This window comes from Podarcis pityusensis (genome assembly GCF_964106645.2).
Source record: "Podarcis pityusensis genome assembly, chromosome: 13".
NCBI lineage: Eukaryota > Metazoa > Chordata > Lepidosauria > Squamata > Lacertidae > Podarcis > Podarcis pityusensis.
In genome coordinates this window covers 43693293-43765381 of record NC_138038.1, presented here as the reverse complement: position 1 = coordinate 43765381, position 72089 = coordinate 43693293, and the positions used below count along the sequence as shown (strand labels likewise).

At 40.6% G+C, this 72089-nt stretch overlaps 1 protein-coding gene across 1 annotated transcript; it reads right to left on the bottom strand.

Moving 5' to 3' along the window:
• Positions 1–47122: 47122 nt before the first annotated feature.
• On the bottom strand, positions 47123–48022 carry LOC308460915 (vomeronasal type-2 receptor 26-like; the record flags this gene model as incomplete). Its single annotated transcript, XM_080977449.1, has 1 exon — positions 47123–48022. One exon carries the CDS (start codon positions 48020–48022, stop codon positions 47123–47125), a length of 900 nt encoding a protein of 299 aa, XP_080833575.1.
• Between the last annotated feature and the right edge of the window lie 24067 nt (positions 48023–72089).

Genomic DNA, 72089 nt, shown 5'->3' with positions numbered 1-72089 from the left:
TCCTAGACAACTGTTGGACCTTAGAGCCGCCTATTCTGAACTTGCCAAATTATTAAGGAGCAACGCAATTCCATTCAGGTGGGAATTCCCCCAAGGAATATCCTTTACCTTTAGAGGGAGAAAGGTCAAAATTAGAACATCGGAAGAGAGAGACAAATTTCTGTCTACATACGGAGAGGACCTTCAAAAAGGAATTGAACTACCTTCTGGGCCTGGGGCAACGCCAGTACCAGCACCAGCACCTGTGGAACCTGAAGATCCTGTGAACAAGATACCACCCCTTGAAAAATAACCAGATTAATTCAGGATGTCTCTGCAACTGTTGAGCTGGAATATAAATGGCTGTAACATTCCGGAAAAAAGGAAGAAAATATTTCATATATTAAAAAAAGAACAATTGGACATTATTTGCCTACAGGAAACACATGTGACCAGACTCCACAGAAAAGTGTTAATAAATAAAAGATTGGGCCAGGAATTTATATCTTCGGACAAAGTCAAGAAGAGAGGTGTGGTGATATATGCGAAAGAGAGCCTGTCACCCAAATTCTTATTTAAAGATGAACATGGAAGAATTTTGGCAATTGAGATACAACACCAAGGAGAGAAATTGTTGATATTAGGAATCTATGCACCTAACGAAGGGAAATCGGAATTTTACAAGAAGCTGCATGAGACTATGCTGGATTATCTGGACTACAACAACATCATAATGATGGGAGATATGAATGGGGTCGTATCAACTAACATGGACAAGTCACAAAGTCAAAATGTCACAAAAGACGACAGACTACCTAAAACTTTTTTTGAAATGACAGACAATATGGATTTGATTGACATCTGGAGGACAAAGAACCCACTAGGAAGAGAGGGAACATTCTTTTCTGAAGCCCAACTGACCTGGACAAGAATCGACCAAATATGGATATCTAGAGGCCTGGCACCTAAGGCCAGAAAAGTGGAAATCTGCCCAAAGACCTGCTCCGACCATAATGCAGTAAAGATGGATATGACACTACTACCAACCGGATCCTTTAGATGGAAGATGAATGACAATTTGTTCAGAGATCAGGAAATTACCAAGAAGGCCCAAAAAGTTTTGAAGGACTACTTTGAGATAAATATGAATACTACGGTGGAAAAAAGAATCGTCTGGGACGCAAGTAAAGCTGTAATGAGGGGATTCTTGATACAACAGAATGCCGTAAAGAAAAGGACACAAAATGAGAAAAAAGATAAGATCCTGGATAAAATAAAAGAATTAGAGAAGAAGTTAAGATTAAATCCGAAGTCACAGCCAACTCTGAGAGAAATTAAACTTTATCAAACACAATATTCTAAATTGATAAATCAGGAAATAGAATGGAAGGTTAAATTAATGAAACAAAAAACGTTTGAGTCGGCGAATAAATGTGGAAAACTGCTAGCTTGGCAGTTGAAGAGAAGACAAAGATTAAATACGGTTACAAACTTAGAGGTTGAAGGAAAAAACATTCAGAATCCTGTGGACATTAGAAAGTGTTTCCAGAGATACTTCAAAAAATTATACACCCAAGGGCCGCAAGACGAGGTTGAGATTAAACAATTTTTGGCAAAAAATGGACTATCCAAACTGTCACAAGAAAATAGGACAATCCTGAATTCCAAAATAACACGACAGGAGATTGAACAAGCCATTCAGAACATGCAACTGGGCAAATCTCCAGGGCCAGATGGGCTGACCTCCAAGTACTATAAGACATTAAAAGACTACTTGATACAACCTTTGATGGAGGTCAGCAATGAAATTTTGGAGGGGAAGAGGGCACCGGAATCGTGGAAGGAAGCGTTTATCACATTAATACCAAAGACGGAAGCTGAAAAGACACAACTTAAGAACTACCGTCCCATCTCCCTTTTAAATGTGGATTACAAAATATTTGCAGACATTTTGGCAAGTAGACTTAAAAAAGTTTTAAATGAAGTAATCCATAAGGACCAGGCAGGCTTTCTCCCAGGTAGACATTTGTTTGCTAATACAAGGAACATTATTGACATTTTGGAACTTTTGCAAACAGATATAAACACAAAAGCAGTTTTGATCTTTATAGACGCGGAGAAGGCCTTTGACAACATCTCCTGGAAATTTATGATGGGAAACTTAAAAGAGATGGGAGTGGGACGGGGTTTTGAGAATGGGATTGAGGCGATATATTCAGAGCAGAAAGCTAAACTGATAGTTAATAATGTGGTTACAGAAGAGTTTAAAATTGAAAAAGGAACACGACAAGGTTGCCCTATCTCCCCTTTGTTATTCATTTCGGTTCTGGAAGTGCTATTGAATATGATTAGAGGGGACCGGTTGGTGGAAGGAATTCAGGTCGGACAGAAACAATATAAATTAAAAGCTTTTGCAGATGACCTGGTTTTGACCCTGCAGGAGCCAGAGTCTAGTACGAAAAGAGTATTACAACTGATTAATGATTTTGGTCGGGTGGCTGGATTTAAATTAAATAAACAGAAAACTAAGGTTTTGGGGAAAAATTTGACAGATACAGAGTCAGAACGGTTTCAGAAAGAGACAGAACTTAATGTGGTTAAAAAAGTTAAATACCTAGGGGTAAACATAACAGCAAGAAATCTAAGTCTATTTAAGGATAATTATGAAAAATGCTGGGCAGAAATTAAGAGAGACTTAGATAGTTGGACAAAATTGAAACTTTCTTTGTTAGGCCGAATTGCTGCTATCAAGATGAATGTATTGCCAAAGATGTTGTTTTTGTTTCAAACACTTCAGGTTTTGGACAAGACGGAGTGCTTTCAGAAGTGGCAGAGAGATATTTCTAAGTTTGTCTGGCAGGGCAAAAAGCCCAGAATTAAGTTTAAGATATTAACTGATGCGAAAGAAAGAGGGGGCTTTGCCCTGCCAGATCTAAAGTTGTATTATGAGGCCGCAGCGTTCTGCTGGCTAAAAGACTGGCTACTTCTTGAAGACACTGACGTGTTGGATTTGGAAGGGTTTAACAATGCTTTTGGATGGCATGCATATTTATGGTATGACAAGGTTAAAGCAAATAAGGCCTTTAAGAACCATATTGTCAGAAAATCACTGTTTAATGTCTGGACAAAATATAAAGACTTGCTGGAAAATAAAACTCCAAGGTGGCTTTCACCTTTGGAAGCTAAGGCCCGAAAAAGACCCAATATGGAGGCTAAATGGCCTAAATATTGGGAAATACTAGAAAAAGATGGAGACAATTGGAAATTGCAGAGTTTGGAGAAAATGAAGGATAAAGTGCGAGACTGGTTACATTACGCTCAGATTAAAGAAGTTTTTAAAAATGACAAGAAATTAGGGTTCCAGGTGGAGAAATCGAAACTAGAAACAGAATTGTTAGAACCAAAGACTAAGGTACTTTCAAGGATGTATAACTTGCTGTTAAAATGGAATACACAAGATGAAATGGTTAAATCGGCTATGATAAGGTGGGCACAGGACATTGGGTATAATATTATGTTTGAGGACTGGGAAAGGTTGTGGAGTACTGGATTGAAATTTACTGCATGCAATGCTTTGAAAGAAAATGTAATGAAAATGATATATAGATGGTATATGACCCCAGTCAAACTTGCAAAAATTTACCACCTGTCTGATAATAAGTGTTGGAAATGTAAAGTGTGTGAAGGAACATTTTTCCACCTCTGGTGGACTTGCCCTAAAGTGAAGGCGTTCTGGGAAATGATTTATAATGAACTGAAAAAGGTATTTAAATATACCTTCACTAAGAAACCAGAGGCCTTTCTTTTGGGTATTGTCGGCCAAGGGGTGGTAAAGAAGGACCGGACATTTTTTATGTATGCAACAACAGCAGCAAGGATACTTCTTGCAAAGCACTGGAAAACTCAAGATCTACCCACACTGGAAGAATGGCAGATGCAACTGATAGACTATATGGAACTAGCTGAGATGACTGGCAGAATTCGCGACCTGGGAGAAGAGAGGATGGAGGAGGATTGGAAGAAATTTAAGAACTATTTACAAAAACATTGCAACTTGAATGAATGCTAAGCAGGATGCTAGATCATAAATAATTGAGCACCACTAACTTAGACAATCTAAGAAAATAAGTGAGATTGAGAAAATATAACTCTTGTTGAGAACTAGAAGACTATGAAATATAGAAGGGATATAAGAATGTAAATAAGATAACAAATTGCTGGTAAAAAGTTATAACGATGAAAGTGGGAGCGGGAGATGTGAGGAAGTCCAAAAAAAAATGTGAAATTATGCTAAGATATTTGTTATATTGTCTGCTACATTTATTCTTATTGTAAACTCCAATAAATATTATATTAAAAAAAAAAAGATTCTTCTCTTAGTTCTCTTTGTTGCATTATACAAAACTTCCATAAGCTAATAATCCAAATCTTGCCCGTCCTCAAAAACCCCTCCAGACAATGTCTGCTTGAAGTCACCAAACTCCCACGCTCTCAGACAAAGATGCAGCAAAGAGAACTAAGAGAAGAATCAACCAACCGTCAAGTACAAACTGACTCCTATGAAGGAGCTTTGAAAACAAAAAGGACTAAACCCTCTCTTGGGCTCAAGGGACAGAAGCACATTCATATATATATATATGAATAATACTTGATTTTCAACTGTTGACAACTAGACAAGTAATGTTTCTCTTCAGGTCTTGCGTAAGGTGTGACAAGTAAAGGTATATCTTCAAATATTTTGTAAGGCGTCTATTTGTTCATAAATAGCTAACAAAAAACATGTTCTCAATATAGTTGATATACTATATCATACAGTCCCCTACCTGTCTGGTTTGAAATCTTCCCTTCTGGACATGGAGTACAATCATAGCAGCAAAATGGTTCCCCCTCTTTCCTTTGTCTGCTGTAACCTGGATGGCAGTGGTCATTACACAAGGCAAGGGGCACCACCTGCCCATAAAACAGAAGTCATTGCATGTATTCTACTCTATTTGTGTTTGTTCCTTGCCTTTTCATCAACATGGTTCTGAATTGAAATAAGGCACCCAGAGGTTTTTTGTTTTAATCAAATAGCACCACCAACTTTACAATGGTCGTTTCAATCACCAATATTTGTGCACATTCAGCTTAAAAAGTTCTTCCACAGAATGATTGCAATGGCTCTAACCCTTTGCTGCTAAACACACTACACCAACTACCTTTCACTGGTCAACACATCTTGGTTGAACTAGATAGTCTAGGCATTTCAACCAGTGAATGAGAGCAGAGCTGCAGGGTTTTAAACCCTGGAAACCAAGATCACTAGAGTGGCATGTAAACAACCCATCCCTAACCATACAAAGAATCAATGCAGCTAAAAGGAACTCATTCAGCAGGGTGTACATGATGATGAAACCATTCTGGTGAATGTCTACCTATAGACCTCAGAAGCTGCAATTGGGTCCTACCTGGTTAAAACTCTGGTGCCATGTAATGATCTTTTCATCAATGGAGAAATCACTGCCCAGTGGAGCTTGGGGATCCACTTTCCCAACTTTCACTCTTAAGAAGGACTTATTTGGGAAAGTCACCCAGTTGATAATATCAAATCCACCTTCTAGCTCACGCTTCTCATTAAAAAACACAGTGTCCCCAACACTGTTGTTAAACAAGATATTCCTCAGGAAAGGTTGAAGCTACAGAGGAAGAAAGAGAATGGTACATTGGGTAAAAATAGAGAAGACACTACAAAGCTTCTGTTTTCTCATGCTGGGATCAATTCATACTATTTGTTGAAGCTCCCCTTGAGTTTTCAGGGGAGACATACCTGCCTAGATTCCATTTCAGAAACTAATTTTGTATTTCGTAATTAAGAAGCATTTTTTACCTAGAGGTAGTAGCTGCCTTCATTCAATGTAAGTAAACATTTTTACTTTTACAAATTTGCCTGCTTTATTCTGAGCAACAGGTAGAAACTGAGGAAAGATCAGCAGATCACAAATAAACAGAGATAAAATATGTAACTTGGTAATTCCTAGCTTCACAGCCTCCTTGCCATCTTTTTTCTCCCACACATGTCGGATAGGAGGCTTAAATTCTAATTTACAGATTTAATCCTCAATCCATATCCATCCAACCTAAGCTCAACATTTCCATTCAACTCTTTTTACATAGATTTTAATACAACAAAAGCTTTTGAACTGCTTATTGAATTTCACCAAACCAATGCAAGTGCAAACTATGTTAGACATTACCTGGAAATATTGATTTTGAGATCTCAGATAGTTACCAAGCACCATCTCTCCCTGTTTGGTTCTGGGTGCCAACATGGCATGCAAAGCATGTGCCACAGCATAGACGGCATTGTAGATGCTGTAGCTTTGGCTGGTCATTTGCATTTCAAAAAAAGCCCCAGGAAGGCTCTCCAGCTTCTCCTCACCAGTGCAGAATTCCTCCTCCGTTTCCACATCTAGAAACTGGCAACCAAATGCCTGTTGCCAGAACAACCTGATAAAGCCATCAGCCTCAGAGTGGGGATTTAGGTTCAGGAGGAAACGGTGGAACCCCTTCACCTCACTGGAATGAATGGCAAAGGATAAGGCACCATGGAAGTTTTGTATATCCAGATCTTTGTGGTATGGCTCTGAAGAGAAATCCCAGTCAGCGGTCATAACCCACACTTTGTTTATGGGACTTATACTCATCATTCTACCTATCAGTAGCAGCCATTGCAAACCTGTCTTGGTGTTTTTGTCTGCATTGACAACAAATACATTGACATTTGTTTTGCTTAGGGACTCGGCCATATTCTGACATTTCTCTATCAACCCAGTATCATCAAAACCCCTGTTGGTTACCATTCTCTCAGTGACAGCTACACAGATGCCATTCTGGGAAAGCTGGCGTGTCAACATTTTCACAAACGTTTCTCCTTTATCATCAGCTGTTACAAATATCCCAACCCACTTCCACTGGAAATAGAGAAGAAGCTGAACAATGCCAGTGTATTGATGTTCTTCACTGGGGGCCATTTGGTACAACGAAGAAATACGGTCTTTTTTACTCACAGCTGGAGTTAATGAAGAATAGGTGATCTAGCGAAGAACAGAGGGATTTTTAAATCACCAGGTAGGATATTTATGTTTCTTGAGGTTTTTTATTCTTGCTGAGTTCAATAACTTTCTGAGTTTAAGGATTATTTTTTGAATTTGCTTTTCCACATCCCTGCTCCTCATTTTCTTACTCTTACCATGTCTTATAGGCAGTAGTGGCTGGCGGAGTGGGTCAGGGGAACTTATTTGGCATCTTGTACATTGAGGGCAAAAAGGAAGGGAGAGAGGTTGGAACAGTGCAAATGCATTATGGTGAGTGCTGGATTGGATACTGGTGCGTTTTCATCACACCAACCTTGCTCTTCACCTCTACACCTTTCCTTCTGTTTACAGCACACATAAAATGGTGCTGGGAGGTCTGCCTTGCAGGAAAAAGAGCTGATTTCCATGTGATACTTCAGAGCAAAATTTGTAGAATCTTCTAAAGCGTGGTTTGTCAAACTTTCTCATTTTTCCTAACCACAGGGCCCACTTACATGGGTGGAAATTACTGAGGCCCATTAGACGTATGATAGTTAGCCAGAGGCAGAGTTTGGCATAATCAGCTGGAAATTCCTGACATGATTTTCTACAGATAACTAATTCATCTCTGAAAATGGTTGAATTCTTTTTCACAGTATTTTCCTTCTGAAAAAATGGGTTCCGTAGCTCAGCTTTCCTCTACACTATGCACAAACATTTGTTATGGAGATTTTGTGACTCAGTTAATCTATTTTAGGGAGAATTTCCTGATCCAGGGGTTTTAAGTTGATAAAACATATGATTCTATATTTTTTCCATTCCCAGCTCCACATGCTCCTCAAAGTCATTTCATATTACATTCTCCTTTCACACACCACTTACCATAGATTCCGGCGTATTAGGTGACTGGGCGTATAAGACGACCGCCCAAATTGGCCGCTGCTTATATGCGGCAGCTTTGCTGGGCAGCGGCAGTGGGCGGTGGTCTCCATGCCAGGAGGAAGCTGTCCGGTGAAGTTGTCCAGCGATGCTAAGCTGGCTTTGGCAGCTTCAGCAGCTTCGCTGAGCAGGAGCAGTGGGCGGCGGGCTCCACTCCGCATTGGGAGGAAGCCACCCAGCGAAGCCGGCTTATTATCGCTGGGCAGCTTCCTCCCAACGCAGAGCCCGCCGCCCACTGCTGCTGCCCAGTGAACCCATATCCGGTGTATAAGATGACCCCCGACTTTTTAGAGGATTTTCTGGGGTTAAAAATTCATCTTATACGCTGGAATCTACGGTATATCTTTTTCATCCACTCAACCATATACTTTCAGTTTCTTTCATCCCTCCTCCCTGATCACTTTACACTCACTTCTTGCTTATGATTTTTTTTTAACTCACTTATCCATTTCCTTTGTGTTCTGAGCTTAATATATATTTGCTAATAGAATTATTTACTAATAAATATTAATCTTTTATCCCACGTTCCAATTTCCTTTAATTCCAATACCCACCCAACTTTAACATCTCTTCCCATAAACCTTCCTTGTCTCCAAACCACATTGACAGTGATCCAACCTAAGGGTGTTGTCATGGCAAGAGAGGGGGAACTGGTCTGGCTTTGGCACTGAGGACAATCCACTGGTGGATCCCAACCTGATGTTTGAAAAAAATTTGTCATACAGTTTAAAATTCTGATTTCTTCATACCATACACCCTCAGTGGCCTACTAAGGGAATTGATCTTAATTTCTTCTAGTCATGGCATACTGAATGCTGAAAGAACAGGGTAGTTTTATGATTATTCTTTAATTTAATAAATAAATAAGCAAGAAATATTTGTTTTAGCCTGCCAAAAAAACATTCTCCTTTCCTTCTCCCCTCCCAATGCCCTGAGAATATACACTAAGACTAAATCATACACAACAGTTGTGGAGTCTTCATTCCAGCCACACTCTTCCTACCTGTAGAATCTTATAAAGCTCCAAGATGGAGGCCATGTGGCTTGAAGTTTCAGAGTCAAGGCCCCCAATGGCAGCTACCAGGTTCTTCTCAACACCACACTTGTAGTTGGGGATGGTTTTCCTATGATGAGAGATGAGGTTCAAAGTATTCTGATAAGTCATCTTTGCATCACAGTAGCTGTCATAGATCTGAAACCCCAAAGTGATGTTGGATAAAATGTTGGAGTTCTCGTTGACCTCATTCACTGCAAAGACTAAGGAAAGGACATGCTGGTAGTTCTTTGGCAATGCGCTGAAACAATAGAGAGATTATGCATGTGGTGGGTTTTCCTGCTTCTGTCTTGCTTCTGCTGGACAGACCTCATGTTTTGAAAGTGGATAAACACACACAAATACACACATTATCCCATAAGATTATAATCTGAGCACATGCAATGAAATTGAATTTTGAAAGATCCAGGGGAGACAAAAGAAAGTAAACACTTAGGTAAATGATGAAATTTACTCCCACAAGAGTTAGCAATGGCCAACAACTTATATGGCTTTAAATGAAGATTAAAACAGCAGCAACAGCAGCATCATCATCATCAACAACAACAACAACAACAAGGGAGGTAGCTGCTAACCACAGTGGCTATGTTCTCTCCCCACCATTGGAGGCACTATGCCTTTGAATCCCAGTTCCTGGTAATGGGAGCTGAGAAGACTGCTGTAATGCTCAGGACTTACTTGTGGGTTTATCATGGCCATCTGGTTGGCTGCTGTGAGATCATAGCGTGGGGCTATATGGGTCCTTGGCCTTTCTTACATTTGCTAGTTCTTATGACCTCTATGTGTAGAACAGAGTGGAAAGTATGGCATATGTGGTTTCATGTAAGGTAATAAAAACTTTCTGGGATATGATATATAATGAATTGAGAAAAAGTTTAAAAGAATGTTTGTTGAAAACCTGGAAGCTTTTTTATTAGCAATTATAAGTACTGAGATTCCAAAGGATCAGAAAAGACTATTTATGTATGCGACAATAGCCACTCAGATGTTATTAGCCCAGAGGTGAAAATAAGAATAATTCCCGACTAGGGAAGAATGGCAAACCAAGTTGATGGAGTATGCTGAAATGGCAAAACTAACTGGAAAGCTCAGGAACCAAGAGGACAAGAACTTTTAAAAAGAATGGGGGAAAATTATAATTTATTTAGGAGACCATTGTAAACAGATGAAAACATTAGCAGGATTTTAATCTGATTTATAAAGTAATAAAGACTTTGGGATTAAAAAAAAGGATAACAGATTGATATTCAGTTGTAAATGTTGACATTAGGAGCCATGGAGAGGATGGGGGAAGTTGTGAGATTCAGAGTAATCTCTTTATATGAATTTGTAATTGATTTTGTTAGAAGTATATATATTTTTAAAACCAAATAAAAACTATTCTATATAAAGAAAATTATCTAGTTTTTTATTATTTACTTACATAACCAGGAGCTTCCCCCCCCCCAGAAAAATAAAAATATTTCCTTACGTATATTCATCAGCAGGTGTTTCCTTTGGCTTCTCCCTGAAGTCTATTGAAAAGCTGGGGGAAAAGAATTGTGAAGTGATGCCACCAATTACAAAGTGCCCCGGTTGATAATACTGGTGTTGGACATGGAAGAGGTCAATGACACAATGCAAAGCAGAACGTGTCAAAAATAAAGGGAACAGTATGAGTAGGGTCCAGAAGGGTAAACTTAACATCTTGAGATGTGGAGGTTCTCCTCTTAAAAATAAAGCACCTGTTTCAGTCTAAAATGCTTATCATCACCCAATGTCAGCATACCTTCTGTCCTGTTGCCCTCCAGCAGCTCTAGTCTATGTTTATAAATAAATGGTAGAATAGCTGTCATTGGCACTGGGGTGGTTTTTTATAAGCATTCTGCTGTTTCTCTGTGGCATATGGGCTTCAAACTATCATACGGATACTGCTAGAGAAAGAATGAGTTGCTGTGTGTTAAGATAATAACATGGTACACAGTCCCAGTGGAGTTGCTAGGTCTGTGGCACGATGTGCAGCAGAAGCATTGAACAAAATATGTTTTTCCCCCTTGAAAATATATTATCTATTGCATTACAGATCGGGCAGAGCACCTGGTTTCAGGAAGATCTGAATGGGTGTGAAAATAATAGTGGATTAGCCAGGCCATGGGGGAAAATGGAAAGGCTGGTGTTCCATTATGCTTCAGAGAAGGGAATGTTCCAAAGTATAGAAAATGCCTTGCATGAAAAAGTAGTCAGGTCCAGAATCTTGACTAACAAAAGAAGGAAGAAATAGTTCACTGAGAACTTGGCCAATGTTAACATTGCTTTTCAGTTTTGCAAGCATGGCATCTATTAACAATGAGTACTTTGTTGCTCACTGTCAGGCTGCCAGAAAACCCCCTCAGTCTGTTGTCTGATGCTCTAAGCAGAACCAGGCACTGTGATTGCAGAAATCAACTTTATTGCTCAGTAATCAAGTAGTCAGCACACGGTACATCCATCAGATAAGCACGTCAGTTACAGAAGCTAAAATTCTGTCCTCTCTCCCCCTTATTTATACCTCTGTCCTTGCATTTTTTTCATGGTGACTCAGCTTTCTTAATCATTCTAGCTTTTTCCTTCCCTTCTTATCTAGCGCTGGGAGTGGAGCAGGGGAAGGAGCTCAATCAGGACTGTATTGCAGAGCAGGAGACATAGCCCTCGCTCCTTTTCTATCAGCATCTGTGGCTACCTCAAGCTGCTCCCCTTCACCCTCACTCTCCGCTGGTGATTCCTCCCTGTCCCACCAGTCTGAACCTGGTTCAAAATCCCTTTCACCCTCAGGTGCCTCCTGGACCACTAGCTGCCACCACTCTTCCTCATCCTGCGAGATCCTGACACTCACTTTGTGCAGTATCACGACTTACCTGAGAGGATGCCTGGGTTCAGGACAAGGCCTCTTTCTTGCCTACATGAGGGATTAAGTTGACAGATCAAAGTGATCTGTCATTCATCCTGAAAGATGAATGTTTTAAAAAATGGCACAAAGAGATTTCAAAATTTATCGGGGGGGGGGGCAAAAGGCCAAGGATAAAACATAAAATACTTACAAATGTAAAAGATAGAGGCGGGTTTGCCCTCCCAGACCTTAAATTGTATTATGAATCTGCTTGTTTGGTATGGATCAGGTACTGGATGAGATTAGATAAGCAAGAGGCATTAGAATTAGAAGGACATGGCAACAGATTCGGCTGGCACGCATACTTATGGTACAGGAAAGGGAAGGTTCATAGAAGTTTTTACAACCATATAAACAGGAAATCACTAATGAGAGTATGGGAGAGATACAAAGACTTATTGGAACAAAAGACCCCGTCGTGGCTTTCACCACATGAAGCATTACTGCTCAAACCACTTAGAAAAAAGGAAAATGGCTCACATATGTTGATTTATTAAAGGAACATGATGGAAAATGGAAATTAAGAGATTATGATGAGATCAAAGACCACTTTCAGAGTTGGTTGCATTATCGACAACTATATGAAACACATAAAGAAGACAGCAAGAAAGGATTTAGTTATACAAGATCTAGGTCTCAAACGGAAGTGATCGAAGGGAAAGTGAAATTACTGAAGGCCGCATACAGTATACTATTAGAATGGGAGACGAAAGATGAAGAGGTAAAATCAGTTATGATTAAATGGGTATAAGATGTAGGTCACTACATTATGATGGAAAACTGGGGAAAATTATGGAAAAGTGATTTAAAATTTACAGATTGTTCCCTATTGAAGGAGAATTACATGAAGATGATGTACAGATGGTATATAACACCAGTGCAGTTAGGGAAAATGTACAAAACTAGTTCAAATATATGTTGGAAGTGTAAGCAACATCTATATCAAGAGAACATGAAATCTGAACCCTTCCCAAACACACAAACCTTAAAACATATAAAAGGTTATCCACTATAATGATTTTAATAGTTAGATTGTTACTTATTTCTCTTTTTTAGCTGCTCTTTTGAGTTGAGTTCAGGCTTGAAGACAATGATATAACATTTTGGGGAGAAGATACAACCCAAGATTCCAGCACTGGAGGCGAAGATGGAGAAGATCTCCACAGCCACTATGTACTTCCCTTTGGTGCTTAAGTAGGATGGAACAAAAGAAAGCCACACACTGCAAAACACCAACATGCTGAAAGTGATAAATTTGGCTTCATTAAAAGTGTCCGGCAGCTTCCGAGCAAAGAAAGCCACAATGAAGCTGACAAGAGCCAGCAATCCCATGTAACCAAGAACAGAGTAGAACATGTTGGCTGAGCCTTCATTGCATTCCACTATGACTTCTTCAGGCAGAGAGTGCATGTCCAGATCTGGGAATGGATGGTCAGTACCCAGCCATACTATACAAATACTTGCTTGGATAAATGAGCAAAAGAGAATAATAGAGGTGGAAAATCTTGTCCCCACCCATTTCCTCATCTTGGATCCTGGTTTGGTGGCCATGAAAGCCAGAACCACCGTGAGGGTTTTAGCCAAAACAGAAGAAACAGCCACTGAGAAGATGATACCAAAGGCAGTTTGTCGTAGATTGCAGGTCAGTAACTGGGGGCGCCCAATGAATAGCAAGGAGCACAGGAAGCAGAGCAGGAGGGAGATGAGCAGGGTGTAGGTGAGATTCCGGTTGTTGGCTTTGACAATGGGAGTGTTTTGATGTTTGATGAAGATTCCAAACACCAAAGCTGTAGTTGCAGAAAAAGCCAGAGCCAAAAGAGCCAAACTGATGCCTAAAGGTGCTTCATAAGATAGGAAGTTTTCTTTCTTGCTGATGCACTGGTTTCTCTCTTGGTTAGGATACCGATCTTCTTGGCACTGGAAGCAGTCATCCATATCTTGCAGTATAAAGAAATCAGGATTACAGTTATAGTATTTTCAGTCTCACTGAGATACAAATATTTATGGTTTAGGATCAGGAAATGGTTAGAGTGTTAACATGTTTTGTCTTTAAGGTAAGCTAATTTTGGAAGATTCTTTTCAGTGGATAATTAAATGAGAATTAAATCTAAATGGTAAGCTCCATAAATGTTTGTTTGTGTTTACACATGGATAGAATTGAAAGGTGTGTTTAGAGAGAAAAAAGTCCCCATTCTAGCAATAGGAGCTTTCCAACCTATCTGAATGGAGAAATAATAATTAAACATTAATGTTTCACAGCTTACCAGTAGAAATGGTTGTAAAATAGGAAGTTTCATTTACCAATATTCAGAGCATTTCCTATCCCAGAAAGGAAGCCTAATGTCGACGGAAGACTAAAGGTGCTGATATAATTCAGTTAACACACCTAGCAATATGGTCAAAAACATACTCTTGAATTGACATTTCTAGAATTTTGGTGATAAGTAAGTTGCTCTCCATGCAATCCATGAAGTTTTCAGGTGTGGAGGTAAGCAGAAAATATCCTGGTTAGCAATTTATAATATTGCTTATGATAAAACACTTGTACAGTGGTACCTCGGTTTAATAACAGTAAATATATTTCATAAAGAATAAATGGTATTGGGGGGAAAAGAAGGTAGTTGGTAGTTGCCGGTTGGTTCTTCTGTTAGTTGCATCTTTGATTGAGAACGTGGGAGTTTGGTGACTTCAAGCAAACACTGTCTGGAGGAGTTTTTGAGGACAGGTAAGATATTGATTATAAACTTATGCTCTGCTATGAAGGAGCTTTGAAAACAAAAAAGGACTAAACCCTCTCTTGGGCTCAAGGGACAGAAGCACATTGCATTCAAATATTTAGAGAGAGAGAGAGAGAGAGAGAGAGAGAGAGAGAGAGAGAGAGAATATGAATGAATAATACGTGTTGTATTATACTTGTTGACAACCGGACAAGTAAAGGTTTATCTTCAAATCTTTTGTAGGGCGTCTATTTGTTCACAAATAGCTAACAAAAAACATGTTCTCAATATAGTTGATATACTATATCATACAGTCCCTTACCTGTCTGGTTTGAAATCTTCCCTTCTGGACATGGAGTACAATCATAGCAGCAAAATGGTTCCCCCTCTTTCCTTTGTCTGCTGTAACCTGGATGGCAGTGGTCATTACACAAGGCAAGGGGCACCACCTGCCCATAAACCAGAAGTCATTGCATGTATTCTACTCTATTTGTGTTTGTTCCTTGCCTTTTCATCAACATGGTTCTGAATTGAAATAAGGCACCCAGAGGTTTTTTGTTTTAATCAAATAGCAGAACCAACTTTACAATGGTTGTTTCAATCACCAATATTTGTGCATATTCAGCTTAAAAAGTTCTTCCACAGAATGATTGCAATGGCTCTAACCCTTTGCTGCTAAACACACTACACCAACTACCTTTCACTGGTCAACACATCTTGGTTGAACTAGATAGTCTAGGCATTTCAACCAGTGAATGAGGGAAGAGCTGCAGGGTTTTAAACCCTGGAAACCAAGATCACTAGAGTGGCATGTAAACAACCCATCCCTAACCATACAAAGAATCAATGCAGCTAAAAGGAACTCATTCAGCAGGGTGTACATGATGATGAAACAAATCTGGTGAATGTCTACCTATAGACCTCAGAAGCTGCAATTGGGTCCTACCTGGTTAAAACTCTGGTGCCATGTAATGATCTTCTCATCAATGGAGAAATCACTGCCCAGTGGTGCTTGGGGATCCATCTTCCCAACTTTCACTCTTAAGAAGGACTTATTTGGGAAAGTTACCCAGTTGATAATATCAAATCCACCTTCTAGCTCACGTTTCTCATTAAAAAAGACAGTGTCCCCCGCACTGTTGTTAAACAAGATATTCCTCAGGAAAGGTTGAAGCTTCAGTGGAAAAAAGAGAATGGTAAATTGGGTAGAAATAGAGAACACACTACAAAGATTCTGTTTTCTCATGTTGGGATCAATTCACAGTATTTGTTGAAACTCCCCTTGAGTTTTAAGGGGAGACATGCCTGTCTAAATTCCATTTTAGAAACTAAGAAAAAAAAATTACCTCGAAGTAGTAGCTGCCTTCATTGAATGTAAGAAAACCTTTTTAGTTTTTCAAATTTGTGTGGTTTATTCTTAGCAACAGGTAGAAAGTGAGGAAAGATCAGCAGAACACAAATAAACAGGTATAAATTGTGAAATTTCCTAATTCCTAGCTTCCGGGACGGTGCAAGTTGGATAAGTGGTTTTACTTCTGCTAAAAAACAGGCTTCACAGCCTGTTTGGTCTCATATTTTCCCCACACATTTTGGACAGGAGCTTTAAATTTTAATTTACATATTTAATCCTCAACCCATATCCATCAATCCTAAAATCATCATTTCCATTCAACATTTTTCAGTACCTGCTAAAAACATACAAGCATTGCAATATTGGCAAGACTTTTGGCTTAAATTTGCCAGCATGCTTCCGTACAACTTACCGTATTTTTCGTCCCTTAGGACGCTCCTTCCCATAGGACACACCTAGTTTTTTTGGGGGGTAAATAAAGGAATTTCCCCCCTTTATTTCCCCCCCAAAACCAGGTCGGGGAACAGCGGGATGGCTGCGCTGCGCCTCCCCGCTGTCCCCCGAGCTTGTGGGGCTGGCCAATGTCTGCCCGAAGCGCGGGGCGCTCTGCTTCAGCGTGCCCCACGCTCCGTGCAGCAGGCTGCTATCCGCAGCCTAGGGAGCCCTGCGGGAGTTCCCGCAGGGCTCCTCAGGCTGCGGATATCTGCCCGGCGCAAGGGGTGCTGTGCTTCAGGGCGCCCGCGCGCTGGACAGCAAGCTGCTATCCGCAGCCTAGGGAGCCCTGCGGGAACTCCCGCAGGGCTCCCCACGCTGTGGATATCAGCCCGGCGTGCGGGGCGCTCTGCTTCAGGGCGCCCCACGCGCCGGGCGGCAGGCTGCTATCCGCAGCGTGGGGAGCCCTGCGGGAACTCCCGCGGGCTCCCCAGGCTTGCTGATAGCTTCCTGAAGTGCGCACCGACCCCTCTCGCTCTCCAAGCTTCAGCAAAAGCCTGTATTCGCCCCATAGGACGCACACAGATTTCCCCTTCATTTTTGGAGGGGAAAAAGTGCGTCCTATAGGGTGAAAAATACGGTAATACAACAAAGACTCTTGAACTGCTTATTGAATTTCACCAAACCAATGAAAGTGTGTTTTCCTTGACAAACCAGAATAAAGTACTTCAGTAGTTTTTATCACAATTGGATAGAAATATATGGCATGTTTGTATGGGGGGGGGGAGTTTACAAATGTGTTTGTTAGCACTTTTAAACTTAATTGTGGTATTTTATATCAGATCTCATTGAAATCTGAACCATCTATTGATAGTAAAAAGAAATATGTAACAAATATCCTTAATTTCTGAAGAGACAACTTTTTATTAGCAATAGATTTCTGCAGCCTATACTCAAGGAACCATGTGTTTGATTCTCACCTTCATTAGGAGCACTTCTGTGCCCTTATAATAATAAATACTGTACTTACAACTTTCCAAAGAACCGAATGAAAAAGCAACATTCTCTGTGGATGTGGAAGCCTCTGTATGTGCTCTCCAAGCACATTATGATTGGGCTATTCATTAAAAAAATGATCTGCTTTCCGTGTTAGACATTACCTGAAAATATTGTGGCTCATGAAGTCCCACATAGTGCCCAAGCATCATCTCTCCATATTTGGTTCTGGATGCCAACATGGCATGCAAAGCATGTGCCACAGCATAGACGGCATTGTAGATGCTGTAGCTTTGGCTGGTCATTTGCATTTCAAAAAAAGCCCCAGGAAGGCTCTCCAGCTTCTCCTCACCAGTGCAGGATCCCTCCTCCGTTTCCACATCTAGAAACTGGCAACCAAATGCCTGTTGCCAGAAGAACCTGATAAAGCCATCGACCTCAGAGTGGGGATTTAGGTTCAGGAGGAAACGGTGGAACCCCTTCACCTCACTGGAATGAATGGCAAAGGATAATGCACCATGGAAGTTTTGTATATCCAGATCTCTGTGAAATGTTTCTGATGAGAAATCCCAGTCAGCAGTCATAACCCAGACCTTGTTTATTGGCCTCACACCATACATTACACCTGCTATTAGCATCCACTGCAAAAACTTCATGGTGTAAGTGTCTGCATTTACAACAAACACATTGACATTGGTTTTGCTTAGGGAAATGGCCACGTCTTGACATTTCTCCACCACATCATAAATGTTGAAAAAATGACTGGCACTTGGCAATCTTTCAATGCTGGCTGCACAGATTTCACTCAAGGAAAATTGGTGTGTCAGTGTCTTCACAAACATTTCTCCTTTATTGTCAGCTGTGACAAAGATCCCAACCCATACCCATTGGAAATACACAAGAAGCTGAACAATCCCATTGTATTGATTTGCTTCACTTGGTGTCATTTGGTATAAGGAAGAAATATGTTGTTTTGCACTCCGTGCTGCAGAATAGGTGATCTAGACATGAACAAAGGAGAGAGAGAGAGAGAGAGAAGGGGATCAAGGTCATACGATTAGCCCAGCAGAGACAGAAGTTCTGTTTAGCTCCTTGTACTGATTATCATCTTCCAAAGCAACTACTCTATTCCGAATTTAAAAATGGAAAGCGTAATGCTGGTGGTCAACAAAAGAGGTTTAAAGACTGTCTCAAGGCAAATCTAAAAAAAATGTAGTATAAACACTGACAACTAGGAAACACTGGCCTGCGAGCGCTGCAGTTGGAGAACAGCCTTTACCAAAGGTGTCATGGACTTTGAAGACACTCAAACTCAGAACGCGAGGGAGAAACGTGTTAAGAGGAAGGCACGCTTGGCAAATCCACACTGTGATCAACTCACACCCGGGAACCAATGTCCCCACTATGGAAGGACATGTGGGTCCAGAATTGGCCTCCACGGTCACTTTCGAACTCATTGTTAAAACAGTGTTTATGGTAGAGAATCTTACTCGGCTACGAGTGATCGCCAGCGAAGAAGACGAATTTAAGTCTCTGTTTCTGTTCAAGCTGGTCATTTTAGTAACTTTTAACATCAAGGCCTAGTGCCAGAGACTGTTGATTATCCTTCTCCTTCATCCTATTTTTTAACTTTTGGACTCTGACATATGGCCTGTAAGCTAAGAGCAAGTATGGTTTGAGAAACAGTATCCTACAAAGCAATGGGGCTCAGGATCGCTTAGCCCAATCCTAATTGATAATTGTATTCTTAAGAACCTCTTCTGAACTTTCCAAGTGTGATGAGAAGTTCTACATAGAGCTGATACTAGGTCCAGAGACACTCAGAGAGTTTTATATTACACTCGTTCTCCTGTTTTCCACTGGACCTTATATTGGAGTATAAACCATATAAACAATTTCACCATGAGATTAATTGAAACAACTGAAAAAAAAAAAGTTTGACATCAAGCTCCCCCTGCTTTCATCAGAAGCTTTTCTGTGACGCCAAAATATTTTTGTGTGTGACCTATTTTCCTATTTGCTGTAACTGGTGACTCTTCCCCACTCTAAAGCGAGTGCATCAGTGTCATCTGCTTTGTGTTTGTAACAAATCCTTTTCTCCCTTCACGCCAAACATGCTTTTTAGAACGCTTCCCAAATACAATGACCTGCGTCTTATCATAGTTTATAGATAAAGCATTCCTCATACAATATGAACTTAATTTTGCAAGCAGCCGTCTCAGGCCCACCTGGGTTCTAGATACAAGTACTAGGTCATCAGCATACATTAAAACTGAGAGTTTTTGGTCGAGAATTGTGACAGGGGCAAACTGTAGGCCCTCCAGTTCTTTAACCATGTCATTAATATAAAAATTGAACAGGAAAGGTGCCAAAATGCATCCCTGTTTGACTCCAGTGGTGGTCTTAATTCTGGTGGTGAGATGGCCAGCCAGATCCACCTTTACTTGTATTGATGTGTCAGTATATAATGTTTTGATGAGAAATAATAGACGGAGGTCTATATTTGTCTTTTCCAATTTTTGCCACAATGCGTGTCTTGGGACCGTATCAAAAGCTGACTTTAGATCGATAAAAGCAACATATAATTTTTGCTTCAAGTTATGGATGTATTTACATAGCAGAAGGTTCAGCACAAAGCACTGGTCCAATGTGGATTTCCCTCTTTGGAAACCTGCCTGGACTTCAGATATCACCTTATTTGTATCTGCCCATTCTTCTAGTCTCCCAAGAAGGAGCCTGGCATATAGTTTGGAGGCTACATCTAACAAACTAATGGGTCTATAATTGGCAGGGTTTTTCTTATCGCCCTTTTTATATCTCCCTTCACGCACATTTCTCCCTTCACTCACATCCAAAGCCTGGGAATATACAATAATAAAACATGTCCCAGTTGTGAATGCTTCAACCCTATTAGAATCATATTACCTGTGGAATCTTGTAGCAGCTTAAGATGGAATCCATGTAGATTGACATTTCAGAGTCAAGACCCCCAATGACAGCTATCAGGTTCTTCTCAGCACCACACTTGTAGTTGGGAACAGTCTTCTCATGGCGAGAGACAAGATTCAAAGTATTCTGATAAGTCATCCTTGCATTGAAGTAGCTGTCATAGATCTGGAACCCCAGAGTGATGTTTAGTAAAATCTTGGCGTTCTCATTGACTTCCTTCACAGCAAAGACTAAGGATAGGGCATGCTGGTAGTTCTTTGGCACTGCACTGAAGCAAGAGAAAAAAGATGATGCATATAATGGGTTTTCCTGCTTTCACTGGTGTATAGTCTGCAGACTAATCCACACTGTCCATCATCAAACCTGTATATTTATTTCATATGGGAGAAAAGGGAGTTTCAATTCCATTAAATATTTGCTCCGTGATGCACAGAATCACCATAGCAAATATATACAGAATGCAAGAAGTTGATGTTCAGTACTGTATATAAAGAGTAAACCTGCTCAAAAAATTGCTAATGCACCCCTGGGGATTAGTTTGTGGATTTCGCCACTTGTCATCCTTTTCTGTTCATGACGCTTATGCATGAAAATTCATCACTTTCATTGTAAATTTTGCCTAATATACTCATGATTTTATGAAATTTTGCAACAGTTTTGTATGCTGTCTGTAACAAGAAACAGTATGTATTTATAGTGCCACTTTACCCTATCATTTGCATTTTTGTACATGCTATTTAGATGGAAAACTGCATTGCAGAATTCAGAAAAGTGTGAATTTCTAGGGATAGATCTTTTATTGTTATTGTTTAGTCGTCTAGTCGTGCCCGACTCTTCCCCTATTGTTCCAGCAATTGTGAAAGAGGCAGGCTGTTTTTAATTGTGAATGAAATCAAAGTACTCCCCCATCTCTATTTACAATCAGCCCAGGGGTGTCTCTTCTCCTCATTGACTCCAACTCCACCTACTGTTGGTCTCCCTGCTTCCCATCTTACAAGTCTCATTGAGCACCTGCCACCACAAGCAAATTGCTTCTGTTATCTAGTATTTTCCAGACTTGGGACTTTTTAACTTATAAAAGTAATGAAAAATCTTCTTACGCATATTCATCAGCAAGCATTTCATTTGGCTTCTCCTTGAAGTATAGTGGAGTGAAGGAGGGTAAGAATAGCTGTGAAGTGATACCACCGATGATGAAGTGCCCAGGCTGATAATATTGGTGTTGGACATGGATGGGGTCAGTCACACAATGCAAAGCAGGATGTACTGAAAATAGAGGGAACATGATGGGTAGCAGCAAAAAGAGTACCTCTAATATCCTGAGATGAAAGTCTACTCTACTTAACATTAAAGCACCTGCTTCAGTCTAAACTCATTATCATCCTCCACTGTCAACCTCCACTGGCATCTGTTGCTATGAGCAGCTCAGGCTGTTGGTATAAGTGGTAGAGCAGTTCTCATTGGAACTGGGTAGTCTTTATAAACATTCTGAATTTCACTCAGGCATATGTTTGTTGACACCAAAATGCTATGTGGCTATTGCCAGAGGAAGGCTGAATCACAGTGCCTTGAGATAATTTTAGGGTTCATAGTCCCTGGTGCATTGCAATCTAGTTGGCATTATGTGTAATAGAACCATTGAGCAAATAATGTTTTGCTCCTCTTGACAAAGCTCTTCTGTCCTCTGTTGTGAGACAGGCAATACAGTGGTACCTCAGGTTACATACGCTTCAGGTTACATACGCTTCAGGTTACAGGCTCCACTAACCCAGAAATAGTGCTTCAGGTTAAGTAGTTTGCTTCAGGATGAGAACAGAAATTGTGCTCCGGGAGCACGGGAGCAGTGGGAGGCCCCATTAGCTAAAGTGGTGCTTTAGGTTAAGAGCAGTTTCAGGTTAAGTACGGACCTCCGGAACAAATTAAGTACTTAACCTGAGGTACCACTGTAAATGCCTACGTTCCACAAAACTAGAGAGAAAATCTAACACCCACAGATGGACCATAATGAACATGCTTTGCTTGCAGCATGGCCTGGGTCCATTTTGTAAGAGCTTCATTTCAAAGGGAAGGACCACCTGATGAGATGGTTGATGCAGGAGAACCTCTCCTGCACAGTGCAGTAATTAGTTCGATGTATAACAACAACAACAACAACAACAACAACAACAATAATTTATAATAATAATAATTTATTATTTATACCCCGCCCATCTGGCTGGGTTTCCCCAGCCACTCTGACCAGTTTCCAACCAAATATTAAAAACAATACAGCATCAGACATTAAAAAACTTCCCTAAACAGTTGTCTTTTATAAGTAAAATAGTTGTTTATTGCCTTGACATCTGCTGGGAGGGCGTTCCACAGGGCAGGTGCCACTACCGAGAAGGCCCTCTGTCTGGTTCCCTGTAACCTCACTTCTCGCAGCGAGGGAACTGCCAGAAGGCCCTCAGCGCTGGACCTCAGTGTCCGGGCTGAATGATGGGGGTGGAGACGCTCTTTCAGGTATACAGGACCGAGGCCATTTAGGGCTTTAAAGGTCAGCATCAGTACTTTGAATTGTGCTCGGAAAGGTACTGGGTCAATTTCAAAAGGATCTTTTAATCTTATTTTAATTCTATTGTGGTTTAATTACATTTTAATGGTTCTCTTTTCTATGTCTTTAGCTTGTTCTACTTTATGTGTGTAAGCCACACATTAAGTCCCAAACTGGGGAAAAGGTGGGATATATTATGAAGGCTAAGAATAAGGATAAGGATAAGGATAAGTGAAATGACCTTTTACCCTGTCCCAAGCTGCAAAGTGCTTTTTAAACCTACGCCAGCAGCAGCACCTTCAGCTTACCTTATTAGCTCATTGGCAGCCAATGTAAGTCTTAATGCAGTGGCATAATCTGTTGTTAATATTCTTCTCAAACTACTGGCTTGGTCACACAGTTTGGTCACACTGGGTGTGAAGCTTCTGGGGCACTGTAGCAGACACCACAACCATGAAGTCCAACAGAAGGTGGGGGGTGCTGGATTTTGCTGTCACCAAGGGTGCCACTGAAATTTGGACAGTCTAGGAGGCTTGAAGGACATTCTGTTATGGGACGCGGGTGGCACTGTGGGTAAAACCTCAGCGCCTAGGACTTGCCGATCTCATGGTCAGCGGTTCGAATCCCCGCAGCGGGGTGAGCTCCCGTCGTTCGGTCCCAGCTCCTGCCCACCTAGCAGTTCGAAAGCACCCTTAGGTGCAAGTAGATAAATAGGTACCGCTTTATAGCGGGAAGGTAAACGGCGTTTCCGTGTGCTGCTCTGGTGCCGGTTCGCCAGAGCAGCTTCGTCACGCTGGCCACGTGACCCGGAAGTGTCTGCGGACAGCGCTGGCTCCCAGCCTCTAGAGTAAGATGAGCGCACAACCCTAGAGTCTGTCAAAACTGGCCCGTACGGGCAGGGGTACCTTTACCTTTACTTAGGAGGCCATAGATTGTTTAATGAGCCCAAGGCCTGGAGCAGGCCTGTTTTTATTTGTTTATTTGTTTATTATTTTCATTTCTATACCACTTTATATTTTTAAGAAAAATCTCAAAGCGGTTTACCGCACATTAAACATCAATAAAACAATCCAGAATCAAAACTTGGCATCAAAAATATGTAACGGAGGAGGAGGCATATGAAGAAGGGAGGTTTGGAGGGTGCCAACATCATAACAGGCCTTTTCTGTGGTGGATTATTGGATTATTATTTCACAATCCACCTTAAGAAAAATGAAATCTCAAACATGGCAACAGCAGAAATACAGTGCATAGGCAGAGGTATATGGGAGCCAAAGAACACACCAAAAATTAATTATATTTTTTATTAATTTATAATTAATTTTTATTAATTTATAATTCCATGACACCTAAAAAGTTCTTCCACAGAATGACTACAAAGGTTCTAACCCTTTGCTGCTAGCCACACTACACCAACACCCCTACCACTGGTCAACAAATCTTGGTTCAACTAAATAGTCTAGTCATTTCAAATAGTGTTTCAGAGAAGAGCTGCACAGTTTTAAACCCTGGAAACCAAGATCACTACAGTGACATGTAAACAACCCATCCCTAACCATACAAAGAATCAATGCAGCTAAAAGGAACTCATTCAGCAGGGTGTACATGATTATGAAACAAATCTGGTGAATGTCTACCTATAGACCTCAGAAGCTGCAATTGGGTCCTACCTGGTTAAAACTCTGGTGCCATGTAATGATCTTCTCATCAATGGAGAAATCACTGCCCAGTGGTGCTTGGGGATCCATCTTCCCAACTTTCACTCTTAAAAAGGACTTATTTGGGAAAGTTACCCAGTTGATAATATCAAATCCACCTTCTAGCTCACGTTTCTCATTAAAAAACACAGTGTCACCAGCACTGTTATTAAACAAGATATTCCTCAGGAAAGGTTGAAGCTTCAGTGGAAAAAAGGGAGTGGTAAATTGGGTAGAAATAGAGAACACACTACAAAGATTCTGTTTTCTGGGATAAATTAACAGTATTTGTTGAAACTCCCCTTGAGTTTTAAGGGGAGACATGCCTGTCTAAATTCCATTTTAGAAACTAAGGGGGAAAAATTACCTCGAAGTAGTAGCTGCCTTCATTGAATGTAAGTAAACCTTTTTAGTTTTTCAAATTTGCGTGGTTTATTCTTAGCAACAGGTAGAAAGTGAGGAAATATCAGCAGAACACAAATAAACAGGTATAAGTTGTGAAATTTCCTAATTCCTAGCTTCCGGGACTGTGCAAGTTGGATAAGTGGTTTTACTCTGCTAAAAAACGGGCTTCACAGCCTTTTTGGTCTCATATTTTCCCCACACATTTTGGACAGGTGCTTTAAATATTTAATCCTCAACCCATATCCATCAATCCTAAGATCAACATTTCCATTCAACATTTTTCAGTACCTGCTAAAAACATACAAGCATTGCAATATTGGCAAGACTTTTGTCTTAAATTTGCCAGCATGCATCCGTACAACGTACCATATTTTTCGTCCCATAGGATGCTCCGTCCCATAGGACGCACCTAGTTTTTTGGGGGGGAAATAAAGGAATTTCCCCCCCTTTATTTCCCCCCCAAAACCAGGTCGGGGAACAGCGGGATGGCGGTGCTGCGCCTCCCCGCTGTCCCCCGAGCTTGTGGGGCTGGCCGATGTCTGCCCGAAGCGCTGGGCGCTCTGCTTCAGCACGCCCCACGCTCCATGCAGCAGGCTGCTATCCGCAGCCTAGGGAGCCTTGCGGGAGTTCCCGCAGGGCTCCTCAGGCTGCGGATATCTGCCCGGCGTGAGGGGCGCTATGCTTCAGGGCGCCTGCGCGCTGAACAGCAGGCTGCTATCCACAGCCTAGGGAGCCCTGCAGGAACTCCCGCAGGGCTCCCCATGCTGTGGATATCAGCCCGGTGCGCGGGGCACTCTGCTTCAGGGCGCCTCACGTGCCGGGCGGCAGGCTGCTATCCGCAGTGTGGGGAGCCCTGCGGGAACTCCCGCAGGGCTCCCTAGGCTGTGGATGTCTTCCCGAAGCACCGGGCGCTCTGCTTTCAGCGCACCCCACGTTCCGGGAAGCAGGCTGCTATCCGCAGCCTAGGGAGCCCTGCGGGAACTCCTGTGGGCTCCCCAGGCTTGCTGATAGCTTCCTGAAGTGCACACCGACCCCTCTCGCTCTCCAAGCTTCAGCGAAAGCCTGTATTCGCCCCATAGGACGCACACAGATTTCCCCTTCATTTTTGGAGGGGAAAAAGTGCGTCCTATAGGGAGAAAAATATGGTAATACAACAAAGACTTTTGAACTGCTTATTGAATTTCACCAAACCAATGAAAGTGTGTTTTCCTTGACAAACCAGAATAAAGTACTTCAGTAGTTTTTATCACAATTGGATAGAAATATATGGCATTTTTGTGTGGGCGGGGGAGTTTACAAATGTGTTTGTTAGCACTATTAAACTTAATTGTGGTATTTTATATCAGATCTCATTGAAATCTGAACCATCTATTGATAGTAAAAAGAAATATGTAACAAATATCCTTAATTTCTGAAGAGACAACTTTTTATTAGCAATAGATTTCTGCAGCCAATACTCAAGGAACCATGTGTTTGATTCTCACCTTCATTAGGAGCACTTCTGTGCCCTTATAATAATAAATACTGTACTTACAATTTTCCAAAGAACCGAATGAAAAAGCAACATTCTCTGTGGATGTGGAAGCCTCTGTATGTGCTCTCCAAGCACATTATGATTGGGCTATTCATTAAAAAAACGATCTGCTTTCCGTGTTAGACATTACCTGAAAATATTGTGGCTCATGAAGTCCCACATAGTGCCCAAGCATCACCGCTCCATATTTGGTTCTGGATGCCAACATGGCATGCAAAGCATGTGCCACAGCATAGACGGCATTGTAGATGCTGTAGCTTTGGCTGGTCATTTGCATTTCAAAAAAAGCCCCAGGAAGGCTCTCCAGCTTCTCCTCACCAGTGCAGGATCCCTCCTCCGTTTCCACATCTAGAAACTGGCAACCAAATGCCTGTTGCCAGAAGAACCTGATAAAGCCATCGGCCTCAGAGTGGGGATTTAGGTTCAGGAGGAAACGGTGGAACCCCTTCACCTCACTGGAATGAATGGCAAAGGATAAGGCACCATGGAAATTTTGTATATCGAGATCTCTGTGAAATGTTTCTGATGAGAAATCCCAGTCGGCAGTCATAACCCAGACCTTGTTTATAGGCCTCACACCATACATTACACCTGCTATTAGCATCCACTGCAAAAACTTCATGGTGTAAGTGTCTGCATTTACAACAAACACATTGACATTGGTTTTGCTTAGGGAAATGGCCACGTCTTGACATTTCTCCACCACATCATAAATGTTGAAAAAATGACTGGCACTTGGCAATCTTTCAATGCTGGCTGCACAGATTTCACTCAAGGAAAATTGGTGTGTCAGTGTCTTCACAAACATTTCTCCTTTATTGTCAGCTGTGACAAAGATCCCAACCCATACCCACTGGAAATACACAAGAAGCTGAACAATCCCATTGTATTGATTTGCTTCACTTGGTGTCATTTGGTATAAGGAAGAAATATGTTGTTTTGCACTCCGTGCTGCAGAATAGGTGATCTAGACATGAACAAAGGAGAGAGAGAGAGAGAAGGGGATCAAGGTCATACGATTATAATAGTAATACGATTATAATAGTAATAGTGCCACTGTATTCTGCTCTGGTCAGACCTCACCTGGAGTACTGTGTCCAGTTCTGGGCACCACAATTCAAGAAGGACACTGACAAACTGGAACGTGTCCAGAGGAGGGCAACCAAAATGGTCAAAGGCCTGGAAACGATGCCTTATGAGGAACGGCTAAGGGAGCTGGGCATGTTTAGCCTGGAGAAGAGGAGGTTAAGGGGTGATATGATAGCCATGTTCAAATATATAAAAGGATGTCACATAGAGGAGGGAGAAAGGTTGTTTTCTGCTGCTCCAGAGAAGCAGACACGGAGCAATGGATCCAAACTACAAGAAAGAAGATTCCACCTAAACATTAGGAAGAACTTCCTGACAGTAAGAGCTGTTCGACAGTGGAATTTGCTGCCAAGGAGTGTGGTGGAGTCTCCTTCTTTGGAGGTCTTTAAGCAGAGGCTTGACAACCATATGTCAGGAGTGCTCTGATGGTGTTTCCTGCTTGGCAGGGGGTTGGACTCGATGGCCCTTGGGGTCTCTTCCAACTCTATGATTCTATGATTCTATGATTAGCCCAGCAGAGACAGAAGTTCTGTTTAGCTCCTTGTACTGATTATCGTCTTCCAAAGCAACTACTCTATTCCGAATTTAAAAATGGAAAGGGTAATGCTGGTGGTCAACAAAAGAGGTTTAAAGACTGTCTCAAGGCAAATCTAAAAAAAATGTAGTATAAACACCGACAACTAGGAAACACTGGCCTGCGAGCGCTGCAGTTGGAGAACAGCCTTTACCAAAGGTGTCATGGACTTTGAAGACACTCAAACTCAGAACGCAAGGGAGAAACGTGTTAAGAGGAAGGCACGCTTGGCAAATCCACACTGTGATCAACTCACACCCGGGAACCAATGTCCCCACTATGGAAGGACATGTGGGTCCAGAATTGGCCTCCACAGTCACTTTCGAACTCATTGTTAAAACAGTGTTTATGGCAGAGAATCTTACTCGGCTACAAGTGATCGCCAACGAAGAAGACGAATTTAAGTCTCTGTTTCTGTTCAAGCTGGTCATTTTAGTAACTTTTAACATCAAGGCCTAGTGCCAGAGACTGTTGATTATCCTTCTCCTTCATCCTATTTTTTAACTTTTGGACTCTGACATATGGCCTGTAAGCTAAGAGCAAGTATGATTTGAGAAACAGTATCCTACAAAGCAATGGGGCTCAGGATTGCTTAGCCCAATCCTAATTGATAATTGTATTCTTAAGAACCTCTTCTGAACCTTCCAAGTGTGATGAGAAGTTCTACATAGAGCTGATACTAGGTCCAGAGACACTCAGAGAGTTTTATATTACACTCGTTTTTCTGTTTTCCACTGGACCTTATATTGGAGTATAAACCATATAAACAATTTCACCATGAGATTAATTGAAACAACTGGGAAAAAATGTTTGACATCAAGCTCCCCCTGCTTTCATCAGAAGCTTTTCTGTGACCCCAAAATATTTTTGTGTGTGACCTATTTTCCTATTTGCTGTAACTGGTGACTCTTCCCCACTCTAAAGCGAGTGCACCAGTGTTATCTGCTTTGTGTTTGTAACAAATCCTTTTCTCCCTTCACGCACATTTCTCCCTTTACTCACACCCAAAGCCTGGGAATATACAATAATAAAACATGTCCCAATTGTGAATGCTTCAACCCTATTAGAATCATGTTACCTGTGGAATCTTGTAGCAGCTTAAGATGGAATCCATGTAGATTGACGTTTCAGAGTCAAGACCCCCAATGACAGCTATCAGGTTCTTCTCAGCACCACACTTGTAGTTGGGAACAGTCTTCTCATGGCGAGAGACAAGATTCAAAGTATTCTGATAAGTCATCCTTGCATTGAAGTAGCTGTCATAGATCTGGAACCCCAGAGTGATGTTTAGTAAAATCTTGGCGTTCTCATTGACTTCCTTCACAGCAAAGACTAAGGATAGGGCATGCTGGTAGTTCTTTGGCACTGCACTGAAGCAAGAGAAAAAAGATGATGCATATAATGGGTTTTCCTGCTTTCACTGGTGTATAGTCTGCAGACTAATCCACACTGTCCATCATCAAACCTGTATATTTATTTCATATGGGAGAAAAGGGAGTTTCAATTCCATTAAATATTTGCTCCGTGATGCACAGAATCACCATAGCAAATATATACAGAATGCAAGAAGTTGATGTTCAGTACTGTATATAAAGAGTAAACCTGCTCAAAAAATTGCTAATGCACCCCTGGGGATTAGTTTGTGGATTTCGCCACTTGTCATCCTTTTCTGTTCATGACGCTTATGCATGAAAATTCATCACTTTCATTGTAAATTTTGCCTAATATACTCATGATTTTATGAAATTTTGCAACAGTTTTGTATGCTGTCTGTAACAAGAAACAGTATGTATTTATAGTGCCACTTTACCCTATCATTTGCATTTTTGTACATGCTATTTAGATGGAAAACTGCATTGCAGAATTCAGAAAAGTGTGAATTTCTAGGGATAGATCTTTTATTGTTATTGTTTAGTCGTCTAGTCGTGCCCGACTCTTCCCCTATTGTTCCAGCAATTGTGAAAGAGGCAGGCTGTTTTTAATTGTGAATGAAATCAAAGTACTCCCCCATCTCTATTTACAATCAGCCCAGGGGTGTCTCTTCTCCTCATTGACTCCAACTCCACCTACTGTTGGTCTCCCTGCTTCCCATCTTACAAGTCTCATTGAGCACCTGCCACCACAAGCAAATTGCTTCTGTTATCTAGTATTTTCCAGACTTGGGACTTTTTAACTTATAAAAGTAATGAAAAATCTTCTTACGCATATTCATCAGCAAGCATTTCATTTGGCTTCTCCTTGAAGTATAGTGGAGTGAAGGAGGGTAAGAATAGCTGTGAAGTGATACCACCGATGATGAAGTGCCCAGGCTGATAATATTGGTGTTGGACATGGATGGGGTCAGTCACACAATGCAAAGCAGGATGTACTGAAAATAGAGGGAACATGATGGGTAGCAGCAAAAAGAGTACCTCTAATATCCTGAGATGAAAGTCTACTCTACTTAACATTAAAGCACCTGCTTCAGTCTAAACTCATTATCATCCTCCACTGTCAACCTCCACTGGCATCTGTTGCTATGAGCAGCTCAGGCTGTTGGTATAAGTGGTAGAGCAGTTCTCATTGGAACTGGGTAGTCTTTATAAACATTCTGAATTTCACTCAGGCATATGTTTGTTGACACCAAAATGCTATGTGGCTATTGCCAGAGGAAGGCTGAATCACAGTGCCTTGAGATAATTTTAGGGTTCATAGTCCCTGGTGCATTGCAATCTAGTTGGCATTATGTGTAATAGAACCATTGAGCAAATAATGTTTTGCTCCTCTTGACAAAGCTCTTCTGTCCTCTGTTGTGAGACAGGCAATACAGTGGTACCTCAGGTTACATACGCTTCAGGTTACATACGCTTCAGGTTACAGGCTCCACTAACCCAGAAATAGTGCTTCAGGTTAAGTAGTTTGCTTCAGGATGAGAACAGAAATTGTGCTCCGGGAGCACGGGAGCAGTGGGAGGCCCCATTAGCTAAAGTGGTGCTTTAGGTTAAGAGCAGTTTCAGGTTAAGTACGGACCTCCGGAACAAATTAAGTACTTAACCTGAGGTACCACTGTAAATGCCTACGTTCCACAAAACTAGAGAGAAAATCTAACACCCACAGATGGACCATAATGAACATGCTTTGCTTGCAGCATGGCCTGGGTCCATTTTGTAAGAGCTTCATTTCAAAGGGAAGGACCACCTGATGAGATGGTTGATGCAGGAGAACCTCTCCTGCACAGTGCAGTAATTAGTTCGATGTATAACAACAACAACAACAACAACAACAACAACAATAATTTATAATAATAATAATTTATTATTTATACCCCGCCCATCTGGCTGGGTTTCCCCAGCCACTCTGACCAGTTTCCAACCAAATATTAAAAACAATACAGCATCAGACATTAAAAAACTTCCCTAAACAGTTGTCTTTTATAAGTAAAATAGTTGTTTATTGCCTTGACATCTGCTGGGAGGGCATTCCACAGGGCAGGTGCCACTACCGAGAAGGCCCTCTGTCTGGTTCCCTGTAACCTCACTTCTCGCAGCGAGGGAACTGCCAGAAGGCCCTCAGCGCTGGACCTCAGTGTCCGGGCTGAATGATGGGGGTGGAGACGCTCTTTCAGGTATACAGGACCGAGGCCATTTAGGGCTTTAAAGGTCAGCATCAGTACTTTGAATTGTGCTCGGAAAGGTACTGGGTCAATTTCAAAAGGATCTTTTAATCTTATTTTAATTCTATTGTGGTTTAATTGCATTTTAATGGTTCTCTTTTCTATGTCTTTAGCTTGTTCTACTTTATGTGTGTAAGCCACACATTAAGTCCCAAACTGGGGAAAAGGTGGGATATATTATGAAGGCTAAGAATAAGGATAAGGATAAGGATAAGTGAAATGACCTTTTACCCTGTCCCAAGCTGCAAAGTGCTTTTTAAACCTACGCCAGCAGCAGCACCTTCAGCTTACCTTATTAGCTCATTGGCAGCCAATGTAAGTCTTAATGCAGTGGCATAATCTGTTGTTAATATTCTTCTCAAACTACTGGCTTGGTCACACAGTTTGGTCACACTGGGTGTGAAGCTTCTGGGGCACTGTAGCAGACACCACAACCATGAAGTCCAACAGAAGGTGGGGGGTGCTGGATTTTGCTGTCACCAAGGGTGCCACTGAAATTTGGACAGTCTAGGAGGCTTGAAGGACATTCTGTTATGGGACGCGGGTGGCACTGTGGGTAAAACCTCAGCGCCTAGGACTTGCCGATCTCATGGTCAGCGGTTCGAATCCCCGCAGCGGGGTGAGCTCCCGTCGTTCGGTCCCAGCTCCTGCCCACCTAGCAGTTCGAAAGCACCCTTAGGTGCAAGTAGATAAATAGGTACCGCTTTATAGCGGGAAGGTAAACGGCGTTTCCGTGTGCTGCTCTGGTGCCGGTTCGCCAGAGCAGCTTCGTCACGCTGGCCACGTGACCCGGAAGTGTCTGCGGACAGCGCTGGCTCCCAGCCTCTAGAGTAAGATGAGCGCACAACCCTAGAGTCTGTCAAAACTGGCCCGTACGGGCAGGGGTACCTTTACCTTTACTTAGGAGGCCATAGATTGTTTAATGAGCCCAAGGCCTGGAGCAGGCCTGTTTTTATTTGTTTATTTGTTTATTATTTTCATTTCTATACCACTTTATATTTTTAAGAAAAATCTCAAAGCGGTTTACCGCACATTAAACATCAATAAAACAATCCAGAATCAAAACTTGGCATCAAAAATATGTAACGGAGGAGGAGGCATATGAAGAAGGGAGGTTTGGAGGGTGCCAACATCATAACAGGCCTTTTCTGTGGTGGGTCCCTGTTTGCAGAATGATTTCCCCAGCATATATTTTGGCACCACATGAAAACATTCCTCTTTGGCTGTAAATGATTCTGTGACCTTTTAAAGCAGGATGAGTTTTGTCTTCCCCCCACTTTACTATTATAAAATTGTTTAATTTGTGTTTTATTCTGTAAACCACCCTGTGGTCTCTTGATGAAGGGGTGTATATAAATTTAATAAATAATAATAGTGATAATCTATATATGACATGGCACAGTGTCCACATGGATCAACTGTAAATTAGTTTTAATGATGGCACTGGAACAATTGTAGAGGGAACATGTTTCTTTGAACTGGAAACCTTTTAAGCAAACATAACTGATGGACAACATTAACCTAACATTTAAACCAAGGAATCTTTATGTAGAGAAAAGCATAGCATTTTGGGGGGGACCAGAGATGTATTCGTAAATATGCCACCTCTGATTTATGGTCAATATCCTATCTTCAGACTCTCATTGGACATATTCCAGCTATTTGCTCAGCAAAATTAAATGGAAATAAAGCGTATTTCAGTCAACTGGATTTACTTCCGAGTATCATGATTTCAGTTGTTTGATTTTTAGTTATTTCTCTTTTTTAGCTGCTCTTTACTGTTCAGTTCAGGTCTGAGGACAATTATATAGCATTTAGGGGAGAAAATACAACCCAGTATCCCTGCGCTGGAGGCCAAGATAGAGAAGATCTCCACAGCCACCATGTATTTTCCTTTGGTGCTCAGAAACGTTGGAACAAAAGAAAGCCAAACACTGCAAAACACCAGCATGCTGAAAGTGATGAATTTGGCTTCATTAAAAGTGTCTGGCAGTCTCCGAGCAAAGAAAGCCACAACAAAGCTGACAAGAGCCAGCAATCCCATGTAACCAAGAATATAGTAGAACATGTGGGCTGATCCTTCATTGCATTCCACTACAATTTCTTCAGGAAGAGAATGCATGTCTAAATCTGGAAAGGGAGGGTCTGTACATAGCCATAGTATGCAAATACCTACTTGGATAACTGAACAGCTGAAAATAATAGAGTTTGAGAATCTTTTCCCCACCCATTTCCTTATTTTGGATCCTGGCTTGGTAGCCATGAAAGCCAAAACCACAGTGAGGGTTTTTGCCAAAACAGAAGAAACAGCTACTGAAAAGATGATACCGAAAGCAGTTTGTCGTAACTGACAAGTTAGTGTCTGAGGCTTGCCAATGAATAGCAAGGAGCAGAGGAAGCAGAGCAGGAGGGAGATGAGCAGAGTGTAGGTGAGGTTCTGGTTGTTGGCTTTGACAATGGGAGTCTTCCGGTGCTTGACAAAGATTCCAAACACCAACACTGTCGTTGAAGATAGTGACAGAGCCAAAACAGTCAAAGTGATGCCCAAAGGTTCATCATAAGATAAAAAGTTCAGATATTTCAGAAGGCACTCGTTTCTCTCTTTATTAGGATATTTATGTTCTTGGCATTCAAAACAATCATCCATATCTTTAAAAAGAAAAGAAAAAGTAATGGTATTTTAATCAACCTGCTCTTCCATATTATACTGTATTACCGAAGTATAATAGAGATATAGCATGGACTGATGTTATTGTTGATTATCTACCATGCTGGCAGATTACTAGCTAGTAATGTGTGGCTAGTATGAGGAAATGCTTAGTCCACAAGTGCATTTGTTTCAAATGCAGGAAAGACCCTCGTAAAGCAGCACCATGAAAAATTAACCCCCCTAATTTCAATTAGAAGGGGTTAGAAGATACATCTCCTTCTTGCGCCTGCTTCCTGGCCATATGCTTATCCAGGTTTAGGGGAAAATGAAAAACCCTCTTATTTAGCATTCCCCCCCCCCGAACTATTTGACCAGAGGATGCAAAGTGGAGCAGGTGGTCTCTTAGTTGGCACTTGATAGGAAAGAGTGGGAGCCTCAGGGTGGATTGGGTGGGCTGTGCAATTTTCTATCTAATGTTCCTGATGGTGATTGTTGTAGGGTGGCCTAGGGTGGTGTGTGTGTTTGTGTGTGTGTGGTTTTTCTGTCTCTCAATGAAAGTTTTATCCAACACTCTATAGCTCTCCCAGCTTCCCTTGCTTCCTGATCTGAAAAAGCCCCATGTCATTCCTCCCCTCCCCCCTTATTGAAGCATAGGCATGTGGGAAGCCTGCAGACTGCAGTCAACTGGTTAGATTACTGGCAAAATGAAATAAAATACACTCACGAACACTCTTCAGCCATCACAAATGGAATGTGAATAAACCTTGCAGATGAGAATTTCAGCAAAGTTTCTCTCCTTTGGTCATTTTCAAATGCAATTGCTCATAATGGATCAGCAAAGTTTTTTTGTTTTGTTTTTTAAAAATGGAAGTATTTATTATTATTTTGTGGCATAACCCTATGAGATACAAAATGGTTCTGAACATCCTTTAGAAAATAATGTCTCCTTACCCTTTGCATTTGAAATCTTCCCCTCTGGACATGGAAGACACTCATAGCAACAAAATGGCTTGCCCTCCTTCTTTTTTCTGCTGAAACCTGGATAGCAGTAGTCATTACACAAGGCAAGGGGGATAGCCTGTTCATAAAAGAGAAGGGATAACATTTATAAAATCTCTTATAACAGTGAGGTTGCTGAATTTAACAAAGAGCATCATGTGCCTCTGATAGGGTTTTGTATGTTTATTCAACCAGAGCTAACACGAAAGGGTGAGGGGTCAGCACTCTTAGAAGATACCACTTCCTTTTAGCAGGGTGTGTGTTTTTTTGGTGGGGTCATGCTGAATGAATTGCTGAAAAGATAGGATCTATGTTTTGAGTCATTCGGGAATCTTTTCCCTCACTCTAAATACGTTGAGGTTTCCCCATATGATCACCCTTTAAATTAACCCATTGTCCTCTTACAGAACTTTGTAGAGTTGTAATGCCAGCATGTGCACCGTTTAATACCTAGTAGGCTGGGATCACACTGGGGAAGAGAAGCCTTGGTGAGTAAAACCATTACAGAAAGAAGATACAGTGGTGCCCCGCAAGACGAATGCCTCGCAAGACGGAAAACTCGCTAGACGAAAGAGTTTTCCGTTTTGGAGGTGTTTCGCAAAACGAATCTCCTATGGGCTTGCTTCGCAAGACGAAAATGTCTTGCGAGTTCCTGCGGGGTTTTTTTCCTCCCCCCCTCTTTCTAAGCCGCTAATCCGCTTATCCGCTTATCAGCTAAGCCGATAAGCCGCTAAAAGCCGCTAAAAACCGCTAATAGCGCTAATCCGTCAATGGGCGTGCTTCGCAAGACGAAAAAACCGCTAGACGAAGAGACTCACAGAACGGATTCTCTTCGTCTTGCGAGGCACCACTGTATAGCATTTGTGCAATTTCATATTGTCATGAACAGGTTGCTAAATTGTAACAAAAGATCATATGCTTCACAGGGAGGTTGTATTCAGGCTGCTATTGATACTAACTCGGGAAAGAAGAGGAATTTTTTAAGCACTGACAGAGAATGGCACATTCTTTTTTCAGTGCTGTGTATGTGTGTGTGTTAGTGAACTGCTACAAAACAGAATGAAATAGCTTTGTGGTTGTTGTTTTTTTTAAAAAATGGAACAAAAATGTTAAGAATAATAAAAAGAAACATTGATCTCATACGGAATTAGGTTTGCATTCCCTAAGTAATATCTGATTTGGGACTTTCACACAGAAAATTATCCTTTGTCCTCATTCCAATTTATCTTCTCCCCTAAAACCAATCCTTTTTTTTCTGGTGGTACTCACCAGTACACAGTATTGGCACCCTCCCCCTACAATCAGTGCTCAGCTGCGTAGGGAGCTGTGCCATGAGCAAAGGCCTGCTGGGGTCTGGTCGCTGCCACACACACACACACACACATACACACCGGGCTGGCTTGAGCACACAAATCTTGCCCCCCAAGGAGCCTGAGAATGTATGGTACAGCATGTGATGCGCTTCCCCCATTGTGTGCTGTGCACTGCTGCTGGTCGTATGCGTTCTGGTTGCCTAGATGGTGGCACTCACGATGGTCAGGGTAGGAGCCGCTTTTGAGTGCCAGCAACTTTTTTCTAGGAAAAACAGGTGCTACCTAAAATTGATTTTACAAAAGGGGTGGGGAAGGTCAAACAATATTTAGTATTTACTCCCTTATTCATTCATATGTTTTAGTTCTATTGCAGCTTTTCACAAATGGCTTTCAAGAGTAGGATTAACTGATCAACTTTGTACCCTAGACTATCCAGTCTGACCCTACCTGGTTCAATTGGTTGTGCCATGTAATCATTGTCTCATTGATGGAGATCTGTCCGTCCAGTGGTTCTTGAGGCTCCATTCTTCCTACTTTCACTTTTAGGAAAGATTTGTTTGGGAAAGTGACCCAATTGATAATATCAAATCCAGCTAACAATTCACCCTTCTCATCAAAGGACACTTTGTCACCAGCACTGTTGTTGAATGAGATGCTCCTAAGAAAAGCATGAAGCTAGAGTAAAAGATGTTTAAGTCAGATTTTTGAAGTGTGAATGTGCTTTATATGCAATGTGCTCTGTGTGGCACTGCCCTTGAGATTGGTTTGGAAGCTGTAGCTGGTGCAAAATATCCCATACACTGGGACAGAGTATGCCTATACTGTATATTACCCCACTTTTTGAAGAATTGCATGGGCTGCCAATTAGCTACTGGGCTAAATTCAAAGTGCTGGTTTTGGCGTATAAAACCCTACACAGCTTGGGACTATGATATCTGAAAATTTTTTCTTACCCCTTATATCAGGGGTCAGCAAACTTTTTCAGCAGGGGGCCGGTCCACTGTCCCTCAGACCTTGTGGGGGCAGAACTATATTTTGAAAAAACAACCATGAATGAATTCATATGCCCCACAAATAACCGAGAGATGCATTTTAAATAAAAGCAAAAATTCTACTCATGTAAAAACACACTGATTCCTGGACCGTCCGCGGGCCGGATTTAGAAGGCAACTGGGCCGGATCCAGCTCCCGAGTATATAAGGCATGGGTTTGCCTACCCATGCCTTATAAACTCAATTGATCACTGCACTCTTCTTGGAGGGGCTCCTGCAGAAACCATCTTATCAGGAAGTACATTCCAAACAATCTAAGAAATTGGCCTTTAGTCTTCTGGCTAAAGTCTTTAGTCTTCTGGCTTTAGTCTTCGGCCCAGTATACCTGATGGATCATTTCCACGCCCATCATCCAACCTGGACACAGGTTCAGCGCCGAGGGCCTTCTGGCACTTCCCTCAGTGCAAGAAGCAAAGTTACAGGGAACCAGGCAAAGGACCTTCTTGGTAGTGGCACCCGCCCTGTGGAACACCCTCCCATCAGATGTCAAAGAAATTAAAATCTATCTGACGTTTAGAAGACATCTGAAGGCAGCCCTGTTTAGGGAAGTTTTTAATGACTGATGTTTTAATGTATTTTTTATCTTTTGTTGGAAGCCACCCAGAGTGGCTGGGGTATAAATAAATTAATAATAATAATAATAATAATAATTGCATATCATAAAACTAAATGTACATTGATGGTCCCATATAAACAAACAAACAAATATTGTCAATTTCATAGTCAGTTCCTAAAAATATAAATAGGCAGTAACATATGGTACATCACCTTTAAAAGACTTGTCTTTGAAATCTCCAGAAGGTCTCTATCCGCAATGGTTCTGTATCTGTTTCTAGATGCATATAAGGCATTCAATGCATGTGCAACAGTGTATACAGCATTGTAAATGCTATAACTTTGGCTGGTCATACTCATTTCGAAAAAAGGTCCAGGAAGTCTCTCCAGCGTCTCCTTTCCTGTGCAGCATCCATTACCCATGTCAGTACCTGCAGTTAATGAACAGCTGAATGCTTGTTCCCAGAAGGCCCTGATAAAGCCATCTTCATCAGAGATGGAGGGATTCCGGATCTGAAGGAAATCTTTGAACCCCTTCACCTCAGTAGAATGAATGGCAAAAGACAAGGCACCGTGGAAAATCTTTACATCCAGATTGTGGAAAAATGGCTCCAATGAAAAGTCCCAATGGGCTGTCATAACCCACACCTTGCTTATGGGAAACATAATATCCTTTTCAAATAGATTGAGCACTACTTGCAAAATCAACATCATGTGAGGATCAGCACTTGCAACACAGACATTGACGCTTGTCTCATTTAGTGAAGCTATTATATCCATATAAATGTCGTAAAAGTTAATCACACCTAAAATGTTGCTCTGTTTTGGCATCCTTTTAGCAAAGGCTGTACAGATACCATTCCGGGAAAAGATGTGGTCCATGGTCTGGATGAATTTTTCTCCTTTATCATCACCCATGGCCAGGATCCCAACCCACTTCCATTGGAAATGGAGCAGCAGCTTGACAATTCCGGTGTACTGATGCTCTTCATTTGGGACCATGCGATATAACGGAGAGCGCTGAGTTACATCACTCACACCTGGTGCATATAAACAATAGGTGACCTAAGCAAGGAAAATAATGTTTGTTGCCATTGGGGGAAATGTTCACTTAATTATAATAGTAATAGTTTCTTTCATATTTGCTGCTCAAAATTGTCCATGCTAAAACCTTAGGCACCTTGTTTGCCCATTGGTATTTTAGTTTGCCCATAGGCATCTGTTTGGCTGCTGTGAAAAGAGGATTTTGGAACTGACAGACCACTGGCCTGACCTAGCAGGCTCTTCTTATGTTCTTATGCATGTGGGATCTCTCGCCACTTTTAACTTCTCACAACATCTCAGAACATCTACCCCTCAAATCTTCCTTCCTTCCTTCCTTCCTTCCTCTGTTCTCGTTGTTGTTGGTAGTTCTGATGTTAGATGATGCTAGGAGTTTGCAGGATTTTCCCGCTTATTCAATAATGTATTGAATATTTTCAAAAAGTGAAGAGTCCAAACTTATTTGCAAAATACAAGGATCATTTATAAAATGAATAGCAAATTTCAAACAGCCCCATCTTTTAATCCTTAAAGATTTAGGTGAAGGTAGATGAGAATCAACCAATCAATTTGGTATTCTTTGTTGTTACACTTGCAGGTAAGCATGGGCAGGGAGGGTGATCAGTAATTAATGCCTTCCTAGTCCAGAAAAGTAAATGCAAAATGTGATAACTCGGGAATACTTTCTATTTTACTCCTTGCAGACAGAGCCAATGGCAGCCCTGTATCAGGAAGTTTTTAATGTTGGACAGCTGCTGTGTTTTTATTATGTTGGATGCCACCCAGAGTGGCTGGGGCAACTCGGTCAGGTGGATGGAGTTTCAATAATAAAATTATTGTTGCTGATGCTGTTGTTATTGCTGTGAAATATCAGCGGCACACTGTCCGATGCTAAAATTTGGTGCCCTCCACCTCTTGCCCTCCGTTCTACATCCTTGTTGCAGCAACCTGTGTGGCAACAGCACTCAATGCAAGTGAACCAGTTGCACTGTCCTAAAACAATATCTGATAGGGCCAACAATGGGAGATTCTATCATACCAGAGACATGACAAGGCTGCCTATCCTGAAGGGAGAGTCTATGTCGCTGGGTCGGAGAGACGATTTTAAAAGAGAGTTCTGCCACCTTCATTTGTAAAGCCTTCCTTCCTTGAACATTAATCCGATGCCTTCCAATATAGTATATAAGAATATAGGAGTTTTATTTACTTATTTATAATTCCTCTATTAACATACTAACACAATTCAGCATTAATTTAGTATTGTGCATCAGTGTATGCATTTTCTTTTTGGTGCTTCTTTCCTACCCTATGCTTGGTCCGTCTTTCTTAGGCCATCTAGCTCAGAATTAACTATACTGACTGGCAATGTTTCTCAAGGATTTTAGACAGAGTTCTCTCCTAGGCCTACATGGAGATGCCGGGAATTAAATCTGGGACCTTTCCTATGTCATCCTACCTGTGGAATCTTGTAGAGGCCTAAGACAGTAGCTATGTGGAAGGAGGTTTCAGAGTCAAGGCCTCCAATGACAGCAATTAGATTTTTCTGCATATCACAGTTGTAGTTGAGAACAATCCTCTTCTGATTAAAGAGAAGATTCAAAGTGTTCTGGTAAGTTATCTGGGCATCAAAGTGACTGTCATAGATATGGAACCCCAAAGTGATGTTCGGTAAGATCATGCAGTTCTCATTGATCTCTTTTACAGCATACGCCAAGGACAAGACATGCTGATATTTTTTCACCATCACACTATAGTAGAGAAGAAGAAAAAACTAGACTCATAATGCATTAACTGGCATTTTGTCTCGATATCACCTTTCTATACTTGACTGCTTTTGTAGGAGCAGCTTTCAGCATTGCCTCCTGTATCTACATCATCTCAACATCAGCAAAGCCCTGCTGGGTCGATCTGATCCAGTATCTTTTTTTCTACAGTGTCTAAGTAGATATCCATGGGAACCCAGAAAACATGTGAGCAATAGCCCTTACCCACTGCCTCTTTCCCAGCAGATTATTATTCAGCTGCGTGCTGGCTCTAAACCTGGGTGTAACACCTAGTAATCATTGCTGCAATTTTTCTAGAAAAAGAGGTGCTGGGACTCGCTATAAATACCTCCATTGTTCTCTTATAATGGCCGTGACATCCAGCTGAGAGGTGACAGAACTGAGTTCCTGTGAATTCCAGCTGAAAAGAAATCCCTGGTCATCATAGACTAGTAGGTTTCAATAGCCTTTTGAGAACATTTTTGTTGGTGGCCATCTCTACATATTGTGATAGTTAGTTCCATAGTTTATGTTTGGGTAAGCGGTGGTTGTATATTGTCTGCCCAGAATATCTAACCATTCTGCTTCATTGGATGAGCCTCATTTCTAAAATTATGAGACAGGGAGGAAAAGAAATGTCTCCTCATTTGATCCAAACCATGAATAATTTTAGAAACCTCTGTAATGCCCTTGCCTTCCTCAACATTTTCTTTCTAAAGTAAAAGGTTTCAAAAGTTTCAACCTTTTACTTATAATGGAATTGCTTCAGTCCTATGATTGAGGTTGCTCTTTTCTGTGTGTGTTTTTATAACTCTACAATATCCTTTTCATGATTTGGCTCCCAGAACTGCAGGCCATCCCAAATGTACAAAGGTAGAGTGTACAAAGGCATTATGGTATTTCTGAATCCATAATATTTAATAAAGCCTTTTCAAAACTGTCACATAGAGGGCTGACATTTTAATTGAATCATGACATTGTCAGTCACTGTCATATCAGATCTCATCACTCTGTGTGTGTTCATAGATAGATAATTTGCTCCAGAGTGACAGTGAGCTACGTTTGTCATTTTAATGCCAATTCAATTTTGGGGAAATATCCTTTCTCAACTCCTCACAATCCCTTTTTATTTTTTACCACCCATCTCATTGCTTAACCTCAAAATATGTCAAAATAAAAAAATTCCTTCCAGTAGCACCTTAAAGACCAACTAAGTTAGTTCTTGGTATGAGCTTTCGTGTGCAAGCACACTTCTTCAGATACACTGAAACAGAAGTTGCCAGATCCTTCTATATAGTGAGACGGTGGGGAGGGGTATTACCCTTCTGAGTAATACCCCTCCCCACCTTCTCACTATGTAGAAGGATCTGGCAACTTCTGTTTCAGTGTATCTGAAGAAGTGTGCATGCACACGAAAGCTCATACCAAGAACTAACTTAGTTGGTCTTTAAGGTGCTACTGGAAGGGATTTTTTTATTTTGACTATGGCAGACCAACACGGCTACCTATCTGTAACTCAAAATATGTCCAGTTATCTGAAGAAGTGTGCTTGCACACGAAAGCTCAAAATATGTCATTTGTGAAGAAGTTAAAAAGCATTGTTCCCAATACAGATCTTTGGAAGATCACCACTCTGATGTCCATTTCTTCTTCCTGCTCTCTGTTTTCAGTTTGTCAACCAGTTAATGTCTTATTATCCCATGACTAATTAATTTGTCCAGAAGCCTTTGGTGAAGGCAATACTTTTTTGAAAACTTGAGTAATTTCCAGAATATTGCATGGACACCTTTCTAAATGCTTTCCTTATAAATACTCACTCTCTCTCTCTCTCTCTCTCTCTCTCTCTCTTATAATATAACCACTGAAGATTCACATAACGGCCTGCTTTTTAATAGCTAAGCTAATAATCATCATTCGATCTCTTGGTCTCACTACAACTAATGCAATACTAAACAAGAAGTTCTTCACAGTTCTCTCCAGTCAGTCTAACCATTATAGTCATTGGAACTTATTTGCTGTTTTGATCCTGCCTGACAGCAATGATAATTGGGGTGTATGCATTGGGCCAGAGAGGGGAAAGCTAAATACATAATCATAGGGTTGGGTTTAAATTCTAGAAGTATGTGGTGTGAGATAAATTATAGAATCAAGTCTAACAAGGAAACTACATGTGCATCCCCGCCACAAAAAATTGAACACCATTCCCTCCAGTATAGAAACCCAAGCGGTTATTTTTTAAAAAAACAAATCATTGCTAATAGGACCTTTTTATATAATTTATCCAAGGAGAATGAGGCAGCCAATCACTATTAGTCACTATAGCTACATTATACATACAGGTTCACAAAACAGTCAAATGTGTGCAATGGAAAACAAGACAATGGCTTCCTTACACAGGTTCAACATCATACTTTGGTTTTGGCTGTGTTTCGAAGTCTGCACCCTCTGAAAATGAGAAGATCTGGGAAGTGATCCCACCAATGATAAAGCTCCCTGGCTGATAATACTGGTATCTCACCCGGAGGGGATCATTCATGGTACACAAAGCTGGATTCGTATTGCAATCAGTTTGAGGCAACAGCAGCAACACCAGGAGTTGTAAGGACAAGAAATACCCTGTCATCCAGAAGGAAAAATGGTCTTCCTTTGACAAAGAACTCCCGGTTCCTTTCTTGATCATTCTCATCTGTCACCAACCTGGTTACAAAAGCATAGTCTCGTTGAATCTAAAGCCTTTTAATAAACTGATCTGCTACCTGCCCTCTAAACTTAAAGGGGGGAAAGGTCCCCACAAAGGGCGACGCAGTACTGTATGAACTCTCCCCCCTTTCTGACTAGTTCGAGGGCTATTATATATACATATTTAAAAGAATAATATGGCCTGTTGTAGTAAGGACAGTGAATAATTGGGATCTTAGATAATTATACAGGATGAACAAGCATCTCCCCAAAGTATTGCATTCAGAAAGGCACCAGCTGTTGCAGGATTGCAAAATAAATATAGACCATTCCAGTTCTTAATTAGTTTTACAATGTTAGAACAATTGTAACTTCCACTGTTATTGCAGTACCATTTGTTCCCCCTGGAAATAGCATAGGTTTTTGATGCCTGGGCAAGAGAAGTGGAAGAAATCTATAGGAAATTGGGTAGCAGGTTTGCCCTGCTTTTGTGGCTCAGATTTTTTTAAAAAAAATTATTTGTTTGTTTATTTGTTTGTTTGTTTGTTTGAAACATCTTTTGTCTTGTCTTAATAAAGTAAAATAGAAATGTATTTCAGTGTCTCAGAGATAAACATTGATTGATTGACTGATTGACTGATTGATTTGAAACATCTTTTTAAAATATATTTTTTTAAAAAAATACTTGCCAGGTACTGATTGCAGTATACGCGTTTCAGTCTCAGTTTTGGTGCAAGGTGACTATAGTAATGATGGTAGCATCTGACAAGGATTCCCCCCCCCACAAGGTATAAAATAGACACTCCCCCACAGAGAAACCCTTGCTCTCTAAATTAGGTAAGCCACCTCATCTTGAAAACCCACTCTTTAGACCTAAATTGGAACAAGTGCTGTTTCTTCCAATTCAACTCTAAACCATGGGTTTTCATGGGGAAAATTGGCGGGGCAAATGAAGGTGTGGATGAATCCTATGTATTAGGCTTGGGTCCTAGTTTTCTGATAGGCTGCAGTAGGCTCCAAGTCAGATATGGTCCAAATCTGATAGGTGGTGATCATATTGGCCAGCATGGTCACAGAAGGGTTGGAGTTCAGATCTGATCAGGAAAGGCTGGAAACTCTATGTTGCTACTCAATGAGATGAGTTTGAGATGAGTTTCACAGAGTGGACAACTGACAAGGTTAGCAAAGTTTGGAAGGCAACTGACAAGGTTGGCAAAGTTTGGAAGGCAACTGACAAGGTTGGCAAAGTTTGGAAGGCAACTGACAAGGTTGGCAAAGTTTGGAAGGCAACTGACAAGGTTGGCAAAGTTTGGAAGGCAACTGACAAGGTTGGCAAAGTTTGGAAGTGTTTGGTCATTACCAAACTTAAAACCATGGAGAAACCTGGTCGGAACAAAGACATTGGATTCTTATCTCATTATACATGACTAAGCCATTTTTCACCTTCTCACCCCTTGCCTTTTCCTGTAAGACCTATTGCAGTCATTAAGAGTCGTCAACAGGCTCATCTCAGCTATCTGCCAATCTCTCATTCCCACCACCCTTCTGAGTAATACCCCTCCCCACCTTCTCACTATGTAGAATGATCTGGCAACTTCTGTTTCAGTGTATCTGAAGAAGTGTGCATGCACACGAAAGCTCATACCAAGAACTAACTTAGTTGGTCTTTAAGGTGCTACTGGAAGGAATTTTTTTTATTTTGAAAGTTTGGAAGGCAACTGACAAGGTTGGCAAAGTTTGGAAGGCCTGCTGTGGGTCCTTGGATTGTGAGTGGAGTGCAGCCAAGTGTTGCAAAAGCCATGAGGATAGCATCTGACAAGGCCCTCTTAAAGGTTGTTCTAGAACTGAGAAGCCACCACCAAAATATCTAGTACCCAGCCAGCCATTTTACATATAATTTATTTGGTGACGGAAATTGGAGCAGAGCCTCTATCAATGAACTTCACGATCAGTTAGAGATGTATATGGCAAGGCAATATTTCAATAGCTTGGTCCAAGATTTTATGGGCTTTAAATGTAAGAATGAGAATTTTGGGGGGTTACCATGTCAAATAACCTCATTTGAAATTCTTCTTGAGCAAAATAATAAAACCAAAATAATAACAAAGCTATATTTAGTACTCTAAATATATACCAAACAATCTCTCCGTACTCCATATAAAAGGAAATAGGAATGGGACTTAGCAAAAATTGGGTTAACAATCCTCAAAGCAGAATGGACATGGACATTTAAAATATTCCAAAAACATATATTAATGTATATGAATGAGAATTATCTTAAGGCAATTTTCCAATGATACTAAATTCCACACAGAATTAGTAAAGTTTATGGTCAAAACATGAATAGCTGCAGAACTAGCACAGATTTAATACATATCTTTTGGAGTTGTGAAAAAGAAACACTTTTCTGGACAGAAGTACTAAATAATTATATAAACAAGCACACGCTACAATCTTCCAAGAAATCCTACAATAACTCTCCTTTATTCTGAAGTTGTTAATACTGATTTGCAGCTGATTAAAACACGGCTAATGAAAACAAAACAGTGCAATACCCAAAAAAGGAAAAATAAAGATCCTTTTACTATAGCAATTAGTTAAGAAAAAGCTGTCAAACTATCTCAATGATAAAACTTACATAAGAGAGAATGCAATAAATAATAATCAAGAAAACAAATTTATTGGGAGCTGGGCTTTATTTTGACCTTTTGGAGTGACAATGTGAACACGACTTTCCCTTTTAATCTGTTCACCATACTTCACAGTGTGTGTCTGTGTGTGTTTGCTATGTTGCGCCTTTCTTCTTTCACATGTTATTGGTGGCCATCCAACCTCTGCTTTCAAAGGTACCTAGAGAAGGGGGGATACATATGGCATAGAGCTAAAATAGACCCACTGTAAGTTTGTAAAAATGTCAGCCCTGAAAGCAAGTGTACAGAGTAAAACATATTTAGGATTGAGCACGAAATAGAAAACTAAACATTTAGCATTGATTAAGTAATTCAACCAAACTATGACAACTTTATTTAATGGAGTTCATTGGGACAAAGATGCATCCCTAAATATGCCACACCTGATTCAAAGTAAACATAAGTTTCAGAATATCATAGGGCACATTTGAGATATTTAGTCTGTATACATAAATGGGGCTAAAGCATATTAGAAACAGTTGTGTTTTACTCCTGAATATAATGATCTCAGTTGTAATATTTTTAATTATTTCTCTTTTTTAGCTGCTCTTTACTGTTCAGGTCTGGCCTCAGGATAATTATGTAACATTTAGGGGAGAAAATGCAACCAAGTATTCCAGCACTAGAGGCCAAGATAGAGAAGATCTCCACAGCCACCATATACTTCCCTTTGGTGCTTAAATAAGTTGGAACAAATGAAAGCCACACACTGCAAAACACCAGCATGCTAAAAGTGATAAATTTGGCTTCATTAAAAGTGTCCGGAAGCTTCCGAGCAAAGAAAGCCACAACGAAGCTAACAAGAGCCAGAAATCCCATGTAACCAAGAATATAGTAGAACATATTGGGTGAGCCCTCATTGCATTCGACTATGATATACTCAGGCAGAGAGTGCATGTCAAGATCTGGGAATGGAGGCTCAGTACCCAGCCATAGCATGCAAATACTTGCTTGGATAAATGAGCAACAGAGAATAATAGAGGTGGAAAATCTTTTCCCCAACCACTTTCTCATCTTGGATCCTGGTTTAGTTGCCATGAAAGCCAAAACAACAGTGAGGGTTTTTGCCAAGACAGAAGAAACAGCCACTGAGAAGATGATACCAAAAGCAGTTTGTCGTAAATAGCAGGTTGGGATCTGAGGCTGGCCAATGAATAGCAAGGAGCAGAGGAAGCAGAGCAAGAGGGAGATGAGCAGGGTGTAGGTGAGGTTCCGGTTGTTGGCTTTGACAATTGGAGTCTTCCAGTGCTTGATGAAGAGTCCAAGGACAAAAGCAGTGACTACAGAAAAAGCCAGAGCCAATGCAGTCAAGCTGATGCCCAAAGGTTCATCATAAGACAGGAAGTTTAGGTCCTTGGGAAGACACTGGTTTCTTTCTTTGTTAGGATATTGATCTTCTGGACAGTGGAAACAATCATCCATGTCTTGTTTTAATAAAATAAAATAGAAATGTATTTCAGTGTCTCAGAGATAAACAATACTGAAGTCCACTAAGGAGACTTCTTTATTAGAGATTATGCATTTCCCTGCACATCACCATTTAGTTCTGCTATGTTTCTCTTTAACTGAGGATTGCACAAGTGCAAAAGCATCTTACACACCCCGGAATTTAAGTTGGGCCACTTATAATTCTAGGTTTTTGTAGGTTTTTCCTTAAAAGAAAGACTAGTCTCCAGGGAATTGGAGGTAATGTCATGTGCTCTTTAGCATAATTGTAATTCTTGTAGAAGTATCGTGTTTATTTCTTTCACCCAGTTACCCATGAAGCTTGAGACATTTCTTGGGTGCTATCTATCTTGCTGAAACAATGATACAGCCCCTCTAATGTCAGTATATATGATTGCTCTTAATATGCTTTACAGAATAATGTGTACAACCTCTCTTGTCCGAAATCTTCCCTTCTGGACATTGAGCACAGTCATAGCAACAAAATGGTTCTCCCTCCTTCTTTTTTCTGCTGGAACCTGGGTGGCAAGGGGCATTGCACAATGCAAGGGGCACAGCCTATTCACAGAAAAAGAAGATATAACATTTATTTTTTTAAAAAAACCCTCCTATGATCAAGAAATTGCTGGTGTCAACAAAGAGCATCATATATCACTGAGAGGATTATGCATGCTGATCAGACTACAGCTCATTTGAAGAGGGTAGGGTTACAGCACAGTTAAAAGTTGCCCTTTCCTATTTGCAGGCTTTTTTGGGTGGGTGGGTCGGTGTGGGTGTGTATGAAATATTTAAAAAAGGAACTCACACTTTGAGTCATTTAAGAATCTTTGCCCTTACTCTGAACTGGCCTTGTTTCCCCTTATTGATCCCTAACATTGTTTGATCGCCCTTTAAACTAACCAATTGCTATTATTCTAAGTTTGCTTTCTTTGCCTTCAGTCATCTGAGTTTTGTAGAATGCTACAAAAAACTGTGTGTTCGCCACTAAAATAAAATAAAAAAGAGGTTAAAATCAAATGGTATCTTTCCATTTAACCAGGTGGAGTATTTTCAAAATGGAAGTTCGATATTGTTTCCCATAAAACTATAAATAAATAACTCTCAAAGTGGGTCCTTTTGCTACCCATATCAGTCTCTAATGAAAGTTTATCTCCTGCACCATAGCAAGTTTAGTTTCAGGAAGTATGCGGGCTGAAAGGGGTGCAGTGCCAGGAGATGATGTGGATGCCCTGAATAGAGTCAGAAATATGAGGTCCGTTCTGAGTCAAGTAGGGAAGGATTTGGTCGATTTCTAGCACACAACCCTAAACGTAAAATCCAGTGCTACAGACTGGAGCCAACATGACATGGAGGGAAAGGCATTAAGCTTTATGTCTTAGAAGCACCATTCTGGTCCTACCTTTTGGAATCGGCTGTGCCATGTAATTATGGCCTTATTAATGGAGAACTCTCTGTCCAGCGGTGACTGAGGATCCATCCTCCCTACTTTCACTTTTAGGAAGGATTTATTTTGGAAAGTAACCCAATTGATAATATCAAATCCAGCTATCAATTCACCTTTCTCATCAAAGGAGACCTTATCCCCAGCAGTGTTGTTAAATGAGATACTCCTCAGAAAAGGGTATAGCTAGAATGAAAGAAGTTTAAATTAGTATTGTCTCTTTCCATCCCTTTTGTAAAACTTATCTGGCTTCTGAAGCTATTAGTTATTTCCCTCATCCTAGGTAAAAAAGGTAAAGGACCCCTGGACAGTTAAGTCCAGTCAAAGGTGACTATGGGGTGCGGCGCTCATCTTGCTTCAGGCCGAGGGAGCTGGCATTTGTCCACAGACAACTTTCTGGGTCATGTGGCCAGCATGACTAAACTGCTTCTGGACCGATGGTACTGACAAGTGCCAGAGTTCACGGAAATGCTGTTTACCTTCCTGCCAAAGTGGTACCTATTTATCTACTCGCGCTGGTATGCTTTTGAACTGCTAGGTTGGCAGGAACTGAAGTGAGATGATCGCCACACTGCATATTCACCTTTGACTGGACTTAACAGTCCAGGGGTCCTTTACCGTTACCTTTTTTTAACATATCATCACAGTATTTCAACCATTATTGGGAATGGCAAAGATATGAAAGATTGGCCCTGGTGGATCAGATCAATGTCATTCTGATTCTTCATCCTATGGGCATCTTTGAGAACATGATGCTAGATTCGATAGACACTTCATCTGATCCTACAGGGCTGTTCTTATGTATTCATGTGACATTTTACCTGATGTGTGCCCAAGTATATCCCACTTTAGGTAGTATATAAACAAATAAGTAAACACAAAAAGGGGCAGCATGGATGAACATGGTAACTTCCCACCCAACCCCAATGATTCTACTTTTTCTGTGTAAGAAATTACCTTAAAATGTTGCAGCTTAGAAGTCTTCAGATGCTTTCCACCCACCATTTCTCCATGTCTCTTTCCGGATGAATACAGGGCATGCAACGCATGTGCCACAGCATAGACAGTATTATAGATGCTGTAGCTTTGGCTGGTCATACTTATTTCAAAAAAAGGTCCAGGAAGGCTCTCTAACTTTTCCCTACCACTGCAACTCCCGCTACTCTCCTCACCCATGCCAGTATTTGGAAATAAGCAGCTGAACGCTTGCTCCCAGAAGACTTTGATAAAGCCATCTCCATCAGAGTGGGAACTATGGGCCTGAAGGAAATGTTGGAACCCTTGCACCTCACTGGAGTGAGCTGCAAAGGACAAGGCGCCATGGAAAATCTGAATGTCCAGTTTCTTGAATAACGGATGAACGGAAAAATCCCAGTGGGCTGTCATTATCCACACCTTGTTAATAGGCATCATATTAGTAACACCCAGATTGAGAACCACCTGCAAATCTAATATCATATGAGTGTCAGCACTTACAATAGCTACATTGACACTTGTCTTGCTTAGCAATGTTGCCATATTCATAAAAATGTCATAAAAGTTAATAACACCTAAAATGTTGCTCTGGATCGGCATTCTCTCGGTGAAGCCTGTACAGATACCATTCTGAGAAAATCTTTGCTTCATCGTCTGCACAAACTTTTCTCCTTTGTCATCACCCATGGCCATGATCCCGACCCACTTCCATTGAAAGTATAGCAGCAGCTTGACCATTCCACTGTACTGATGTTCTTCATTGGGGACCATGCGGTATAAGGAGAAGTGATAGGTTACATCATTCACAACTGGAGTATATATACAGTAGGTAACCTAAGCAAGAAAAATAAGTTTTCCTTTAATAAATGTATACAGTCAAACCTTTGCTTACTGACAATATTAATTCAGTTTTTCTCATTAAAAAAACAACAACCCAAGGATATATTTGTGGGCTTATTTCACATTTTAACCCTACAAGACTCCAGTGAATTGGAACAGACTGGGGGGAAGTGATTGTTGAAGATAGCCTCGTGAATTCTATGTATGACTCAAATCTGGATCTCCTGGTCTTCACTCCCAAAGCACTAACCACAATGCCATACCATTCTTTGTTCTGAATTATTGGTTAATCATTCCTGAATTATTATTTCAGGAATTATTCCTGAAATGCAGCTGTCTGACAAAACACAACTCTATTTTTTTTTCAGTGCAGTTCTCCCATCAAAATGTGTACAAGGAAGCACATATTGGGAGAAAGAGTGCATAACAATTTGGAGAAAAACTACATGCAAAAGTGGGGTATACTAGTGAAATCTGCTTGCAAAAAATGTGGATTTTAGGCAAAATTGTATACAGTAATATGCCTATTAGGAAAAATTCACATTAAGATATTAATGTATTTCCTCAAGGACTTCATATGCAATTTTGTACACACTGCTCGGCTGAGAAACTGCATTGCACAATTTGGATAAGTGAAAATAAGTTTCATTTAACATATTGTTAACGGATTCATCTTCAAAAGGAAATTGGATTGAATTTACCTCATCCTTACTCTCAAGCTTGAAGTCTGCCTTGCCCTGGCTTACAGAATGCTGTATCCTACAATGGATCTGGTAGAATTTATTGTAAAATGACTGAAGCACTCATGTGATGGAAAGAAATCTGACACCATGACCATATATATGGCCAAAGCTGCACTAGTCACAAGATGTATAGCCAATTCCCTTCCTCCCCCCATCTTCATTTATCAGATGTTCCCTGCATAATTTACATCAAATATTTCAACATCTGTTGAGGAAATGGATGCTACTATTCACATTAATTTTTAGGTAGGCATGTCCACAGGAAAACTGGCAGTCTAGCGGGCCTCCTAGTGAGTCTCAGACCACTGGTCCATTTATTCAGTATTAACTTTAGAAGCTGGCAGTGGCTGTCCAGAATTTCAGGGAGGCAGCACTTCCAGCCCTACTTGGAGTTGCCAGGGATTGAACCTGGAAACTTCTGTGTGCAAAGCAGCTGCTCGATCACTGAACTATGGCCCTTCCTATGGGCAAATTCTCCTTCATGTAAACAATGGATAGTATAGGACAATTTTCTCATAAGAATGATGAGCACAGCAGAGTCATTGAGTCTGGTAAATGGGAAACGGGTGAAGTTGATGTCTCTTACCTGTGGTATCTTGTAAAGCCCTAAGATAGTGGCTATGTGGAGGGATGTTTCTGAATCAAGTCCCCCAATGACAGCAACAGGGTTCTTCTTCATGTCACAGTTGAAGTTGAGAACAGTTCTCTTCTGATTAAATAGAAGATTCAAAGTGTTCTGGTAAGTTACCTGTGCATCAAAGTGGCTGTCATAAACATGGAACCCCAAGGTGATGTTGGGTAAGATCTTGTGGTTCTCATTGATCTCTTTCACAGCAAATACAAAGGACAGGGCATGTTGATATTTTTTCAGCATTGCACTAATGTAAAAGACAGGTAATGTGTAAGAAGTGATGGTCTACATGATGAACTACTTCCTCACACTTTGCTGCTTCTGTGGGGACGTCTGCTTCAGTGTCTCTTGCAATATATTATATAAAGTGCCGCAGCAACCCATATTTATTATTGCTGGGGATCATAAGGAAATTAAAAGGAAAACATGGTTATGATATTTTGAGGCATTTCACTGTTATCTGCCTTCACCTAAGACAATGCCAACAGCTTGCTTGTATTGTAGTATTATCCGGGAATCCTGTTCCTGTACTTCTGAATATATTTTCAACTTCTTTCCCACTGGAGAGATCCATAGCTGCCTGTGTTTCAGGCAGGAATCTTTCCCTGACCTACCTGGAAATATTAGGGATTGAACCTGGGACATTTGCATGGAACACATATGTTCACCTTCTGCTATGAACACCCTTACTGAGTGCTCAGATACTGTCTGACAGTTCAGATAAAAAGAGAGAAAAGAGCATCATAGGTCATAGAGTGGGAAACCGAAGATGAAATTTGAGGATACTATAAATCCTGGAGGTACTGCTATGTACATAGGAACATAGATTGCTGCCGTATACCAAGCTAGAGCAGTGGTCCATTGAGATCAGTATTGTCAAAACTGACTGGCAGCAGCTCTCCAAGTTTTAGACTGGGATTTTCCACCAGCTCTACCTGGAAATTCCATGGATGGAACCTGGGAACTTCTCCATGCAACGCAGATGCCCTACGATTAAGCCACAACCCTTCCTCAAATTGTTGTATAGAAATTGTTGGAGCAAGGAAACTGCAAGTGTGTTTTCCTTCAAAAACATGAACACCATTCTCTCTCAAGGACAAATGTGAGTGGCATGTTTTTTATATAAACCATGGTTTCTATCATTTATTTATATAATCTACCCTTTGTTACCAGTTATATGCACAGTGATTGTATATAACCTCCTGGTATATAATTTAGAGACAAATATATGGTTTTCTTACACAGGTTCAACATCATACTTTGGTGTGGGGTGTGTGTTGAAGTCTGCGCCCTCAGAAAAGGAGAAGAGCTGGGAAGTGATCCCACCGACGATGAGGTCCCCTGGCTGAAAATATTGATATCGCACCTGGAGGGGGTCATTCATGGTGCACACAACAGGAGCCAACTTGCAATCAGTTTGAGGCAACAGCAACAAAACCATGAGTCGCAAGGACTGAAAGTACCCTGTCATCCAGAAGGCAAAACTGCTGTCCCTTGATAAAGAATTCACTGTCCCTATCTTGATCATTATCTTCTAGTGACTATCTGTTTACCACATCCTGGTATCAATGGCTTTACAGTCTGATGCTCAAGTGATCTGTTGGCTTCTGTCTTAACATATAGGGGAAAGTAGTCTGCACAAAGGGTGACACAGCACTGTGTGTACCTCAGCCTTTTTCTGTCCAGTTCAGGGGCTATTATAATAGGATTTCAAAAATAAAATCTCCAATGTCATTTGGACTGTGGCTGCAGTAAGTGAATAATTATGGCATTGGATAATTATGCAGAGTGAGAAATCATACTCCCCAAAGTATTGTGTTCAGTAAGGCATCAGGTGTAGCAGAACTGTGAAGTAAACATGGGCATGATCCAGCCAAAGTTAAGCACACATAGACTGCTATTCTATTTTCACTTACCCAAAAGTAAGCACAATTGAACTCAGTGGGACTTACTTCTGAATAGTTGTGTATATGATCACAGCCATTAAATTAATCCATAATGATATGAGAGCTATGCCATTTTTATTTTTAAAGTTTTTATTAAGTGTGTAAAACAAAAAATTTTGGGTTTATTTCTAAGCTTGGGGCCTAGATTTAGAATTAGAAAACACGGGTTTCATTAGGACATTCTTGCACCCATGTTGGTCAACACATGTCCAGGTTCATGCCAATTATACCTGATGTCAATCTTTTTGCAAAAAGGGTGCCACTAATGATGTAGCTTTCATACATATGTATATAGACCAAAAGGCTTGTACAGGAAGTAAGGTGGCAATGGACTGGAAACTAGCTGCAAGAGGTGCTGCAAAATTGCCCACCTTCCATTTTTTCACATTTTTGTGCATCCAGCCAAAATAGTTTCCCACCTTTGCTCTCATCCTGTGTTATTATACATGATTAGCTAGAACATATGGAAAGTGAGGACATGCATTCAGAAGTGCATCCTAATCACATGAAAAGACATACTTTTCTAATGGGTGGAATCAGATGTGAAAAAGGTTATTCCTGAACTCTTGGAGCATTATCCACCAAAATGGCATTGTCATCTGCTAATTTGGACACAACTGTGGTTCCAGTGTTAATATTTACTATTGTGAAAGGAAAGGTGGTTTACTATTGTGAATCACTCTGAGATTTTATGATGAAAGGCGGTATATACATAAATCTAATAAATAAATAATAAAATCATTTAAAATGAATAACAGTTCAGGGTTCACTTTAGTTTATTGACTTATTTCAAATTAATCTTTAACGTCCTTCAGTGGAATGGCTTCAGGGTGGTTTAGAATTGGAAGCAGATATTCATGTCTAGCATAGACATTTATAATAGTGAGCATCTTCTTTGATCCTAGACATGTTTGACTAGAAAGAGACAAATCTCACACACATTCCCAAAGAAATATACATATACCCAGTAATTAAGCACTGTAGCACAGTGCTACAGTATGAGAAATCTTATAAAAGCTTAAATAACATACTGTAACTTTCAATCACAGAAGACAACAGGTTATTGTTGTTATGTTAACATATTCTTTTTATTAGATGTGCCTTTTTGTTCAAATCAGGCCTCAGCAAAATAATGTAGCATTTGGGGAAAAAGACACAACCCAGTAATCCTGCACTGGAAGCCAAGATGGAGAAGATCTCAACAGCCACCATGTATTTGCCTTTGGTGCTCAGGTAGGTAGGGAAGAAGGATAACCAAACACTGCAAAATAACAGCATGCTGAAGGTGATTGACTTAGTTTCCTGGAAAGTGTCTGGTAATCTCCTGGCTAGGAAAGCCACAGTGAAACTGACAGTAGCCAAGAAACCCATGAAGCCCAATACACAATAAAACATTACATCTGACCCTTCATTACATTGTACAATGGTCTCACTGATAGCTGAATGCATGTCCAATTCTGGAAACGGTGGAGAGGTTGCCAGCCAGATAGTGCAAAGAGTGACTTGAATAAGGGAGCATGAAAGAATAATAGAGGCAGTCACTTTCCACCCCATCCATTTCCTCATTTTGGATCCTGGCTTGGTGGCCATGAAAGCTAGAATCACGGTGATGGTTTTGGCCAACATGCAAGAAACAGCCACTGAGAAGATGATACCAAAAGTGGTTTGTCGAAGGAGGCATGTCACTGCATTGGGGCGACCAACAAATAAAAAAGCACAAAGGAAAGAAAGCAGGAGGGAGACGAGGAGAGTGTAGGAAAGGCTCTGGTTATTGGCTTTGACAATGGGCGTCTTGTGGTGTTTCATAAAGGTTCCCAGCACCAGAGCTGTAATGAAAGAAAGGGAAAGAGCAGCAATGGCCAAACCTATTCCCAAAGAATCTTCATAAGACAAGAAGGTTATAGCTTTGTGGAGGCAGAAATCCCTGTTAATATTTGGATAATGGCTCTCTGGACACTGAAAGCAGCTATCCATATCTGGAAGAAATTAATGTTAAATTCCTGAATATATATGTACTTATGTGTACACTCACCCACACCCACAATTCCTGTACAGTGGTACCTCAGGTTACATACGCTTCAGGTTACATACGCTTCAGGTTACAGACTCCGCTAACCCAGAAATAGTGCTTCAGGTTAAGAACTTTGCTTCAGGATGAGAACAGAAATCGTGCTCCAGCGGCGCGGCGGCAACAGGAAGCCCCATTAGCTAAAGTGGTGCTACAGGTTAAGAACAGTTTCAGGTTAAGAACGGACATCCGGAACGAATTAAGTACCACTGTATATAGCATCTGAGTAAATAAAGGCTAAGTTGTACATAGCATGGAACTGCTGGTGCTGAGCAAAAAATGTCCATACACCTTGAAGTATAAACGATGGATATAATGGCATTTCTTACCCTTCTGGTTTGCAATCTTCCCCTCCGGACAGGGATGACAATCATAACAGCAAAATGGTTCCCCTTCCTTCTTTGTCTTGTGATAACCGGGAAGGCAATTGTCATTACACACTGAAAGAGGGTGTGTCTGCCAATAAATTAAGATGACGTTTATCAAAGGCAAAATATATGAAACTGAGGATACTGATTTTTTAAATTAATTTCAGAACATGAAAAATGAACCATTTTTTCCAATCTTTTGACTTATCTTTAATTGGTTATGTTTTTTCTTACTCAGCATTATAACATTATGCTTTACAGCAACCTTCACCAACCCGGTGGCCTCCAGATACTTTAGATGTCAATTCTCATGGTTTCATCTGCACCATCATGAGAAGGCATCAATTGGTGAAGGCTGCTGTACAATTTTTTTTTCAGATTTGTCCTTTGACATTGGTGGTTTCTAAATATGTACCTGTTTCCATGGTGTTTCTGAAAAAAACAGGTGCCTTAGATACCAAATTGAATCTGTAGATGGAAATTAGGGATGATTTGCTTAATTATTTATTTAATCAATATTTCCCCCTTCCTTCCAAAGGAGCCCATGTGATAGAAAGCAGGAAGCGCTATACACAAAACAGACCTATTTTCGTGTCTGAAGACTGAAACATTTTTTGAATATTGCACAGGTATTTAATTATGTGTTTAGGTACACATGTCCTACCTGATTGAACCTGCTGGGCCATATGATGGCATCTTCAGAAATGGTGAACAGATTCTCTGAGTGTGCCTGAGGATCTATCCTCCCAACTTTTGCTCTAAGGAAGGACTGGTTTCTGAATGTCACCCAGTTGATAATATCAAATCCAGCTACTAATTCCCCATTAAGGTCAAAGGAAACCTCATCTCCAGCACTGTTGTTAAATGGGGTGCTTCTCAGAAAGTGGGGGAGCTGCAAAGAAAAGTAAGAGATGCAAACATACATATTTAGATGCAAATTGTTGTCATTTGAGATATGTTTGCATGTCCCTGTTCTGAGGAGGGAAATATCATGCAAGTTGAAATCTCAGGTTATTGGATCACACTGAATAGGATTACCTGCCATGACTTCTTATTCTGGTCCTTCCATCTGTCTCCATTCAACACTGCCCTGCACTTTGATATGGAAGAATACATGGCATGCAAAGCATGTGCCACAGCATAGATGGCATTGTAGATGCTGTAGCTGTGGGCAGTCATGCTCATTTCAAAAACAGATCCAGGAAGAGACTCCAGTTTCTCTTCCCCAGTGCAGATATTTCCATCCCTCTTGTCTTCATCAGAGCTGGGGAGCGAGCAATCAAATACCTTTTGCCAGAAGTCCCACAGGAAACCATCCTCTTTTTCCAGTGTTGGATTCCTCATTTGCAGAAATTCCTGGAATCCTGCCACCTCCTTTGAGGAGACTGCAAGGGTTACAGAGCCATGGATGAAATGAATGTCCCAGCTTCTTTGAACGGGAATTGATGTGAAATCCACATCTGCTGTCATAATCCAGACCTTCATCTTCACTGGTACATCCCCAAATTGTGAGAACCTGAGCAGGATTCTTAAGTTTAACATTGCCTGAAAGTCACCATGGAAAATCACGGTATTGACTGTGCTTGCCATGGTAATATTTATAATATCACATGCCCTCTCTGCCATTTCATGGAGTTGATTAGAAAATCCTATATCTGGTATGGTTTTGATGAAGTCAAAGCAAATACCATTATCGGCAAACATGGAAAGCACCTTCTGTACAAATATCTTAGAACTGTCCACATCGAGGTAAAGCACCCCAATCCATGTCCACCTGAAATGCAACAATAACTGGAGGATCCCCCTGTATTGATGAGCCCCATTTGGGAACATCCAGTGGAAGAAAGCATCTTCAGCATTGCTATTTGTCTCTGAAGCAGAGGCATATATCAGCTAAAGACAAGAAATAAAAAAAGGAGCAGGTAGGAAGTGGTGCTATTTAGGAACATAGGAAGCTGCCTTCTGTTGAATCATACCACTGGTCCATTTCACTTAGCTTTATCTACAATGAGAGGCAGCAGATGTTAGGGCTATGGACAAAGGTCTCTCACTGCCCTACAGGGGGAAGCTGGGGGACTGAACCTGGGATCTTCCACATGCAAGAAAGATGCTCTGTGACTGAGCCACAGCCCTTCTGTGTATGTGTATTATCAAAATCTGGTACAGTGGTATCTCGTGTTACAGACACTTCAGGTTACAGACGCTTCAGGTTACAGACTCTGCAGAAATAGTACCTCGGGTTAAGAACTTTGCTTCAGGATGAGAACAGAAATCATGCCGCGGCGTGGCAGCAGCGGGAGGCCCCATTAGCTAAAGTGGTACCTCAGGTTAAGAACAGTTTCAGGTTACAAACGGACCTCCAGAACAAATAAAGTTCTTAACCCGAGGTACCACTGTCCTATCTTGAAAGCATCAGGTCAGTTCCCAAAGATTTATTTCTGTCTTCAGTATATATTCATAGAATCAAAGAACCCTAGAATTTTACAGTTGGAAGGAACTACGAGGAACATCTAGTCCAACCCCCTGCAATGCAGGAATATGTTGCCCAATGTGGGACTCGAACCCACAACCCCGAGATTAAGAGTTTCCTGCTCTACTGACTGAAGTATTCCTCAGGAAGGTTTCATTAGCCATCATGAAGCACTGAGCCTGGTTGTATGAATAGAGAACTAAAATAGAGATACAGGAGGAAAGGCTAGAGACATGGCAGGTCGGAGTCAATAAAACTGAGTCAGGGCAGGAAAAAGGAACAAAGAGTTATCCTTGGGGATCAAAGTGGAGGAAGGAAGCCACAACTGGAGGGCAAGTCATAGTTCTGGAGAGGATATCATGTCAGACTGAGTGTCTTTTATTAGCAGTTCCCCGAGTGAGGTGATTACATGTTGCTTGGTTATAGCCAAGGCATAAATCTTAGCTATAAAAATTCACTCTAGCAATAAGAGTACATTGGTACCTCTGGTTACGTACTTAATTCGTTTCGGAGGTCTGTTCTTAACCTGAAACTGTTCTTAACCTGAGACACCACTTTAGCTAATGGGGCATCCCACTGCTGCCCTGCTGCCACCGCGCGATTTCTGTTCTCATCCTGAAGCAAAGTTCTTAACCTGAGGTACTGTTTCTGGGTTAGCAGAGTCTGTAACCTGAAGCGTATGTAACCCGAGGTACCACTGTATTGACCTTTGATGCTCTGAAAAACCCACTGCCTACGTTGGGAGACTGATATGCTGCCGGACGAGTGTGGGTGACTTAAAAGGAGACCAAGATTGTGCCCAGAGGCCATGTATGGGATCTATTTAATGGACAAAAAGAGTATGCAAACCTTCCTTTCTCTAATTATCTCAATCTATCCCTGAAATGAATGTAACTCATGACTGTGAGAGGTACAGGAACACAGTGAAGCTGATCAATACTCTTTTTGCTCAAAGCACTAATGACCACAGACTGATTCACTAGACAGTCATGGTGGACAGATTCATTCCATAGACTGAGAGAAGTCACTGACAAAGTAGATCCTGTAAACTGCAGTCCTGTGAGGTGGGGCATGCAGGCGGGGCAACTGCATGCAGATCCAAAGGATATCAGTCTGGCTCCCAGGAGTTTCTGTCAGGTAGAATTTATTTCTCTCTTCTGCCATCCTCACTCCAAGCCTGTTGTTCTGACATTTCATTTGTAAATAAGTAACTAGAGTTGTATGCAGTTATGTTTTACTCAGGGCAGTTCCATAGAAATAAATAAATCTGCATTAGTGACTTTCATTAATTATGATGAATCTACTCTGTGTAAACTTGAATTGCATTCATCCTTTGCATTTTGTGGAATCACAATCTATCATATTGTTCTATTATGTTACTGTTGGAAGTTTTTAGAATCCAGCCAACTAGGCTATTTACCATGTGTTCTGAGATGATGTCACATGTTGTATCAGAGGCTATACATATGAGAAAGAAATCAAATTGCCAAATTGAGATTCCTCACTCAGAATTTGATGTTTAAGCAGCATGCATAGTGTCTTTCTTAATTTCAATCACATCGTTTTCCACTTCCAAATTCAAAACCTTCATCTTAAAATAATCCCCATGCACATGCCTTACTTGTGGAAACTTGTAGATGCCCAGTATGGTTGCAATATGTCCAATGATGTTGGAATTGGGTCCCCCAATGACAGTTACCAGATTGTTCTCGACATCACATTTGTAGTTAGGGATGAATTTTTCATGTGTGGAGAGAACTTTTAATGCTGCCTGACTTGTGAATTGTGGATTAAAGTAATGATTATAGATGTCAAAACCAAGAGTGATGTTGGGTAAGATTTGGGGGTTCTCGTTGATCTCCTTCACTGCAAATACCAAGGCCAAAACATGCTGGTAGTTCTGTGACAGTAGCCTGAAACGAGGATCACATGAAATGAAAGAGTGCTGCAATTTCAGGGGGGAAATAGTAGCTGCATTTCTATTCAACATACTTTTGCTAAGCATAATTGCATTAAGAAAGATTGTGGGCCTCAGCTCAATGGAAATAACATTGGCCCAGAGCCACTAGTTTGGAAGCATATTGACCCATATGTTCAATACAATTACTACTCACTAACTCACAGGGGTACTTGCATAGATATGGTTCTTACTTATTAGATAGAAAGCAGATGCAGCTGATTTTGGGTTGAGTGACAAACAGGGATGTGTTCACAACTGACATGGCACTTTCTCTGTGAAGTGGGTCAGTTTCATTAATGAGCACACAGTGTTTGGCAGTGGATATTCTCGTTCTGCTCACACAAGATTATGTGTCAATATCAGGTAGATATATACTTCTATATGTGTGGGGTGCTAGGTGTACTGACTGTTTCTTTGATAATGGCGCTACATCTACCTCAACTACATTATTATTATTATTATTATTATTATTATTATTATTATTATTACTGCAATGGCATGTAGCACAAGCAGAGTTTGGAAATCCTTTTGAACAAAGAAGGATGCATTGGTAGGAACCTGCAAATTTGCAAATGTCATGTAATATTTGTTCTGCGTTTCTGAGTAGGAGTTTATCTTCCATGTGATAGCAACTGTGCTTTAGAATGTGCTGCCTTTTAATATTAGGCAGACGTCTTCATTGCACTGTTTTATATGCTTACGAAACATATTCTTTCTGCTTATTCAGAGATAGCAAGGTCACCACAGCTCTTGCATATGGCCCTCACAATATTATTTACCGTAGTTATGCTGATTTTTATTATGTACAGTATTACAGAACTTTTCATTAAGTAGTTTAAAGCTCCAACGCATAAATGAATTTGTTTAAGTAAACCTCCACTCTACTGCAGTAAATGCCAAACCACACTAGTCCAAAATATTACTTGGAAAAAGGCATGGGAAGGCTAACAGACTCGGTTCCTTACATGAAATCATCAATCAGCTCCTGATAGGGATGTCTTTCAAATGTGATTGGATCATAAAGGATGTAGATCTGAGAAATTATGCCAGCAATAGTGAGCTCCCCTGATTGAAAATATTTGTGAAGAATAGGAATAGGCTCACTCGTTGCGCATTTAACAGCAGATATCCTGCTTACTGTTTGAGGGAGGAACAGTAATCCCAACACCACAAATGTCAGCATCTTGTACAATGGCAATCCTTCACCTGTTCCCACATTGTCCTTTGAGTGCCCCTGAGCATAGTCCTCACTAACAACCACAAAATCAATGTTTTATGCTATAGTTTGAAGTTGGGATGAAGTATCAGTTATCAGAATAATGGAGTCCTGACTTCACTAAGTCCAGGTTCTGAATACACCAGGGTGTGTTAATGACATTCTTCTATCTTGCTTCATATTTTTTTACAGCTGGCAACCGTAACTCCTTTGGGACATGAGGATGAAGTCAAATCAATAATGGTTAATTTGGAATAATTACAGGGGAGATAACTGCATGCTCAGAGTTAGATACTGTATGGAACAAAGCAGAACAAAATATGTTTACTGTGTGTCCATAGAAAGTTTTACTGATTCACTGCAGTGGAATAGCAAGAGACACAAAGGCTTGCAATGACCCATAAACAATGCCAGAAAACAAAGATGCAAGGTAAAATACCAGAAAAGATGTGGCAGATTGGAATGTTGAAATGGCATAATGTTTTACCCAAGGTGTAGACTGACAGGGCTGTGCACAGGATTCAGCCACACCCTGAAACAGAAACCAAATTATGCCAGTTTGATGGGATTCTTGCTTTGCCTGAGGTAGTTGCAGACAGCTCCAAATCAACACAATCATCATCATCATCACCCTAAATATAATAACCATTGTCATTATTATCATCATGAAAATATAACAATTGACCATTTTCTTCTCTCCAATGAACCCCTAAAATGTGCTGAGGAGATCGGCTACAGAATTCCTAATACTTATTACCACTCCTGCAGAAAGAGAAACTCAAGCAAGAATAATGGAAAGTAAGCTCAAGCACAGGCCAAAGCAAAAGATGGTCAAATCATTCTCTTTATTAGATGTGCCTTTTTGTTCAAATCAGGTCTCAGCAAAATGATGTAGCATTTAGGGAAAAAGATACAACCCAGTAATCCTGTACTGGAAGCCAAGATGGAGAAGATCTCAACAGCCACCATGTATTTGCCTTTGGTGCTCAGGTGGGTAGGGAAGAAGGATAGCCAAACACTGCAAAACAATAACATGCTGAAGGTGATTGATTTAGTTTCCTGGAAAGTGTCTGGTAACTTCCTGGCTAGGAAAGCCACAGTGAAACTGACAGTAGCCAAGAAACCCATGAAGCCCAATACACAATAAAACATTACATCTGACCCTTCATTACATTGCACAATGGTTTCACTAATAGCTGAATGCATGTCCAATTCTGGGAATGGTGGAGAGGTTGCCAGCCAACCAGTGCAAAGAGTGACTTGAATAAGGAAGCACGAAAGAACAATAGAGGCAGCCACTTTCCACCCCATCCATTTCCTCATTTTGGATCCTGGCTTGGTGGCCATGAAAGCTAGAATCACGGTGATGGTTTTGGCCAGCATGCAAGAAACAGCCACTGAGAAGATGATACCAAAAACGGTTTGTTGAAGGAGGCACGTCACTGCATTGGGTCGACCAATGAATAAAAAAGCACAAAGGAAAGAAAGCAGGAGGGAGACGAGGAGAGTGTAGGAAAGGCTCCGGTTATTGGCTTTGACAATGGGCGTCTTGTGGTGTTTCATAAAGGTTCCCAGCACCAGAGCTGTAATGAAAGAAAGGGAGAGAGCAGCAATGGCCAAACCTATTCCCAAAGGTTCTTCATAAGACAAGAAGGTTATCATTTTGGGGAGGCAGAAATCTCTGTTAATATTTGGATAATGGCCCTCTGGACACAGGAAGCAGCTATCCATATCTGGAAGAAATACATATGAAATTCCAGATAGATAGATAGATAGATAGATAATCTCAGTAATCAATGCTCAGCTGTACATAGTTTGAACCAAAAGCTGAAATATAATGCTCCATTATTTTCATGCAGTTAAGCTTTCATGCGATCATAATAGATTCAGAGCAGTAATAACTCCATTCCTGTGTCAGCAGTAGCTTTCACATAGTCAGAGTTATCATGCCTTAATTTGTCTGGATTTGCTACAATAACTTTTCTTCATACACTTGCTCCACCCCACAATTACTTCTAGCCATGCCCACCACTGGCCTGTGAGCCTTAAGATTTCTCAAAAGGCAAATGGTCCTTGCTTTCAGCAATGATACCTACTCATGCAACTCATAATGGAACACATCCTTTTTAACAATATGTGGCATTTATTCAGTCATCACCAGAAGCATGAATAATTTGAAATGTTATGGTAACTTGTCTATGCACCATGACATATAAATGCCGAATATAATGTTTACACAGCATTTCTTACCCTTCTGGTTTGCAACCTTCCCCTCTGGACAGGGATGACAATCATAACAGCAAAATGGTTTCCCTTCCTTCTTTGTCTTGTGATAACCAGGAAGGCAATTGTCATTACACACTGAAATAGGGTGTGCCTGTCAACAAATGAAAGAATATAATGTTTATCATACACAAAAAATGTCAAAATATGAGAATAAATATAGTTCCCCCCTCTTTTATTTCAGCACCTCAACATTGGGCCATTTTTCAATGTTTCTACCCATTTGTAATTCTTTTACTATGGCCTTATGCTTTATAATCACATTTGCCAACCTGTTGCACGCCAGACTTTTCTGACTGCAACTCACTCAGAGCACCAGTGCAATCTTGTTGCCTGAGACTGACAGGAATTGTAGACCAAGCCGTCTGGAGCACAGCAGATGATGAAGGCTACTTTAACTTTTGTTTTCTGATTGGCCTTTCGGTTTGGTGGTTGCTAAGCTTATACAATTGCACATGGTATTCCTGTGAAGATAGATGCCTCAAATGTGAAATCAAATCTTGAATTGGAAATTGAGGTTCATTTGTTCATTCATTCTAAACATCATACATTACCTCCCAAAGGATCCCAAATTTGATCGAAGCAGGCAGGGCCAACAAATTTCACTTTCTAAAGACTGAACTACTCATGATATTGGGAAGGGAATTAAATATATGTTTAAATGCAAATGGGTCCTACCTGGTTGAACCTGCTGGGCCATATGATGGCATCATCAGAAATGGTGAACAGATTCTCTGAGTGTGCCTGAGGATCTATCCTCCCAACTTTTGCTCTAAGGAAGGACTGGTTTGTGAATGTCACCCAGTTGATAATATCAAATCCAGCTACTAATTCCCCATTATAGTCAAAGGCAACCTCTTCTCCAGCACTGTTGTTAAACGGGGTGCTTCTCAGAAAGTGAGGGAGCTGAAAAAAAGAAAGAGATATAAACTGCCATCTTTGGATGCTAATTGTTTGTGTCTATGTGACGAAATAGGTTGCCCATCCCTGTTTTGTCTGATGAGGGAAATGCCATAGAAATTGGAATCTCAAGTTGCAGAACTCAGTGAGTTGGATTACCTGTTGTGGCTTCTTATTCTGGTCCTTCCATCTATCTCCATTCATCACTGTCCTACGCTTTGCTATGGAAGAATACATGGCATGCAAAGCATGTGCCACAGCATAGATGGCATTGTAGACGCTGTAGCTGTGGGCAGTCATGCTCATTTCAAAAACAGATCCAGGAAGAGACTCCAGTTTCTCTTCCCCAGTGCAGATATTTCCATCCCTCTTGTCTTCATCAGAGCTGGGGAGTGAGCAATCAAATACCTTTTGCCAGAAGTCCCACAGGAAACCATCCTCTTTTTCCAGTGTTGGGTTCCTCATTTGCAGAAATTCCTGGAATCCTGCCACCTCCTTTGAGGAGATTGCAAGGGATACAGATCCATGGATGAAATGAATGTCCCAGCTTCTTTGAACGGGAATTGATGTGAAATCCACATCTGCTGTCATAATCCAGACCTTTGTTCTTACTGATTGACCTTCGAACTTCGAGAGCTCGAGCAAAATTCTTAAGTTATTTATGGCCTGATAGTCACCATGAAAGATCACTGCATTGGCTGTGCTTTCCATGGTGATATTTATAATCCCACATGCCTCCTCTGCCATTTCATGGAGTTGATTAGAAAATCCTATATCTGGTATGGTTTTGACAAAGTCCAAGCAAACGCCATTGTGGGAAAACATGGAAAGCAGATTCTGTACAAAAATCTTTGAACTGTGCACATTGAGGTAAAGCACTCCAATCCAGGTCCATCTGAAGTGCAGCAACAACTTGAGGATCCCCCTATGCTGCTGGGCCCCATTTGGGAACATCCAGTGGAAGAAAGCATCTTGGGGCTTGCTATTTGTATCTGGAGCAGGAGCATATGCGATCTAAAAGGAATAAAGCAAAACAGCAGGGGGTATGAAGTAAAGTTGTATTTAGGAATACTGAAAGCTGCCTTACACTGAATCAGACCAAGCCTCAGCTATCAGGCCCTTCCTGGCTGCCCTGCCCACCACCTTAGGGTCATTGATGCAGGACCATCTGCACTCCCTCTAACTCCCATGGATTATTTAGGAGAGAGGCAATTTCTTTTGCAGAAACGTCTGGGTTTTCACCTTCTACAGGCCACTAAAGAGAGAATTTGGAAAGGGGCGTATGTCAATGCCTTCTCCCTGTTCTATAGGGAGTTTGTTAAGCACGACAAGGAGAAAGTTGAGGAAGTTGACACTGGCAAGCCTAAATGGAAGAAGGTGGGGAGATCTTAGGTAAATTGGCTACTTGACTATTTATGTTGGGGTGATTCTGCAGAAGGAACCCCTAATCCTAATGTTTAAGTTAAAGCAGAGCAACTATGAGAAATGGATCTACATTTTGCAGATGACCTGGTTTTGACCCTGCAGGAGCCAGAGTCTAGTACGAAAAGAGCATTACAACTGATTCTTGACTTTGGTCGGATGGCGGGATTTAAATTAAATAAACAGAAAACTAAGGTTTTGGGGAAAAATTTGACAGATACAGAGTCAGAACGGTTTCAGAAAGAGACAGAACTAAATGTGGTTAAAAAAGTAAAGTACCTAGGGGTAAACATAACAGCAAAAAATCTAAGCCTATTTAAGGATAACTATGAAAAGTGTTGGGCAGAAATTAAGAGAGATTTAGACAGTTGGACAAAATTGAAACTTTCTTTGTTAGGCCGAATTGCTGCTATCAAGATGAATGTATTGCCAAAGATGTTGTTTTTGTTTCAAACACTTCAGGTTTTGGATAAGACGGAGTGCTTTCAGAAGTGGCAGAGAGATATTTCTAAGTTTGTCTGGCAGGGCAAAAAGCCCAGAATTAAGTTTAAGATATTAACTGATGCGAAAGAAAGAGGGGGCTTTGCCCTGCCAGATCTAAAGTTGTATTATGAGGCCGCAGCGTTCTGCTGGCTAAAAGACTGGCTACTTCTTGAAGACACTGACGTGTTGGACTTGGAAGGGTTTAACAATACTTTTGGATGGCATGCATACTTATGGTACGACAAGGTTAAAGCAAATAAGGCCTTTAAGAACCATATTGTCAGAAAATCACTGTTTAATGTCTGGACAAAATATAAAGACTTGTTGGAAAACAAAACTCCAAGGTGGCTTTCACCTTTGGAAGCTAAGGCCCGAAAAAGACCCAATATGGAGGCTAAATGGCCAAAATATTGGGAAATACTAGAAAAAGATGGAGATAACTGGAAATTGCAGAGTTTGGAGAAAATGAAGGATAAAGTGCGAGACTGGTTACATTACGCTCAGATTAAAGAAGTCTTTAAAAATGACAAGAAACTAGGGTTCCAGGTGGAGAAATCGAAACTAGAAACAGAACTGTTAGAACCAAAGTCTAAGGTACTTTCAAGGATGTATAACTTGCTGTTAAAATGGAATACACAAGATGAAATGGTTAAATCGGCTATGATAAGGTGGGCGCAGGACATTGGGTATAATATCATGTTTGAGGACTGGGAAAGGTTGTGGAGTACTGGGTTGAATTTTACTGCATGCAATGCTTTGAAAGAAAATGTAATGAAAATGATATATAGATGGTATATGACCCCAGTCAAACTTGCAAAAATATACCACCTGTCTGATAATAAGTGTTGGAAATGTAAAGAGAGTGAAGGAACATTCTTCCACCTCTGGTGGACCTGCCCTAAAGTGAAGGCGTTCTGGGAAATGATTTATAATGAACTGAAAAAGGTATTTAAGTATACCTTCACAAAGAAACCAGAGGCCTTTCTTTTGGGTATTGTCGGCCAAGGGGTGGTAAAGAAGGATTGGACATTTTTTATGTACGCAACAACAGCAGCAAGGATACTTCTAGCAAAGCACTGGAAAGCTCAAGATCTACCCACACTGGAAGAATGGCAGATGCAACTGATAGACTATATGGAACTGGCCGAGATGACCGGCAGAATCCGTGACCTGGGAGAGGAGAAGATGGAGGAGGACTGGAAGAAATTCAAGATTTATTTACAAAAATACTGTAATTTGAGTGAATGTTAAGCAGGATGCTAGATCATAAATAATTGAGCACCACTAAATTAGATGACTTAAGATAATGAGTGAGATTGAGAAAATATAAACTTTTTTTTGAGAATTACAAGATTATAAATATATAGACGGGACACAAGAATGCAAATAAGATGATAAATTGCTGGCAAAAAGTTATAACGATGAAAGTGGGAGCGGGAGATGTGAGGAAGTCCAAAGAAAATGTGAAATTATGTTAAGACATATGTTATACTGTTCATTATATCTATTTTTATTTTAAACCCTAATAAATATTTTTTTTTAAAAAAAAAAGAGAAATGGATCTACATTAGTCATATCCATTAACTACAGTGGGTCTGCACTGAGTAAACTACAATTGTATTTTGCTGCATTTTGTATATTGTCATTTTGGTGTCCAGCAAAATGAAGATTGTTCATCAGATATGGTCTCTCATTTCATATGCATGTGTGAAAGAAATCACACTCAAATTGAGATGCCTCACTCAGAATTTGACCTTTAAGCAGCTTGCATAGTGGTTTTCTTAATTTCAGTCATATCACATTCCACTTCCCAACTCAAAGCCTGCATCTTAAAAATAGTTTCCATAAACACAATTTACCTGTGGAATCTTGTAGATGCCCAGTATTGTTGCGGCCTGTCCAATGATGTTGGAACTAGGACCTCCAATAAGCATTACCAGTTTGTTCTGGTTATCACATTTGTAGTTAGGGATGAATTTGTCATGTGTGGAAAGAACTTTCAATGAGGCCTCGTATGTGAATTTTGTATTAAAATGATTATTATAGACATCAAAACCCAGAGTGATGTTGGGTAAGATTTGGGGGTTTCCATTAATCTCCTTCACTGCAAATACTAAGGCCAAGATGTGCTGGTAGTTTTGTGTCACTATCCTGCAATGTGAATCATGTGAAATATTAGAATGCAGCAGTTTCAGAGACCAATACTTATTATTTTTTGGTTCAAGATGTGTTTCCTATGTATGTTACATTAAGGCAAATTGTATCCTCCAGTTTATGTGATGGAACCCTGATCCACAGAGCTGGGCATTTGACTTCTAGAAATATTAGCTCAATGACATAGCTTGTTTAGAAGTCAATAGCACATGGGCACACATGCTCAATGTTCAAAACAACTCATACTCACTGACTCAATTGTGTTAATAGCATAGATAGGTTCCCTCCATATGACATATATGACTGTTTTGGTGCACATAAAGATGATTTTTCAAAGAATGAAAAACAGGAAATTCTTGTTTTTAGATGCTGCACAAAGTTCATGTTCAATTCATTCTGCAGACATGGATGCATATACATCCTGTTCTTTGAGAAGGCAATTGAATATCCATAGTCAGCCATTACAACCTAAATGTAATTTTGTTTACTCCTTATGGGAGTAGTCCTCCATCCTACAGAAAACTTGCAATATGACATTTTATTTGTGAAGCAAAGGCAATCTAGAAAAACTACCTTCAGAGATAAAGTGCTTGGCTGTGGATAATCTATTGCCTACTTGTGTGTATATTCTGGGTAGGAGTGTTATTTTATGGTTTTGGAGTAAATGGTGAATTGCCTGTTTCTTTAGTTTCCCGATACCTATATCAACTACTACTGAACATGCACATTTACAAGTGTCACATTTGTGAGGAGTCAGTCTGGCAGCAGCTATACTTTGGAACTCCCTTATTTACATTAAGCAGGCCACCTCAATACGCAGGCAGAGGGCCTTTTCAGTAGTCGCGCCTGCCCTGTGGAACACCTTCCCAGCAGATGTCAAGAAGAGAAACAGCTACATGATTTCTAAAAGACTTCTGAAGGCAGCCTTGTTCAGTGAAGTTTATAGTGTGATGTTGTGCCATGTTTTTATTATTTTTTCTTGGGAGCCTCCCAGAGTGACCGGGAAACCTAGGCAGATGGGTGGCATATGTTGTTCTTGTTGTTGTTGTGGTTGATTTAGATGCTTGCTCGAAAGCATTTTTCTTTTTTAGAAATAACCTATATAGACATCATAAGTTATTTATATATAATGTGTTGATTTTTAAAAAATATAATTATACTATTTTCTATACACCTTTTAGATATTTTTTAAAAATACACACACACAAACATCATTTATATATATTTTTGTAATTAAACAAACCCACCCTATCCAAAAATACTTGGACAGAAGTATGGTATGGTTAACATACTCAGCTCCTTACATAAAGTCATCAATCAACTCCTGAGAGGGATGTCTTCTGAATGTTATAAGGTCGTAAATGATGAAGATCTGAGACATTATAACACCAATGGTGAACTCCCCTGACTGATAATACCTGTGAAGAATAGGAGCAGGTTTACCAATCACACATTTGGCTGTAGGAATGCCACTCACTGTCTGAAGCAGCAGCAGAAATTGCAGCACCATTAAAGCCAAAATTTTGCACACCAACATTCCTTCTTGAAATTATCAACTGTTCACACATTGTCCTTCAATTGTCCTTGAGTATAACACATCTCAACTTGCATGACCACACATTTAGTGTATCATTTCATGATCTGAAGTCAGGATTTAGCTTTAGTGACTAGAATCATGGAATCCCAATTTTACCAAGTCTTAGCTTTGAATTAGTCCTTCATTCGTGGTTTATAGTTGTGCTTTTGGCTACCAGGAATCCTTTGGGACATGATGAAGAAGTTGAACGAACAATGGTAAATTTGAAATAATTGCAGGGGAGAAAATTGCATGCTCAGAGTTAGGGGTTGTGTGGAACATTGCAGAAGAAAACATGTTTATCACACATCTTCAGAAAGTTTCAATGTTTATCTGCAGCAGGTCAACAAGAGACACAAAGGCTTGCAATGACCTGTAGCAAGCCCCAGATAATGGAGAAAATGGAACACAAAGGAATGGGCAGTTCTTTATTTGTCAAAGTGGCATCATGTTTTGCAAAAGGTACAAACTAAAGCAGTGCTTAGTTTTTCAGCAATGGAATACTTCCCCAATAAATTGTGCAGCTCAGTATTGATGGAGTGGTTAAGATTATAGTGGAACCCAGGT